At 41.3% G+C, this 69,804-nt stretch overlaps 8 protein-coding genes across 9 annotated transcripts; 4 read left to right on the top strand and 4 right to left on the bottom strand.

Annotated features, from left to right (window-relative positions):
* The first annotated feature begins 8,124 nt into the window (after positions 1–8,124).
* cxcr3.1 (chemokine (C-X-C motif) receptor 3, tandem duplicate 1) lies at positions 8,125–17,531 on the top strand. 2 transcript variants are annotated; one of them, XR_003932430.1, is made up of 4 exons: positions 8,125–8,223; positions 9,151–9,537; positions 9,665–10,464; positions 17,488–17,531. XR_003932430.1 is itself a non-coding variant. In XM_030103285.1 (3 exons), exons 2-3 carry the CDS (start codon positions 9,160–9,162, stop codon positions 10,397–10,399), a joined length of 1,113 nt encoding a protein of 370 aa, XP_029959145.1. In that variant the 5' UTR covers positions 8,125–8,223; positions 9,151–9,159; the 3' UTR covers positions 10,400–10,807. The 2 variants fall into 2 exon arrangements, 1 of the variants encoding a protein (XP_029959145.1); XM_030103285.1 differs by lacking the exon at positions 17,488–17,531 and having other exon boundaries at positions 9,665–10,807.
* On the bottom strand, positions 13,977–20,621 carry cxcr3.3 (chemokine (C-X-C motif) receptor 3, tandem duplicate 3). The gene is made up of 3 exons (XM_030103286.1): positions 20,154–20,621; positions 16,909–17,238; positions 13,977–15,804 (listed from the first exon to the last, which is right to left on the bottom strand). Exons 1-3 carry the CDS (start codon positions 20,166–20,168, stop codon positions 15,064–15,066), a joined length of 1,086 nt encoding a protein of 361 aa, XP_029959146.1. The 5' UTR covers positions 20,169–20,621; the 3' UTR covers positions 13,977–15,063.
* A 2,501-nt stretch (positions 20,622–23,122) lies between these two features.
* Positions 23,123–25,166, bottom strand: cxcr3.2 (chemokine (C-X-C motif) receptor 3, tandem duplicate 2). The gene is made up of 2 exons (XM_030103675.1): positions 25,014–25,166; positions 23,123–24,894 (listed from the first exon to the last, which is right to left on the bottom strand). The coding sequence occupies exons 1-2, from the start codon at positions 25,047–25,049 to the stop codon at positions 23,791–23,793; spliced, it is 1,140 nt and encodes a 379-aa protein (XP_029959535.1). The 5' UTR covers positions 25,050–25,166; the 3' UTR covers positions 23,123–23,790.
* Positions 25,167–29,908: 4,742 nt separating this feature from the next.
* cnfn (cornifelin) lies at positions 29,909–30,430 on the top strand. The gene is made up of 3 exons (XM_030102326.1): positions 29,909–30,020; positions 30,114–30,250; positions 30,341–30,430. Exons 1-3 carry the CDS (start codon positions 29,909–29,911, stop codon positions 30,428–30,430), a joined length of 339 nt encoding a protein of 112 aa, XP_029958186.1.
* A 983-nt stretch (positions 30,431–31,413) lies between these two features.
* On the top strand, positions 31,414–36,050 carry tlr21 (toll-like receptor 21). Its single transcript, XM_030103360.1, has 2 exons — positions 31,414–31,475; positions 32,641–36,050. The coding sequence occupies exon 2, from the start codon at positions 32,742–32,744 to the stop codon at positions 35,628–35,630; it is 2,889 nt and encodes a 962-aa protein (XP_029959220.1). The 5' UTR covers positions 31,414–31,475; positions 32,641–32,741; the 3' UTR covers positions 35,631–36,050.
* Positions 36,051–36,172: 122 nt separating this feature from the next.
* Positions 36,173–38,695, bottom strand: LOC115397157 (uncharacterized). Its single transcript, XM_030103361.1, has 3 exons — positions 38,389–38,695; positions 37,830–37,906; positions 36,173–36,919 (listed from the first exon to the last, which is right to left on the bottom strand). Exons 1-3 carry the CDS (start codon positions 38,414–38,416, stop codon positions 36,269–36,271), a joined length of 756 nt encoding a protein of 251 aa, XP_029959221.1. The 5' UTR covers positions 38,417–38,695; the 3' UTR covers positions 36,173–36,268.
* A 2,416-nt stretch (positions 38,696–41,111) lies between these two features.
* Positions 41,112–44,534, top strand: pafah1b3 (platelet-activating factor acetylhydrolase, isoform Ib, gamma subunit). The gene is made up of 6 exons (XM_030103464.1): positions 41,112–41,180; positions 41,472–41,565; positions 41,807–41,896; positions 42,747–42,863; positions 42,999–43,121; positions 43,477–44,534. The coding sequence occupies exons 2-6, from the start codon at positions 41,485–41,487 to the stop codon at positions 43,735–43,737; spliced, it is 672 nt and encodes a 223-aa protein (XP_029959324.1). The 5' UTR covers positions 41,112–41,180; positions 41,472–41,484; the 3' UTR covers positions 43,738–44,534.
* A 2,552-nt stretch (positions 44,535–47,086) lies between these two features.
* ceacam1 (CEA cell adhesion molecule 1) lies at positions 47,087–63,797 on the bottom strand. The gene is made up of 17 exons (XM_030102325.1): positions 63,731–63,797; positions 63,345–63,653; positions 61,414–61,695; positions 60,489–60,755; positions 60,326–60,415; positions 58,479–58,513; positions 55,526–55,619; positions 55,138–55,431; positions 52,195–52,476; positions 51,824–52,090; positions 51,420–51,692; positions 50,713–50,964; positions 50,340–50,615; positions 50,002–50,253; positions 49,604–49,891; positions 48,118–48,372; positions 47,087–48,022 (listed from the first exon to the last, which is right to left on the bottom strand). The coding sequence occupies exons 1-17, from the start codon at positions 63,780–63,782 to the stop codon at positions 47,934–47,936; spliced, it is 3,657 nt and encodes a 1,218-aa protein (XP_029958185.1). The 5' UTR covers positions 63,783–63,797; the 3' UTR covers positions 47,087–47,933.
* Positions 63,798–69,804: the final 6,007 nt, after the last annotated feature.

The following is a 69,804-nucleotide window of genomic DNA, read 5'->3' as shown; positions in this document are numbered from 1 at the left end:
CTCCTGATCTTGCTCGTCTGTTTAAGTTAGAGGTCGACGCAAGAGCAGTTGGAGCCGGGGCCGCCTGCTGCAGGAGGATGTTAGTGGGGTCGATCACCCGGTGTGCTGCTTTTCGAGAAAGTTCAACGGGCACCAGGTAAATTACTCCACCATTGAAAAGGAGGCTGTTGCTCTGCTGTTGGCACTCCAGCACTTTGAAGTATACGTTGGATCCAGTCCCTTGCCAGTTGTCGTCTTCACAGATCATGACCCACTCAGGTTCCTTGTGCGCATGTACAACCACAACCAGCGACTGATGCACTGGGCGTTGATTGTGCAGGATTTCAACCTGGTAATACGGCACAGAAAGGGTAAGGAAAATGTCTTGGCTGATGCCCTGTCCAGGCTTTGAAGAAAAAAGTAAAATATCGTTTGTTCTTCTTATACTTTTTTTTTTTTTCAACAACCATGGGTCATTGATTTAGACACACACACACACACACACAAATGTTGCGTAGTTTTACCACAGACACACATGTTGTACTACACGCAGACAAGTGAACAAGAGCTCGTACACATTTCTGTGGTCTGACACTCATTCACATACACACCAGAACACACACATGTCACTCTTATGTCTAGTTGTTTTGTTTCCCTATTTCGAGCCAGAGGTTGTCTATGTTTTATAATTTGACAAATCTGTGTTTTCAAACACAGCAGCTGGTTTCTGTAATATTGTGTGAGCGTATGCCGAACTCGTTTTCTAACTGCAGTCTTTGCTGATTACTATCAATTATTACAGTTATTCAGAAATTATTATTATTATTCAACATTTATTTATAGAGGAGTAACCTCTTGAGATGCATCATCTCGTTTTCAAGGGGTTCCTCTGAATGAAATGACAATTAACATAAGGAGCATGGCATAAAAAAGGGCCAACCATAATAGTCATAATACAATGAATTGACAAGAGAACTAAACAAAACCAAAAATACAAAACACAACAATAACCACACACACACACACACACACACACAGCTGTCGTGAATCAACCAACTCCCCAGCCACTGCCACCACCGCATCATGCACAAAGTAAGACATATGGAACCATCAGACTCCATTATATTACAAATGTGTCAGTTTTTGGCATATAAGCCTAACATTCATTCATTTTCTGCCGCTTTATCCCTTTCGGGGTCGCGGGTGGCTGGAGCCGATCCCAGCTGCTGTGGGCGAAGGCGGGGTACACCCTGGACAGTTCGCCAGTCTGTCGCAGGGCTGACATATATAGACAAACAACCATTCACTCACACATTCATACCTAGGGGCAATTTAGGGTGATCAATTAACCTACCATGCATGTTTTTGGACGTGGGAGGAAGCCGGAGTACCCGGAGGGAACCCACGCACACACGGGGAGAACATGCAAACTCCACACAGAAAGGCCCTGAGCCCCGGCCGGTATTTGAACCCAGGGCCTTCTTGCTGTGAGGCAAGAGCGCTAACCACTGCGCCACCGTGCAGCCCAGCATAACATTGGTTTCAAAAAAAATAAAATAGATGGTAAAACACAGATATATAAGAATATAAGGGAAAAAACACACACACACACACACACACAAAACAAGCACAACAAGATTAAGTAACAAAAGCATCAGTGCATACTAAATGAATAAGTAAGTAAAGCTAAATAGAACGGGGTTTATTGTGAGCTGGGCAGAGGATCCACAGCTGCAGGCCTCCCCCCTGCCCAATGAGCAAAGGGTGACCAAGGGGAATGAAATACCCAGAACCCTCCCCAAAACCTGAGAGGGTTGACAGGGGAAGTGAGGACTTGTAGAGTAGTGTAGCCAAGCCTCTGCACTCCCCTTGAAGTGTGGAGACAGTCAAGATATATCTAACTTATAAACATGAACAGACATTCCGAAGAAATGAGAAAACAGAATTTCGAAACATTTGAATTGAGTTTATTGAGCGAATATGTTCGGGAAGGTTATTCCAGTCTTGAGGAGCTTTTACGCTGAAAGCTAGTTTTCCAATTTCTAATCTGGTTCTAGGTACATTCAGATAAATTTGGTCATGATGACGTAAACCATAAGGAGCACTGAAAGGCACTAAGTATCTTTTCAAATAAATTGGGTAGTTGAGGTGTATACATTTGAAAATAAACTGTAACCAGTGATACTGTCTCCTCTGAGAAGGAGCAAGCCATGACAGCTGCTCATACAGCTCACAGTGGTGAGTCAGATAGGGACAGCGGAGAACAAAACGACAGAGTTTGTTGCAGACAATATCCAAAGTATGCAAATAAGTTTGAGTCGTATTTGAATATACTATATCTGCATAGTCCAACATGGGAAGCAGCAATTGTGTAACTATTCTTTTCCAAATTTGAAAAGTGAAACAGTTTATAGATCGATATAGTGTTTTTAAACGATAATTCAATTTGTTAGTAATGTTTTGTATATGTCGTTTAAAAGAGAGATCTTGTTCCAGCTACACTCCAAGGTATTTAATGGAGTCTGTGGGTTCAAGAGGAGAGAAATCCAAAAAATGTAGACTAAGGTTATTTTCCAGAGTATCTATACACCATCGCTTAAACAACATAGAGTATGATTTAGTTTAGTTAAGGAGTAATTTATTATATGACAACCACTGTTGCACAGAATCGAAATCATACTGCAGGGATTCATTTATTTCTGAGATAACAGGTCTGGAACAATAGATGACTGTATCGTCTGCATAGAGATGTATATCACATTTTGTGCAGCAAAGTGGTAGGTCATTAATAAATATTGAAAATAACAGAGGCCCAAGAGAGGAACCTTGGGGAATCCCTTTATCAATTCCAATAAAATTAGATTGAGTGCCTTGAAATGACACAGATTGGCTGCGGTGGTGTAGATAAGAATTAAACAACAATAACGAAGATCTATCAAGTCCAATGGCATGTAATTTGTCTAGAAGTAAATAGTGATCTACAAGATCAAAAGCTTTAGTTAAATCGAGAAAAATAGCACCAGTGCACATACTATTGCCAAAATTATGAAATATGTCATTAGTAAATTTCAGAAGAGCTGAAGAGGTGGAAAAATGTTTTCTAAACCCAGACTGGCATTGAGCCAACAAGTTATGTCTGGCAAGATGATTAGATAACTGATCAAAGACAATTTTCTCAAAAAGTTTTACTACACAATTAATTATTGATATAGGTCTATAATTATTAATGTTTTGCATATCTCCTCTTTTGTGCACGGGGATAACTTTACAAGCTTTCCATGCATAAGGTACTGTGCAGGTTGAAAAGGACATATTGAAAAGTTCAGCTAGAGGATGAGAGAGAGCATTTGCAGCAAGTTTGATATATTTGCTCTCAATGCCATCAGGGCCAGGTCCTGCACTTAAAGATAACTTGCCTATTGCCTCCAGGACCTCAGCTGAGGTGACATGCTTGAACATGAAAGAGCTATTGCACGGCAGAGAATGAACTATTGACTGAGTATGTGAAAGGGGAGAAACCTCTGGTGTTTGGGAAAAATGCAAGCTGAAAGCGTTAGCGATGGCACTAGGGTCATTAGTAAAAAATCAAAAATCAAAATTGATCTTAATACCACATAAAACTATAGGTTACATGTGACTCTTGTCCATTTATCTGTGCAAGAAACTGAAAAAAATATGTAGAAATGACTAGACCTACAAGTATTTCTTTTAGATAGTTTAAAGATATCTTTGATTCACTTTTGTTTAGTTATAGTTAGAAGTCGCAGCTCTTACACTTTTCATTGCATTTTTATTACACTATCATCCCATCTTTGCTTTATTTTCCTCACTTTGTCTCTTTTTATCATTCACTCACTGATCAAACCGATCAGGCACACGAAGGGAAACACCCGTCCAGAGAAGGTCATGGAGAGAAGAGAAACTTGAGTGTTCAAAAATAAACCAAAACTTACACTCTTGAAATGTTTGAGAGATTTGAGGTGTGGGCCCGGCCCGTCATGCTCTGGATCCCTCTTGCTGATAGCCTCATGTGTGAGGCTTCAAACATCAGGTTGCACCCTGTCTTCACACATATCTCCTCTCGGTAGGGTTGAAGATACATTGAATGTTGTATTTGATGTTTGTGGCACACTAACCCACAATATGTGGCATCACCTCTTTTCTGTGGAAACCAGAAGCTGCAGGAAGGAAACTGAGTACCACACAAAAGAAGCCTCTTGCTGAGCTAATTTTCAAAAGCATATTTTAATTATATCTTCTAAAAAAAACATGTCTCTGACTGTATCACTGCATACCACTTTTTTAAACCTTTTTCAAATGTAGTAACGTGCATTACAAACACTGTTACAGTATATTAGGAAATAAAACTAACATGTGGATTTTAAAAAAAAAGTCTTCTTTCAGTTCCTTAACTGATATATTTCCATGGTTTCGACGCTAATGCAGCATTAAACATAACCTAAATTTAGGACTCCGACCACAAGACAAATGAATCATTTTTCAAAGAATAGTTTGAGGAAAAACGGCATTTTAATATTGATGTTTTTGGTGGAGACAGAGGTTAGTCAGCCTGTTTTTCTGTATCTTAAGCCCCTTTTCGACCAACCTGGCTCCAGGGCCGAATCGGGGCCGGCCCCCAACTTTGAGACTCCAGTTTAGACTATAGGCTGTAGGTTTGAGCACTGAAATTACAGAGGATACCAGATTTAAATATCCCAAAACTGTGAAATCAGATAAACGCGAAATATTGTCAAATCAAAAGGTCAAACGTGACGTTCTGCACCTGCACTCTTCTGATATTACTGTTTCAATAGATGTCACATCTGTTTTCACATGGATGATAATGTCATGCTGCGCCTCAGATCATAAATGAGTTCTGATTACAACTGATACAGTTTTTGAGGTTGTGGTTTTTAGCGCCGTCGAGCACATTATTATTAAAACTGCTTTTGATGTCCCTTTGATTAAAACACAAGAAGAACGAAATATTTAAGGCATCATGCAACCCACGTTATAATATAATTGCACATTTTAAAGCTATTTATTAGTTCAGTAAGAACTTGAAAAAAGTTGCATGCTTTTCTTGTGTTTTTCTCTTAGAAAAAAAAAAATTCAAACTTCCAGCTGCATTTCTGACCACAAGAATTGCATACACTCTGCAGAGTAGAGGAGCTGTGAAAAAGGTGTGAAAAAAAACAGGAACACAGTCTGAACACCACGCACAGGATACGGGTGAAGGGGAAATGGTCTAACCTTTGAGGCTGTCACAGGTGGTGAAGCTAATGTCTGTGCACAACATGAGTGATACAGAGGAAAAAAAAAAAAAAAGGTGAGATGAACGCCGAGAGGTTTTTTTTTTTTTAAACAGGAACTGCGTTGATGTGAAAGACTCAGGAAGAGATTTAACACTGATATGCACATTTCAGATAGTAAGAGTGTGTTTTTTATCAGGCAGATCTTTTGACGAGCTGCGTTATCAAGATGAAGAAGTTAATTCATAGTTTTTCCTAATTACATCACGATGCATATTTTAACCAATAAAACACCTAAAATAATGGTTTAAATTTGTAATTTTGATAAAGGAGCTTCTAATTCCATTTGTTTCACTAAAACACTTTGCGACTTTTGTTTGTGCATCAGGTTTAATCTTGACTTTGAGTTTTTCAGGTTCAAATCCCGGCTGTGATGGAAGATCTCTGTTATGACATTAGAATGGTGGAAAACACTCTTCTTCGCCAGAAACAGAAAGAGGGCTGATGTTGAACGTGTGAGTCATACAAGCTGTTTCCAACACACTGAGATCATGAACAGACGGTTCCTGTAAAGCACCCTGTTACATAAAAACACGAGCGGCTTTAAAAGAGCATGTGGCGGTTCGGCCTTGCAATTGTAGTGGTCTGTTTTTTAAATAAATCGTGAAGTTAGAGGAGCTTGCAAAGTTGGACACAACAGTGATCGCAACAAAGAAATTGATCAAAAAAGGGCGAAAATATTTAGTATAAAAAATATATAGATGCTGAGATGTGTTTTGCAAGGCCCAAAGATGTTGCATTAATTTTAAAAATGAGTGGAGTTTACTTTTTGTTTACTGCTCCTGAGAACTAACACATTCTTCATCAAACTAACTCCTCTGTAGCTTTGAGCTGCCCACTCCAGCTGTAAGCTGTCTGCACTGTGAGTGAGTTTAACCACCAGGTAACCCAGGTTTGGTATTAATATTCTCCAACACACAAACAGTCGTTTTCAGGTCCTGGTGCGGCGCTCAGACAGTCACAACAGGAGCTGAAGCTTTTCTCGACCCTGGCTCTCTTCTGCAGTCATTTACAATCTTGTTACAGTCACTCCTCTTTCTACTCAGCATGGTTACGATATGTGATGGCATACGTCAATGAATGCAAGCATATTTCTGCTCGTAAGTCTGAGAGACCAGCCACCGTGACCACGGCGGAATGACTCATTTATTTACCCTTTAAGTTCTTTAACCCCCCCACCACTTTGAGGTACGGTTGGTCCTTGGAGTTTCTTTTAGAGATCCTTCTTTCACCTTGCATCTGTTCATGGTCACAGCATGACGGTCTGCTGCCAGTCATCCAGGATGGGCAAAACCTGCTCTGTAAGGCTGACGGTGTGACTCTGCTGTTGGCGTAGTTGTTTACAAAAGTGTGAAAACACAGAACAAAAGATGACAAGCATGACCAAGAGTTCCTCCTATAGTACAACAAAGTAATGAAATAAGGAACACTGACTCTTGAGGAACAATCTACTCAGAGAGCAAAACAGTGTCCCACCCACAGAATGCAGTCAAGCCCATAATTATTCAGCCCAAAGGGCAAATTTTGACTTAAAGTTACTTTTATTCAACCAGCAAGTTTCTTTTTTTTGTTTCTTCTTTTACTAGAGATGGCACAGGCTTCTCCTGAAAGATGACAATATGATGTACAATTGGAATCATTGCAAAAAATATTGCTCAGCTATTTTAACCAAAAGAAGATAATGTTGCAAAGTGTCCCAGTCTGTGGAAACATCCAAAGTTCTACAGCGATCCAAACAGTCCAAGCTATTCTAAAGCATCTTGATTACTGAGATTGATTGAGAAAAGCTGTTTTAAGTCTGGAATTGGTTTGTGGATGGTCATGGACTGCACATCGTGGCTGCTCGCCATTCACAACCACCCCCACTGCCAAAAAACAAGGTGGTGGAAATGTAATGCTCTGGGGGAGTTCATCAGCCAATGAACCAGGAAACTGAACGGCGCCATGAAAAAAGAGCAACACATTAAGATTTTGAACAACAATATTAGTCAGACTGCAGAGAAACTTAGCCTTCCTTATCCAGTGGACATTTCGGCATCACAACGACTCAGTTATAGCAAAAGTGTTCAGGAAATGGTGAACAGACATGAATGTTTTGCAGTCATTTATCTATCTGTCTGCTCAAGCATTCATTTACACCACAACTGACTGAACAGTGGAAAATATTAGCAGTCTTGGTCCACCTACAGATTTCCATTTGTTTTATAGGTGCAATAATACATTTGGGGAAACTTTACCTTTCTTTTAAGCCCTTTTAGCTAAATCTCTTATTTTTGTATCAGTAAATACTTCCCGTGTGTGCAAGTGAAATATGTGTCAGTGAATCATTTTGGTTCTGCATAACAAAGATGCAGCTCCTGTAGTTCATTCATCACCAGCAGATCCTGAAATGAGCACATGCAGGATGGAACTAGTGTGTTTTCAGAATTAGTGAGTGAATTCAGAGAACTGTTATTCCTAAGTTTCTCTGGAAAACAAAACTACTTCATTTCTTCAAAGCAGAACCATATCTTCACATCTGTGTGAAGACATCTTCAACAAACGCAGCAAGATCTACACTATTTCAAGCTACAATTTATGAATTAGACTGCTGCTGAGTTCACTCAGATTTTTTAAACACACATTTGTTGCTTCCAAATGAACTAAATGTTGTTGTTGTTGTTTTTTTTGCCACTTTCCCTAAACGTCCCCCACACATCTCACTGTTTGCACTTTAATTGTTGTTCTTCATTCAGCTGTAAAACTTTTCTCTGTAGCGTGAAGCTTGTGCATGTGTGCGTGCGCGCCCCCCCCGCATGCGTGCACGTGCACGTGCACGTGCGTGTGGGTTTTGTGCGTGAGTACTTTCTCTGTAACTTCCCCCGTGGTGCGAGCACATGAAGCTGGACTGCAAAGCTGATCTCTCCTGCGGGCGGTTTCCACACACTGTTCAGTAAGTTTTTATTGTCTTTTTCTTTATTCTGATGCTGTCTTTAGAAATGCCTCATGCATCGTGACTTTAATATCAAGTATTGAAATTTGCCCTGCAATAAATGCTAATAATTGCACCATGCTTTGTTTTTTAATGTCCCCTTGCTGTTTACTACTTTTGTTTTTGGATTCTATGTCCGGCGTGCCATTTTATTTGCATTAAACTGTGATGAATTTAGAGATTTTTGCATTTAAAGTTGTTAATATTGGCGGAGCTGTGTCACGGGTGATCGAAGATAAGAGCATCATGTAGTAAGCATCACTTCTATCGCAATAATAATAGAGATAATAATCGCAATAATAGTAACAGTGTGGTTCGTTTTATTTTATCTTAATTTATGTTATTTCATTTGAGAAAGGTTTGGCTCTTGACTTGTTCCATGTTGTGTTTCACGTGTTTCCTCCTGGATGTGAAAATCTATTTCTCTTCCCCATCTGTTTGTAAAAAGGAAAGTGCTCATATCCTGTCTGTAATATGGCCACGATGGAGAAGTGAGATCACATTGATTGATCACAAACAGCAAGTTAATCCACATGAATTGCAGCTCTTGCAAAACCACAATCGTCATGTTGGGGCGATACGCCAACATTTAAACACCCAGAAAAGATGAACGTTTAGCTTTCTCCAATCACGTCTTTCAGAGAAACTAACTGACGATTGTGTCCATCATCTTTTATTTGTAACATTTACTGTTATTTATTGAGATTTTTTTTTTACATTGTAAATTCACATTATACAACTTGATGCTCAGACAGTGAATTGAAGCATCTCGATGACTTGATTGTATTTTTTTCCCCCTGGATAAATAGCTCCCTCACGTGGACGAACCACACTGCAGGTTGGAATGCTTAGACTGTATTAAAGTGAAGTTTCCTTTTTTCTACACAGGGTTCACAAATGGATCCCTTCACTCTGAGTGATGAAGACATAAATTCACTTTTAAACGACTACAATGCCTCTTCTGACTCCCCATATGACTGTTGTGATGGGGGCGAAGTCTGCGACCTGGATGAAGGCACGCGCTTCGAGGCGGTCTTCATACCTGTCCTGTACTCGGTGGCCTTTGTTGTGGGCATCCTGGGGAACGCAATCCTGTTGGGGGTGCTGTGTCGGAGCAGGAAGAAATGGAGCGTCACAGACACCTTCATCCTCCACCTGGGGGTGGCGGATGTCCTGCTGCTGGTCACGCTGCCCTTCTGGACTGTGCAGTACGCTCGAGAGAGAGGATGGGCATTCGGCACCGTCCACTGCAAGATAACCGGATCTGTTTTTACGGTGAGAATGGAGCAGTCGGAATCGGAAGCACCTGCGGTCGGTGTCTCAGTTTGGCTTCATGAGGTAGAAGATGCACAGAATTTTTCATTCATCGCCGTGTTTTTGCTGTCTTCGTTTGCACCCTCAGATCAACTTCTACACCGGGATCTTTCTCCTGGCCTGCATCAGTCTGGACCGCTACCTGTCCATCGTCCACGCCACGCAGATGTACTCCCGCAGAAACCCCTGGGTCGTTCATGGCAGCTGCATGGCTGTGTGGCTCTTCTCCCTGCTCCTCTCCATTCCTGACTGGATCTTCTACGAGGCCATGTACGATCCCAGGCGGGATAAAACGGAGTGCATTCGGAACTACTTCAGTTACGGCCTGGAGGCACTGAAAGCGTGGCGGCTGGCGTCGCGCCTGGTCTACCACGTCGTGGGCTTCCTGCTGCCTTCGGTCATCATGATCTACTGCTACGCCTGCATCCTGCGCCGACTTCGCTGCGGCACCCAGGGGCTCCAGAAGCAGAAGGCGTTCAGGGTCATCATCTCCGTGGTGGTGGTGTTCTTCCTCTGCTGGACGCCGTACAACATCACGCTCATGGTGGACACCCTTCAGCTCGACAACAACAACACCTGCAGAGCCACGCTGTCCCTGCAGAAAGCAACCGTGGTGACCTCCTGCCTGGGCTACCTCCACTGCAGCCTCAACCCCATCCTGTACGCCTTCGTGGGGGTGAAGTTCCGTCGGCAGCTCCTGAGCATCCTGAGGTCTCTGGGCTGCAAGGTGAAGATGGGCGCCAAATTCCAGTCCGTGGCCAGCAGCCGGAGGAGCTCTGTTTGGTCGGAGTCTGCAGACACCTCCAACTCCATCGCAATCTGAGGAAGACACACACACACACACACACACACACACACACACACACACACACACACACACACACACACATACTGGCTTATCTACAGGCTTTACACCTCAAACTAAGGAGGCAGATACTTGAGAACCTGGATTCTCCATCTCTCTCTAGAACTCTCACTTGCACTTGTTGGCAGCAAACTTTTCTCGTTGGCGCAAATTTGACCCCTTTGTGAACGACAGCATTATGTCATAGGTTAAAGCCACGTATGTTTTTGTAGCAGGAAGACTTTGATGATTGTATTGAGATGTTGTTTTATAAGAAAAATGCAAATCTTTTGGTTTTATATCACATTTCTTTTCAAGTTTTTATATATTTTGATATTTTGTTTTTGATAAAGTGTACAATAAAGTTTGTTTTTGAAAAACCAACAATATGATTTTTGAAATCATGATTTCAATTCCATTTTTATTGACAGCCATCTCATGGCACTTTCATTCATACAGAAAGAGAGAAAAGGCAAAAACAAAAAAACAACAGATATCAACAAGCAAACAAACAAGTTGACATCGAACAAAAAGCCAGTCCACTTTTTTCTGAGCTGAGTAACTTCCAGTTCCACCATCAGAGACTACAGCAAGGTGCATTTTTTTTTGCCCAAGAGACATTGTGGAAAATGTATGGTTAAACCATACAAAGCAAATAAATTCTTTTTTTTAAGTATCAAGAGCTCAATAAAATTGCAAAAAGCAATCTACTCACCTTTTGCAAATGTAAAAAAAAACAGACTGGACTCTTCTGAACAAATGCGCTGGTTGCCAGATTTCAGTTTCTTTCTGAAGCGTGTTGACTTGTCAGCTCCTGCACTGACATGCACTCCGCTCTTCAGTCAGGGGAAATGGCTCATACCCACATCTGCAGGCCGAAGATTGTAATCATTTCCAGAAAGGTGGGAGTTCACATTCAGTTATTAAACGCATCGCAAGCCTCACTTATTTTAGATGCCATCCTTTATAGTTTTCTTTACAAATTGGATCTTGTTTCTTAGAACATGTGTGAGGTCTGGAATTTTACTTCAGCATGAACTGAATCAGGAATGATCCCTCAGAAAACTTTGGTTTGTCTTTTCAGAACATATTCATGCTGGATTTGCAGTCTGCATTCTAGATCTTGAACAGTACCAAGTCTTTCCTGAAGGTTAAAATTACTACAAACAAGTATTTGACTCCAAATAATCAATTAAACAGTAATTCCTTTTTGCTTTAATGTTTCTGTTTTGGAGATTTTTAGAAAATTTGTCGAATATATTGTCATTTCAATCACCTGTTAGGGAACATCAGTGTAGATGCAGAAATGCTGCCACCCAGTGGCCGGATACAGTCATTACGCGTATTATAAAAATCCTGCACTCCAATGAAGTTTGTTACATTTATAGACAGTTTCACCAGGTTTTTAAAATCCGGAGTTTGTGTCTAAGTTACTTACATGAACTCCTTTACAGCTGTTGTATTTCTGTGATGATGCCTCTCAGCATTTTCAGACAAACTCACCGTAGTCAAACACATGCAAATGTCTCATGAACCAACACAAACCCACAGTGGACATTTCAATAAATCGGTTTCATGCAGTAACAGCAACAAAGAAAAGTTGATTTAAAATATATTTAAGTAGGCTTCTTTTCTTAACCTTTAAAGATTTCTGCTTCAGATTCTCTCAAGTGTTGTTTTGGTTCTTTCAGCAGACTGTTTGTTGTTTTACTGAAAGACAGTAAACTAAACCATCATGCCATTATGCCTTTAAAGGCAGTAGTGCCGTGTAGTGTTTGGAAACACTGCCTGTTTAGGCTCTTTATTTTAGGTTATAAAAAGTTAGTGATAGAAAATGTTCAAGTGTTGAGAGTTAATCTTTAGATCCAACTATGGTCTGATTCCACTGTGGGGCAAAAGACTAAACTAGCTGGTATTTTACTTCTTTAAGTATTTAAGCTTGTATAAATGTCTGATGTTTTAATGTGTAGTCTCAAAAAAAAAGAAAAAAAAAAAAAAAAGCAATGAACCAAAACACATCAGCCCAGGCACATTGTGGACAATTTTATTGTTCTTTTACTCATGATTTATTTTAACTGGACATTTTCTGAAAAGCACTCTTGAGTGATTGTGTAACAGACAAATAGAAAATTCATTTCCCATAGAAATAGCAAAAAGTAACACAGTGCATGTCGTAACGATAGTTAATACTCGGATAAGTCAGACTGTACATTACAATTCACATTATGTCTATAAGCTAAACATCCAGATAATATAGAAACTGTGTGCACAACTTTCAGTACATTTATGACTATGATCAACTGAGAAATGTGAAGGTAAGGAAAAAGCGAAACTGATATTTGACGGTTTCTGTGGAAACACATTTCAGCTTTTTGACAAGAAACCGAAACACAACCAGACTTTTCTTCATACATGTGGTTTATGCAAAACAAAATGTTTTAAGAGAGAAACTATGGCCAAAAGTGCTCCAGATCAGTCAGCAAGCATGTGGTTATTCTGATGAAACATCGCGCTGTGTCTTACATAATTACAACATGCGGAGCAAACATTAGAACAGAACTGGGCGGTGGTGGCGCAAACTACCACTTTATCTACAGTATAAACACATTTCCATCTCAGGGTGTTGCTTAAATATATGTCAAGGCAGAGTTTTCCATCTCAGCCTTTTTTTTTCTTAAATGACTGAACTGAACTGAATTGGTTGAACATCTGTGTTATGGTTTTCACATTCAAAAGATAATATAGTGCCTGTTGGGCTCCAGAAGAAACAAAAATCATAATTTTTATTGTTCATGAGCTGCTTTCAAATATGAAATCTGCTACTTTTTAAACAAACACTTAACTTATAGTTTACCGGGTACCTTTTTAATGCTTTTTACAGTTTTTAGACACTTTAATTTTTCTAAGTGTTTGAACCACCTCATATGAAATTTAATCAAAATTGCACAATATAAATGTGTTTGATCAAAATGAGTTTTCCCCGTCTCCTATTTGGAAAACATTTAAACGGAAAAGGAAACTCATCCCGCTCATCTCCAGATCTATTCCTGTAGCTTTCGTTCTGACAGCTCCTGCAGGAAACTGTTCCCACTCTGTCAGAATCACTCCATCAGGTCATCAGCGGGAGTTTGGGAAAAAAACAAAACAAAAAAAAAACTATAATTGAGGTATTTCACACATCAACTACTCTTGTCAACATGCACTAACTTGTATTTAAATCACTTGCATTCCAGGGAATGGGTCTTGGCTGAGTCTATGCAACTTCCCTGAATTCATACTTGTGCTTTTAATTTTGCTACGCTTCAGAAAAAGTCCTGAGAATCTCCTTTGTAGAGAGCAGATGACCTTCACTTGGCACTGGAAATAATGCTTTAACTTGCTGAGAGTATAAGTGGCCATTCCTGTGATGGAGAACTGCTGCTGCAGTCCACCAGCACTTCCCACATTAGACGATGCTTTTCATGAACTGAAAAAATTTGCAAGAGATCAGAAACTGGAAATTGAAGAAGAAGAAAAAAAAAGGTGGCCTGATCGGAAGAAACTTTTTTTTTTTCCCTTGAGAGGGAAATTACAGTCCACTGTGTTCCCAAAAGAGCAACAAATTATTAAAGTACACTCTGAGGTTACATTTGTATGTACTTTTTAAATAATTTTCTGGCTCTGAGCCTTGCAGAGACTCGACAGGCGAGATTCAACCTGCAGAGCAACATGAAAGTAAAACCAACAACATGCGCCTCTATTTCTGCGTTTCAGTTGTTGCGTCTGTAGCTTCCCTCCATCTGCAGCCTACTCGTTTTTCCAGTCCTCAGTCATTTTCCCTTCCATAACACGGCGTGCCACAGCTGTCTGCGACAGACATCTTCAGATGACAGTAAACAGAAAGCTGTGAAAAGGCGGCGGCGGTGCCGGCGCCGGCGGCTGCAGCAGCAGCTTCTTCCTCTCTGCTTCCTCCTCCTCGGTCTCACCCCGTCGCCTGATTCATGAATTCACAGCTTGTTTGTGCCAGATCTTGTGCGACTGTCCACACGCTCATGTTGCAACAATGAAGTCAGACAGAAAGGAGACGAGGATTTCACCACAGGGAAATTTCCTCCAGACTGAGATAAGACCCCTAATTAAACACAAGAACTGAGCAACTGTGGGATTTAAAATTGTCCCTACTTCAAACGAAAGGCGTAACATTTACTTGGACTTTATCAGTAATGAAGTATTAAGTACTGTTTGGCTGTGTAATAGAACATATCTTTGATCTTGCATTTTGTACAGATTTAATGGTAATGCCTTTATTGGAAATCTATTCACGGACATAATCTATTAAAGTGTAGATAAAGAAAAGCAGTGTGCTACATTTAAAATAGAAATTGTAATATGAAATGTTCATAGTTATTGAGGGTGCTCATTCTCAATCGATGCGACAGTGATGATAAAATAGAAGTATAACGGTTGATGTGACTCTGAAGCTTTCATGTTTAACTGGAATGTCAATGTGTCCCTATAAATATCCATCTCTCATCATTGCACAACACAGACTCCATGCTTCAACTCATGACGCGAGCCCACACTGAATGACCTTCAGAGACGGACCATTGTTCAGATGTCTCTGAGTCATGGAGGGGGTGGACGGCGGGGGCCGTTTCCATTCATCAGCACTGATCTGCCTGCGTCTGTTGCTCCACGACACCGGTCATCTGCTTCAGCTCGTCCTCGGCGTGGTCCTGCCGGGGCGGGGCCTCCTCGTCCTCCACACCCAGCTCCCACAGCGAGCTGCTCGGCTCCACTGTGACACAGCGCAGCAGGGCGGCTGAGCGCTTCCTGAAGTTCCTGCACAGACCGAGGTAGAGAAGAGGCCTGACGCAAGCGTGAGCGCAGCCCAAGACCGTGGTGGCCAGGAGCGCCGTCTTTAAATATTCGTCTCGGGGTTTCCTGGGGTCGCCGGTGAGGGTGTCCACGATGAGCGTGAAGTTGTACGGCATCCAGCAGAGAAAGAACGCCCCCACCAGGGGCAGGATGAGCATGGCGGCCCTCTGCTGCCGGAGAGCTTTACAGCTGCACTGCAGGCGCAGCAGGACGGAGGCGCAGCAGAAGATCAGCACGGCCGCCGGCAGCGTGAAGCCCACTACGTGGTGGAACGCGCGTGACGCTCTGTGAGCAGAGCCGGGGTAGCTGTGAACGCACGCCATTTTCTTCTCGCTCGCTTGTTCACTGGCCTCCAGGAGGAAAGAGTCAGGGATGGTGAGGAGCAGGGAGAGGAGCCACGCCGACACGCAGGCGGCGTGAACCGACCAGGGCTTCCTGTGGGAGAACACCTGCGTGGCGTGGACGGTGGACAGGTAGTGATCCAGACTGATGCACACCAGCAGGAAGATCCCACAGAAGAAGTTCACCTGTGGACAAGAAAAGGGATAATGGGTTCAGAAAAGATAAAAAAAAAAAAAAGCAGAATGACAACAATAAATCTATCCATCTTTGCCACTTGTTACATGCCTCTCGTGTATTCCAAGCAAAAAAGCACAGCTATCTGAAACCAGGTTGCACCTTTCTGCTGATAAACCTTCCACTTTGATCCAACAAGGATCCTCTGATTATTTTTTTTTCTTTTACTGCACAGGAGATACAATTAATGTCTCCAGCATAGTCATAAAAGCTCCTTCACCACAGCCTGGGGACTGAAAAGATGTAAAAACACACATGTCCTTCATGAGCTGCCAAGTCCTGCATAGTAATAATGAAACTCAAACTGTTCTGAACACACGTGCGCTTTCAGGAGAGTGACACTGGAATTTATGGCTGAATACCAACTCCCTGTGTTATCACAGTCCAGGATTTAGTTGAGGTCTACTGGGATCTATGGAGAAGAAATCTTTATATTACACCACACAAATGTGGAACCAGTTATTCTGTGCTTTTCTATACAGAGCAGCGTTCCTCAAACTTTTAATATTGCGAAAGACTGGAGAAAATGTTGATCTCTCCCAAGTGACGCTGCTATACCCTACTGGAACAGAAAACAACAGAAACATCGTGTTCACTCCTAAATCTGAGGATTATGCATTGAAGGTTTCTGCCAGTCATTGTCACACTGCTCGATAAGAGACACTCGAACTCATCTTCATTGACTTCTTTAGCTTCAACAAAAAAAAAAAACAAAAAAAAAAAAAACAGCGAGCCACAAGCAGAGCACATGCATGCAGGAGAGCTGAAATTTGAGATGACATGAAATGAAAAATTGTCCTAAATTTCACTTCTCCTCCGGGTGAGCCCTTCCTTTTCCTTCTCACGCTTCTCAGAAAGTCTTAAATGCTGTTCTGGGAAGTGTCTTGTTAAACAGTGACACTGTGCGCGGCGCCGGCCTTCTCTTGCTTAAGAAGCCTCTGATGGCCTGAAGCCAAACGCAAGTCATTCAGAAACCCCATTTATCACAGCTGCAAAGAGAACATCTTGCTTTCACTTTCTGCCTTCGCCTCTTCCACTGAACAGTAGATACTCACATTGAAAACAGCTCCGCAGATTTTGGTGCATAGTCCACTTTGGGCAACCTGCGCAGCCCTCAAGGGCAGCGAGACCAGCAGGAGGACGTCTGCTATCCCCAGGTGGAGTATCAGAGTGTCTGATACCCTCCATGACCGTCTCCTCTGAGCCAGAACTGCCAGGAGGAGTATATTCCCCAGCAGACCCACAACCAGGACCAGGGAGTACACCACGGGGATCCACACCGGTTTGCTGCTTTTTGGGTCAAATTCTTCTTCATACACGTAGTCCTCATCGTAGTCAAAGGAGGAGTTTTGACGAAATAATCCATCAAGCTCCACGTCGATGCTCTGTGAAGATACAAACATGTTGGACTCAGAGAGGATTAGAAAATGCTGCTCTGTCTGAGAGAGGGGAAAAAAACAATCAAAGTTCTCTTTCTCTCTGCGCACTATCAGTGAGAGGAAATTCCTCCATCTCCCCCTCTGCCCTTTGTTGAATCCACTTGGGGTTTTGTGGGGTTTTACCGCTCACATGGTGCCAAGTCACCAGATGAGGCAACAGTGGAGTAGGTTTGAACGGAAAGCCCAGTCACTCACACACACACACACACACACACACACACACACACACACACACACAACTGATGCATCATCTTAGGGTGTGTGGGCTGTGAACTGTTGATTCTTATTTAGTCGTGGTGGCAAGGCTCCACCAGCTCCCACCATAATAAAAATTATTGATTAACAGTCAGAACTCATTCAAATCAATATTTAATTAGAGAACACTTTTCCTACAATAAAAGCAACACAAAGTGCTCCACAGCATCCAAAAACATCACAGCTACACATACATGCGCACAAATTAACACACACTAACACACTCTCACCACTTACAGTAGAGTAACATGGCATGGATGGCCCTAAAAGGTCATGGGAAACGCTGCCATTGGGGCCGTCCACACTGGGAGCAGTCACAGAACCACGGAGGGTTTCCAGAAAACCTGATTAAACCCCCAGTATGGAGAGCCCCTCTAAGGAAACACTGGGGGCAAAAAAATAACCTTTAAAATATAAGATATATTAAAAGGCCTGATGTAGGCTGAATAAAATAAATTAAAAATACTTGATGAAATCATTAAATGATGATAAAAACGTAAGAAGAATGTAAAAAGGTCAGGTAAAAGCCTGATTAAAAAGGTGAATGTTTAACCCCCTTCTAAAAATATCAACAGTCTCTCTCTGCGGTCCTGAGGTTCTCTGGCAGACTGTTCTGCTGGCGGAGGCCATCGTGGTTAAAAAAGCACCTCACTGTGGGTTGTTCTTCCACCTTTTGGTCACATTACCACGACCAGAGGACTTCAGGCCCCGCAGGGGTTGATATGGTAAAAACAGATCAGATAAATAAGAGGGTGCATTAAAACTAGTAAAAGAACCTTCAAATCCTTCCTGAAGCACAGGAGGAGACACTGCAACAACTTTAAAATTCACTGCCATCCGTGACTTGATGTATGAAATACACACAAATAAAAGGGTTTCTATTGGCCCTGAGTCATCAGGAGACACGGCGCTGTTCAGCTGAGTGTCATCAGCGTAACTATGGAAACTGATACCGTGTCTCATGTTGAGGTTAAAAAGAATGGGGCCTAAAAATAAGCCTTGGGGAACCCCACACCTAATTTCATGGCTTCCGAAGGAACATGCATCCATACTTACATAAAAACATTGATCCGTGAGATAAGAACTGAACCAGTTAAGAATAGTACCAGCGAGGCCCACCAGGTGACTCAGTCTGTTTATTAAAATGTGATGATCTACTGTGTTGAAAGCGGCAATCAGACCCAGTGGAACCAACACTGTGAGTTTTTAATTGTCTAAATTCCACCTGATGTCATTACAGGTCAGAAGTTATTAAAAACACTGAGGACTAAACTGCTCTACTTCAGAAGGAGCTTCATCACCGCAGTTTTCGAGGCAGTGGGGAAGACACTCGTCTGAAGGGAGGAATTCACATTTAAAAACTGTTCCTCAAAGAAACCATAGAATGATTTTAAAAGTGATGTGGGAATGTGGTTTTACTCAAGAGAAAACTTGACCAAGAGACCTTCATCAACCAGGTCAAAAGTCTCCAGTGTTTCCTCAGACATGGACAACAGTTCAGCTGTGTTCGCTGATAAAACCTGTTGGAGTAAAAGACTCATCCTGATGTTCATGACTTTAGTTCTGAAGTGGTCTGCAAAATTTTCGCAAAATGCATCTGTCGACGCCTTAAATGTTTTATTAAAATTGGTGCCTGTTGAATTGTCAAAGGTGGAGAAGAGGAACCCGGGGTTGTTTTATAGTCTGTGATAACTTGAGAGAAATGGGAAGTTCCTGCCTGTTTGACTGCATTATTGTAAATTTTGAGTTGTTGACGTAACATCTTATAGTGTACATTTAATTTACATTTCCTCCATCTCATTCCAGCATTCCTACGGTTTCTTTTGGATGTATTGATTGTGTCTTCTTTCTCACAGACGTATCTGTTTTCTTCTTATTGATTTGGTTGAAAGTGGAGCTTCTGAGTCCAGAGTCAAGCCTAGTGTACTGTTAGAATGATCAACAATAAAATCACAGGGAGCAGATAAAATTTGAGAATGAGTTCTCTGTAAAATAATAAAATTTGCAGCCACTGCAGAAGTTGGAAAAACATTTAAACATTTAAAGTTTAATATTTTTTTTAAAAAAAGGAAAATGCTTAGAAAACAGTCCAAATATATTCCAATTTAAATGTGTATATAAAAACCATTTAATGCCTTTAATGATGATCTGTAAAGATAATACTGGATTTTAAATGTGGCTGAATATTACGAGGCACTCTGCACCGTGCAATGCTCTGAAGATCACCCTTCAGGTTCAACGTATCAGCTTCCTCAAGTCTCTATCTTCATGTAGCTGAAGTGGAAGCAGATCTTGCAGTGTCATTTCTAATCGCCGCCCGCAGAAAGCTGAACTCTTGGCACCCTCTGTGCCCCCTCTGCCCCCTGAATCTGTGGATCCGACCCTGATCGCACACGCAACGATAAGAGACAGCTTGCACAGACAAATATACATCATGCAGCAGGGTTTGTGAGGCTTCTACACAGGAAAAACGACAGGAAATGAAATTTATGAGCAATTTAAAGTAAATGGTAACACACTACATGTGAAGTTTAAAATAAACTATAATAAGGCGGCAAAAATCACAAACAAAGGAACAAAAAGGAACAAAAAGAGGGTCTGCTTACCGCGTTCCTATGCATGTTGTCAGGTGCAATTCGTGGGAACAACGAGCTTTCTGTGGAGTGAACAGATGAGACTAAACGCGGTGTAAACACCGCAACTCGCGCACATCTGCTGCGCGCGCTGACCGATAACGACGCAGCTGTCTACCGCCTGTCAAACTTCTTCACTCCGTCTGAGCGCAAACTTCAGACAAGCAAGGCTGCAGATACTGGAGACTCGCGTGTTTCAGCAGACTGAGGAGGAATCCTAAAAACAGAGAAACCACCAGAGGAAACACCACCCAACTAAAAAAAAAAAAAAAAAAAACGCGCAGAGAAGCGCTGCGCTCAACCTGTTGGTGGTTTTCTTAATCCGGACTCCTTTCTGCTCGGACTCGAACCTCCCACACGCCCCCATCGCACTTTAAAAGCCCTCGTTTAACACATTAGGTTGTTTGTGGTAACCAAATGTCACATCATCACGCTCTCACAGTATCGCCTCTCCGATCTGCCAACAACCTGAAAACCTGCTTTTACCGGTTGTCGTTCTTTCAAAGTAAAATCCTCAGAGCAAATCTGCTGCATCGTGTGCGGAAACAAGTCCACATAAACAAAGACTATGGACTTTTGATGCATTTCAGAGAGCACAGATACGATTTAATACTGTACATTTTGTGATTTAAGCACTTTAAATTCAAACGACGCGTTTTATTTTGAAGGGAGCGTGGAGGCGTTTCCGTGCCGCGTGCGTGGCTTTACAGTGAGTAACGCACTGAGCCGGACACAAAGAAACAAAGGCTGCACTGACACACGCTCTCCGCTAGATGGCGGTGAGATGTTTGTGTGATTGAAGTGGAACCGCTTCTGAAAATAAACACGCCGCGCAGCGAGTCGACAGCATGTGGAGAGAGCGGCGCGCTGCAGACACACGACACTTCTCCTCTCTCACGGTCTATCTCCAGTCGATGGCAGGGAAAGCAGACCACCTGGCACACCAATTAACCTCATACCTGTTGTGCCCAGAGGAGGCCCGTGCACACATGGGAAGAACATGCAAACTTCACACTGAGAGGCCCACATTTCAACCCACAACCCTCTCTCTGTGAGGCAAGAGAGCAAACCACTGTATTTAATCACGAATATAACCACTTTCATGCTTGTCTATCAACTAAAAGCTCACTTCATGTTTATCCAGCATCCCACAAATCTACTATACCTGCAGGGGTAAAGTGTTTGCACTGTACTTGACAGTGACAATACTGAAAAAGTTTTATTCTGTTGTGGATTTCACTGTGTGAAATATTTTAAGATTTTATAGAACTTCATGGATTTACGGGCACTTTATCATGGGCGGTTATTGAACTTTACAAGCTCGGATTACAGGACTTCCTGTGCTATCTATAAACTATTATCTATAAAAATAGCATTACAAAAAATATGTGAAAAAAATCTACACTACTACCTTGAAAAGCTGAAATTCAGTAATTACACCAAATTTAATTATTCTCCTAAAACGAATATGTTAGTAATATACAGTGGTTTGCAAAGGAAGTGATACCCCTTGATTTTTTTTTTTTTTTACATTTTGTTTCATTAAAACAACAAATATAAATGTATTGGGATTTGATTCGATTTGATAGACACTGACCGCTACTGGTGAGAATGAGTATCGCCCTTGGATTGTTGTGAAAAGCAGGTAAGGAGTGGCACACACACGGCCTTTTAACTAATCATTCTGGACATGAGATGAACTGACTTCATGTCCAGGCTGCCACATAGAGACTCCAGCTCGGTCAGTCAGATTAGATGGAGAGCATCTGTGGACAGTTGTTTCCAAGTTATGCTAGAGATTTTAACTTAGATGGCAACACTTTGCACAAAGACATTCAAAGCTTTGAACACAATTATTTACATTTACATTTGTGGTTGTAATGTGACAATGTGAAGAAAATTTCCAGGGGGATGAATACTTTTGCAAGCCACTGTATCTGCAGGATTGCTGAAAAGAGGATGTGAAATCAGCTGCAGCATGCTGGTTGGTCAATATAGCTGTTCACGAATTAAAGTTGTAAATGTGAAGAAAAATCTTAACAATTAACACAGAAATGAACAAAAAGGTGACAACAGGCAGTGTCCATTAGATGGCACTGCAGTTATGCAGACTGGCAGGCTCACTCCTGTGTGTTAATAGAACAAAGTACAACGTAAACACCACAACCCTACATCTGGATACATGCTCCAAATGAACTGAGAAATTCTTTTATTTTCCCAAGGTGGCAGGAACCAAGTCATTTATTACCTGGATATTTTATACTTCACCAGAAACTCAAGTGCAGAACAAATAGAGTGGAAAGAAGAACAAGAAGAAGAAGAAGAAGAAGAAAAAAACAATGCTCAAAGGTTGAATGCTTGTTTTTTTCTGTATTAGCCGATCGAGTTTCTTACTAATCTCACAAAAGCTTGGTGAATTGTGGCAAATAACCTGAATGGACCTCCAAACCAGCGCCGTGGGAAAAGAAAGATACCATTCTTTTCTGACAATGCTCGAAATAAAAACTTAATTGTTTGGCCTGGCTGGGTGTGTACAGATCAAACTCACAAGTTCAGAAATACTTCCAACACTTGCTCCAGTGTATTCTGCCTATGCCCAAAGGCAGCCCTTGGACCGGCATGGCATTCCTGCAGTCCTGAGCTGAATAAAGTGTTTATCAGAGATGAAACATGTCAGGATGGTTTCTGTCACAGGGTCATGATTTGGACTGATCAGCTCGAGATCACGTCACATCACATTCCCACCTCCTGCTTTTCATAAGCATGTCTAGCTGTACTGAAATAGTGCTACAGTTTTGCTTTTATAAAGCTAAAAGTCTTGACGTAGTAGGTGAGAAAAAAATGCATCATCTGCTGCCATTTGGTTTTTGTTGATTCATTAAACAAACTTCAAACATTGCTGCCTTTTGCAGAAAGACACGAGCAAATTGCTAAAACTAGGAAAAACACAGGAGGTCGACATTCAACACAAGGAGCTTTGTTTTTATTTCAAAATATTTAATAGAAAAACTTCGACTGTCAAAAGGAAGCTGAGCTTTATCGTAACACATGGAGCTCAGAGTGAGTAATTTCCTGTTTTGCAGTGCGTAGTACAACTTCAAGCACACATCCGAAAGAAAAAGTTTATACACATCATTAAAAAATATTCATAAAAAAACACAACCACTCTTTCAATCAAGACATTCCCACCCCAGCTTTATAAACTGAAAATCATTTCCTGCTTGCTATTATCTCCACTGAGCATAAAGGAGTGAGATGTGAGTCATAGTTTAAGCTCCTGACTGCTTAACAAGTCTGCAGAAATAAAGCTGTTTCACAAGATCTGACCTATGGACACAAAAAAACAACACACTCTCACTGAAAGTGCTGTGACAGAATCAGAAATAAGAATATGGCAGTGTGTTTTATGCTTCGCACCCCAACATTTAATGATTTCACAGTGAGACTTCATCATAAAGAACTGTGTAAGCACCAACGTGAGACAAACAGATCAGGAACCTGATTATTCTGAGAACATTGGATTCAACAAACGTTTTTTTGTTTTTTGTTTTTTTCTGGCTGTCTCCCTCCTCACAAACAAAAGCACTCATAAACTTTCTCGTTTCACATGTTACAACACCATGACAGAGTAGGAGGTATTCTCAGTCTCTGCAAAGCTGGAGGAGCCGGTGGTCCTTCTGGAACTCCTCTGGCTCCAGCCGTTCATTCCCAGCCAGCCTCTCTGTCCCAGCACCCCTTTGCACATCCTGACCAGCTCCCTCCTGAATTTCACCCCGACAAATCCGTACAGCAGAGGGTTGAGGGCGCAGTGCGAGAGGCCCACGCTCTCGGTGATCAGAGTCCCGATGTCCACCACGCGGCCGAACTGGCAGCCCCCGGCCACCACTTTGAGCTGGTGCAGGCTGTCCGCCAGCTGGAAGCAGCTGTACGGAGCCCAGCAGACGACGAACACCGACACCAGGGACACGATGAGGCGGAGGGACTTGCGCTTCTGCCGGCGGCTGGCGTTGCACAGGGACCTGAAGATCTGGATGTAGCAGTAGAGCATGATCAGCAGGGGAACCCCGAAGCCCAGGATCACGCTGAGCAGCTGCAGCCCGCCCTGCCACTGCGCCGAGCTGTCCGTGAACCACAGCTGGCACAGCGGCCCCCGCGTCTGGCCCACCGTGTGCACCTCCACCACCTGCTTGAAGGCGATGTCCACTCCGCTCAGGCCCAAGCAAACCATCCAGATGACGGCGCAGGCGAACTGAGCGTGGCAGGTGTTTCGCTTCCAGCCCGAGCTGACGGCGTGCACGATGGCCAGGTACCGGTCGAAGCTGATGCAGGCCAGGAAGAGGATGCCGCTGTACCGGTTCAGGGAGAAGAGGGCTCCGGAGATCTTGCAGAGGGCCACGCCGAACACCCAGTGGTGAGCCCACTGCACCGCGAAGAGGGGCAGCGTGAAGGCCAGCAGGAGGTCGGAGATCGCCAGGTGGAGGAGGAAGGTGTCTGTCAGAGAGAAGGCGCAGGCGCCGCCGCTCTGAGAGTTTCTGTAACGCCTGATCACACAGAGCACCAGCACGTTGCCAACGACAGCCAAGAAGAACACCAGGCTGTACACGATGGGGGAGTACTTCTCTGCAAAAACGTAGATGTCTTCTTGTAAGCACGGGGGTGCGATAGCCCCACTTGTCTCGGGAGACAGGGTGATATTCTCATCATAATCAAAAACCTAAGAAAGAAACAGAACACAAGTTATTCAAGAACTAGTTCAGTTCAAGTAAGAAGGATATTCTGAGTGAAAAAGCCAATATCATGCACTTGGATGATTGCAAAAAAGTATCCACTCACCCAGTAATCCTCAGTGGTTGGCATAACCTGGTCCATATTTACTGAGAAGAAGGAAGCAAGAGGGGCACCTGAAACCTCCGGGGGAGAAGACAATGCAGAGCTCTGCTCAAAAACACATCAGCTCAACATCCTTTTTCACAGATAATCTCTGCCACATGCTTGTCCAGATGACGGGGGTCCGAAAAAGAAGAAGTGAAAATTCAGGAACCGAATCCTCACACATTCGAGGCAGACGCAAGCCTCGCTGTTGTGGGAATCGATGACTGTTTCACGAAAATTGTGACATATATTTTTAAAACAAGTCGGCAGCCAGTTATAAACAGTAGCAGACGGTGTGTGACTGTGTCCTCTGAAAATATGACGATTTCAGGTGCATCATAAAGTTCAGCATAAAGAGTGCTTGGATATGTACATATATAGAAAATGAACTTCAAAATGTGTGGTTTTATCCCTTAAGGAGCACAAAATAGGTTTTGACAAAAAAAATACCTCATAACTGATGGAGAAGTGAAAGTGCTTGTTTGACAGGAATTTTACCAGCGCCACTATGTTTTTCTTCAAAATCTTATTTTTTTCAAATATGAAACATCTTGACCGACATTAAAACACTGACTTATGAACTTTCTGCAGGATTTTTTTTTTCTGCATAACAAGACAAGTTTTGCAAATCTCAAACATTCGGAAACAACTAAAAACAAACATTTCGTTATCAGCAACTCTAAAAATGTTAGAATTTGCCAAATGAAAATGAAAATTTTGTACTGTGCAACAAAGAGGAAAAGACACAAACTAGAGTGTTGCTGCAGGGCTTACTGAGAGCATTTTGTGATGGGATACTGTCAACAGGAAGTCAAACACTTATCGACAAGAGATAAACTTACACGGCATGAAAAACAGACTGAGAGATAATTATGAACATTACCTGCTTGATCATCTGAGAACTGCTGGATTTTGAGGGACGTTCCACATGGAGCAGATTAAAAAAAGACAGATTTCTATTAATTTCACCTGGAAATGGTGATCTTATTACTGAGATCTCACCCTTTTCTGCAGATTCCACAAATATACTTTAACTCTTTCCAGTGCACTCATGGAAAAACACTGAACCTGGTTAACATGGCTAAAACTTTTTTATGCATTTACAGAAATCAGTAAGAAAAACCATACATATTTTATGTGTTTACATCTTTAAAATCTATAAACTAAAAATAGATACAGAATAAATACATGCACTACGCAATACTCGTGTCATACAATATAATGTCTTACTTGTAACAAAGTAGTCTACAGTCTTAGAAGAAAAATACAATAGTGTTGACTTTATTATTATTATGGGACAAATGAAGAAGTGCAACAGAAATATCACGTTTGTTCACTGATTCTAGAAATCTTGCGCTTATCTAAATGTCCAGTGCCATTTTTATTCTGTGAATAATTCTAGTTATAGAGGAAGAAATGCAGAAGTTACCAAATCTGACTGCTTCAAAGGAGTAACAGGTAATCTGATTCAGAACTACACAAATAAAATAAGGTTCAGATCTGGTTAAAACAATGATACTTCAGCAGGTGCTGACATGATTCAGGGCAATGAGTCAGAAACCAGACCAGATACGTGACGGATTGAATTCTGTCTCAGTGTTATTTTCAGTGTGGAAAACAACCAAAACAAGGAATCTGTGAGGAACTGAACGCTGTTGAGGTTACTTCTGTCTCAACCGAGGGTCGTCTGCTGAATTTTATTGTGTAATATCACAGATGTTTTGTCTACTTTTGGTTTTGTTTGAATGACTTTCATGAGGATTCATTTTTTTTAAAAAGTTATATTGTTGCACACAAATCTTTATGAATCTTAACTTTAGAGCGGGTCACAGCTTCCTGACATCTGCTCCCAAACATCTAGTTTTAGCTCTGATAAAACCCTTGTTTTATCAGACTCAGTTAGAATCAATTTTTTTTTCCACTGTAAATTTATTGTTCTGACATTCTGTTGTAGACTGAGGGAAGACATTAATCTTGTCTTGCACATTGTTAAAAAAAAAAAAAAGATCCTCTTAGTGACCTCTAGTGGACTGAATATGTAACAAGGTCAAACTTGAACACTGAGACAAATATTTGACTAACAATGAAAGAAACATTCGTGAGTTACACAATAAACACTTATGGTTGATTCAAAGAAATCAAGTCACTGAAATTCATTTTTTTTAAAAAATATATACCAGTTACAAAGGACATTAACTCACTTAAACTTTAAAACCCCAAAGACAGGTACTTTTAAGCAGTGATGGGAGTAACTGCGTTAAAATAAACGGTGGAACTAACAGCGTTGCTATTTTCAGTAACAAGTAACCTGAAGAATTACTTTTCTCAACATTACAACGCCAATACCCTTACTGGCAATAATATGTGGTGCAGTTTCGTTAGTATAATTCACCACTTTCAGGTGGTTTTTGCTCTGCTGGAGTCCAGCCGAGCCGAGCGTGAAGTTTGTGGACAGAAAGAAGAACCATATTGGTGCAAAGTGCATCACATGAGAGCCACAGAAAGAGCCCTGGTCATTCTTTTAAATCGAAGTGGAGACATCTGTTGATATATATCTATGTCAATGATTGTAGAAATGCTATCGACACTTCCAAATGAAATGTGATTGGTGTATTGTCTCATATATTGTCTCACACAGCAGTATTTGAATTTCGATTAATGTCTTGTTTCCTGTTCCTGCCATTTATTCTGTCAAGTGTCCATTTATTTCATTTATCTATTTCATTTATATTCATATATCCAGTTTTATGATAAATAAACTTGCATCTTAAAGTTTCATTAAGAGGGGATCCAAATTCTTTGACATATTTAAACATTTTTTTTTTTACCGTTGTTTGTCAAAGTACATGGAACAGCAGAAATCGTTAAATCGTTTTTTAACCCAATGCCAGAGATCATGTTTGGGAATTGTAATGCATAATTACGTACACAAAATGCATGATTTAGTCAGATTTTTCCCCTCTAACAGAATCCTGCAAGGCATTTAATAAATGAATTCAAAAATATCAACAGCAGAGTACACACACTCAGCAGCCACGTCATTAGGTAAACCTATTCAAAGTTGTTCATGCAGTTGGCTAATCCGCTAACTTGGCAGGAAGTTAATGTATTGAGGCGTTTCAGGCATGTTCACAATGAACCGCTGGAGTTCACACTGAGCATAATGTGGAAGAAAGGTGATTTAAGTGTCCTTGAATGTGACATGGCTGCTGACGCCAAACGGGTCTGAATGTGGGTAAAAACTGACTTGATGGTAACAAGTGAGACATTGAAAAAGAGGAAGGCTGCGAATGGTCAGCACTGCCTGAGTTTTATTTTCAGAAAGGTTGTTGTTGATAGCCTGTCTGTCATTTACAAGTGACACAATAAGTTGTAGTTGTTGGCAAATTCAACAATTTGATAATTTTACATTTATTCAGCCATTTTTTTCCCATGATATTGACTTTATCAATACTCAAAAGTTCTGACTACCTCTGTGTATTGTGTGTGGTTCAGAGGAGCCAGACACTGGTGGAGGTGGAACAGAAGCTCATCTTGATTCCCAACAAATAAAAGCCAAAAATCTAAATAACCCAAAAAACAATGTCCACAAGCTCATAGTGGAGCCACAAAGAGATGCTGGAAATTCTAAACACGGGAACAAAAAGACAGGAACACAGACGGAGGTGCTGCCCGCACAGGAACCGAGAGCCACAGACTGATCAACAACAGGAAGTTGAAGGCACGATGAGGTGAAAGACATCAGGGCGGAGAGCAGCAATCTAACAAGAGGAGGGGAAGGCAAGGAGCAACAAAGGTGATAATCCAGTGGCTGTGGACCTTTTGTCACCAAAAACAATTATATCTGCAAAAAAACATGAGCCTGTCTTTACCTTTACATGTAAAAAAATCACATTATTAAACCCTGCCGGTTCCAGCACCCCAGCCTGGAATGGGATTAGGCAGTACTGAAGATGAATGGACCATCAAACCAAAGCTTCTGTGCTCTGCTTCAGTTGCAGTTTTGGCTGAAACGGGTCTCATCCATCATCCACCTCTAAAAAAGCACCCTGCGTAGTCAAATCCACCGCAGTCCACAATACTGTCGGTGTGACTTAAAGCATTAGGAAACACTTGTTGTGTCTCACCTCCGTTGTGCTCATGAGCATGCCGCACACCTAAACTGTATGTCAGCGCCAAGCCTTCCTCCTATCACCACACACCTGTGCATTAGCATGGCTGCTGACATTTGACTCACATTTTTCAATGAACACAGCTGGTCCCCACAGTGAACACACACTCACCACGCCCGCTCTAAATGTAAAGGCTGGTTAATTAGTTGCCGGAACACAAATACGCACAATCCAGCCTCTTGAGTTTCCGATGACTTTCTGCTGGTTAAAACGGCCTCACATTTAGGTGCACCCTTTTAAAAATGAGTGATACACCTTGAAACTAAACATTAGAGCTTTTTTCTCTATGTGATGGTAAATGTTTGCAATGTTACATCATCATAATAAGGCTCAAGCCTCACGCTGGGTATAAGAGGCACGACCAGGTCCGAGTCTTCCTACTGTTGGATTTCGACTGTGAACATCCTCGAGAATCAACAGGGTTTTTTTTCCGGAGCCACCATATTTTAGTTTCAGAAGGTAGGATGATCAAAACTAACTGAACCGAGTTCTTCCAGCAGTCTTCTGGTAATTGTCACACTTCAGCTTGTGAAACAATAGGAGTGACCGGCTTATGGTTGAATGTGGGGTCTGCAGGTCTGACAGGAATGACTGCTGCAAGAGGAAGGCTCAAAATTGAAAGACTGTTGATAATATTGGGTCTTTTTCAAGTTTGACATGTTTCTGTTTTCTATGCTTGCAGCCATGGCGTTCCCCTCAAATCCGATCAGCTCTCAGCCGCAGGCGTACAATGTGTCGTCTGGACCATCAGACTGGAATTCAAATGTTTGCGACTGCTGCGACGACTGCGGCGTCTGTACGCGACTTTTTCTGGCTGTGAAAGCAAGCTGAACTTTTACAACTGTGCGAAGCGCATTTCGTTGAAACGAAGCATTTCTCCCATCTGCAGGTCTTTGTGCGGCGTTCGTTCCCTGCATCCTGGCTTGCAATGTGGCTCAGAACCATGGGGAGAGCTGCTGTCTGCCGTGCCTTCCTGGAGCCATGATCGCTTTGAGGACAAGCATCCGACACAGATACAAGATTGATGTAAGCGCTCACAGCAGAAAAACGGATGGACGCATGATGAGATTTTACAGTTATGACAATCCGATGTTTCTGCTTGTGCTTTTCCCACAGGGGTCAGTGTGTGGCGACTGGCTGGTCATGGCCTGCCTGCCTCTGTGCGGACTGTGTCAGATGGCACGCGAGCAGAAAATGAGAGAGTGAAAAAGGGTCGAGGATGATTTTTAAGTTGTGAAAGCAAAATGATGCATGATTTGCCATATTTGACAAGAAAGTAACGACAGTCTGATATTTATGCAGAATTTTTTTGTTGTAATTATGCTTCCATGTATTTATGTTCCTAAAGAACTGGAATTTCCCAAATACTTGCAAGTCTCTAATGCTAACATCTGTAAATGCCATCAAATTTTGTCATTAGATGTTTATTTCCCTTTTGTTTTCATCACTGATCAATAACTCTGTGCAGGTGGACACTGCTTGTTAAGAGAAAATCCATACTGTTAACTGTCCATGTATTAAAATGCAGCGTTGTTTACACTGAAATATACTGCTTTTGCTGGACACATCTTTTAAAATGACAATCTAAGATCTGATTGTCAAAGGGCAAGGGACTAGACTATAATTTGCTCAAAGCTTTGCTTTTCTCAATTGTCTTTTACTTAAAAAAAAGAATCTCAGCATGGCAGACGGTGCTTCTCCTTCTCTGATTTCTTGTCCAGCTGAGGTCCGTTCACTCAAATCTCAGTTGTGATTGTCTCAGTGCACTTTGATGAGAATGGGTTTTTGATCAGTATCTTGTAAAAGATCTCAAATTAACTGAGGCAGCTCAATAGCATGAATTATTGGGGTTGCATGAACTGAATGTAAAAATAAATTAGCAGAGATTTACTGCAATGGTGACTTTGTAATTTACACACTTTTACACTGCTACACTTTACACACTATTTATTGACCTCCACACAATTTCTTTTTGGCACAAATATGCTTACGGTACCTTGTACCTGTTTATTTTTCTTGAAAATAATTTATTTGTTTTATGTTTGATTAGCTATGAACACTGGAAGCAAAAGCACTACAATAAAATCATTTGGAGTGTCAGTCTTGTGATTTGTTCGTGGGCTGGAACTGTATTTAAAAAAAAAAAGGAAGCGTCAACTGCTCCCATGTTCCTCTTTAAAGATTCTTGATGGTAGTGGACCCAAAACTCTGCCAGAGAGCAAGGTGAGCTGAACGGCATTCCTTTGAACAGGTAAGACTTTCAGGAGGTAATTAAATTGACGTTACATTTGATAACACATTTTAAAAATGTAGTGATTAAACACGTTTTGTAAGAACGTATTGAACACTGAATTGTGAATTGTTAATATTTTACAGCTAAGTTAGACCCTGAAATAAAACACACTCTTTAAACATGTAAGAAAACTATTACAAAATCTAAGAGAGTTGTGTCTGAGTACCGTTCCTTTTGCTCGATGCTTCTCTCTTACACATCGCCATTGTTGATGAGTAAGAGAGAAGCGCTGTACCCACCTCCGTCTTGCTCGTGTGAAGACAGTTTGTCTTCATTTTACATGAATTTACAGTGCAAAGTGCCCTATAGCTTACGGCAGACAATAAAACAGTCACCCAGCAGTGACTTTGATAGATTAGGGGTAATAATGTCTTGATGAGGAACACGGACTAAAAAAGGATATGAAAATTGACTTGGAAAGGGAAACTGAACAGTAATGAATACTGCAGGAAACTGGTGGAAAGGTCGAAATGCTTCTGTGAATTTGATGAAAGAGCAAAAAAAATGAAGATGAAGCATTTTGCATGGTCATGTTGAAGATTGTGATTTTTGATTTTTCAGTATGTTTTAAATTCATTTCAATTTGATTTTACATTTCTATAGCCCGAAATACTAAACAGTCACTTAAAAGCACTTTTCAGAAGAAAAAAAAAAAAAAACATTCCACATGATTTTGAAAGGAAAAAAAAAAAAAAAAAGAGGCAGAAACCTGCAAAAGCAGGAACAGAGCTGGCTGCGTGCTGTTCTTTTGGTTTGGTTTGGGTGATAAAAGGAGAGAAAAGGATAGGACAGAGACAGAAAGCAATAAGCAAACATACTTAAATCCGGTCGCAGCAGATTGATGGAGGCAGGAGGGGCACAACAGATAGAGAGAGAGCACAGGCTAAACGAGAGACATAGAGGTCTGCTGGGATAAAATGTGACTAGCAGCCAGAATAGAATAGAGATTTATAAAACAAGGATGCAAAATTCTATTCTGGATTTAAAAGAAAGTCATTGAAGAGAGCTAATATTGGGGTGGCATGATCTCTAAGTTTTCCAGTTGCAGCATTTTGAATCAATTGAAGACTTCTTAAGCAGTTATTCAGCTTCAACTCGAATTGTAAATGCTCCCTTTCTGCAGATCCCTGTCCCACGAACACCCAGAAGCCTTCTCAATGGACATCTTCCAGCCACACAGGATCTGGTGACAGTCGTCTCAAAGGACAAGATCCTCTGGACAAAATGGCCACTTCAATCCATCGCCTGCTGACAGCTGCAGTTGTCCTTGGTACTGCAGCACTCATCAGTACGTACAGCTTCCACAACTGCATCGAAACTTCCAAGGATGGCCAAAGAAAAGCTTTTCAGTGCGTCCATCGACATAATAAGACCATGTCTGCTTTCGTGGACGACCTGCCGACAACTACCATCAACCTTACCATCGGTGTGACTCCTGTGACTCACATTCCCAGAGACAGCTTTGTCAGTCTGCCCCACCTTCAGGACCTCAGACTGGACCGCAACAACCTGTCCGACATTGACTACTTGGCTTTCCACGAGTTGCATGAACTTAAATCTCTAAACTTGTCCTTAAATAACATCTCACAGCTCAACCCCGATGTTTTTCAAGACCTGAGTAACCTTACTTTCCTCTCATTGACTAACAATCAATTAAAGCAACTCCCTGAGACGATTTTCTCCACAGTTCTCGAGCTAAACACGTTGATCATGAGGCAAAATCTTCTGACGAATTTCTCAGCAATCGCCACATCTGTGTCACATCTAAGAAACTTGAGGATACTGGACCTTTGTATCAACAATTTAACCTCCCTTACTCACACAGAAGTGACTCTGCCCAAATCTCTGACAACATTATATGTATGTAGAAATAATTTGCTAACGTTGGGATGTAAATGGTCATTTCTCGCATCTATACAGGTCCTAGATTTGTCATACAATCCTCATCTTCCGACAAAGGCTTTTGCAGGAGTGGACTTGGGAAATATAAATTATCTGCGTTTGCGTTCAACAAATGTCCAAATTGTTGAATTTTTAAACCTCAGCAACATCAGACCAGAGCACATCGATTTCTCCGGCACAGGTATAAACAACACCGACAAGCTCAAAGACCTATGCAAAACTATGCAGAGAAAAAAGGTGAAATATTTAAATAAATTAATACTTGGTAACAACGGAATCAAGACGCTATCAAACTACACACTGTCCCAGTGTCCAAATATCATAACTTTAGATCTATCCCGCAATGAATTCAAGCCCACGAATTGTCTTTCATTCCTCACTGGACAAACACACATCCAGAGTTTTCACGCTGAGCATAACGTCATTAGGTCACTCCCATCATGTAAAGTACCAAACATGGTTCAATTTAGCAACTTGAGAGACTTGAGTTATCGATACAATCGCATCCTCTTAGTCAACAAATATGCTTTCTATCACACACCAAACCTTCAGACCCTAAAACTTAATATAAACACGATTGCCTATCTCGATAACCTTGCTCTCAAAAATCTAAAAAGGCTTGAGACTCTTCGTCTGGACAATAACCTTTTAACCGACTTGTTCGCCAAAACATTTGAGGATCTTTCTAATCTAAAATTGCTCAACCTAAGAAACAACAGGATTTCCGTCATTTTTAATAGGACCTTTCACAGTCTTGGAAAATTGACTACATTGGACCTTGGAGGAAATAAGATCACTCATTTTCAGCCAGCAGGCTTTGATGGGCTTAAAAATCTGTCCAAACTTTATCTTGACGGGAACAACCTCAAAGAGATTGACCCTTCCCACTATTTCGTATTCCAAGATAGACTCACAGTGCTGGATTTAGAAAATAATCAGATTCAGTTCCATCCTGGAAGTCCCAGATCACCATTCAGGAATCTCAGCAAACTCAGAGACTTGAAATTGAGCAGACAGCAACCTTATGGCATAGCCGTTTTACCGGACACCCTTTTCCAAGGCTTGCACTCACTAAGATCTTTATATCTCACTGACAATAAAATTGTTCACATCTACCCTAAAACTTTTGATGATCTAACAGGTTTACAGTTCCTCACACTGGATGACTGCTGTGCCGGTGTAACACAACTACAACCAGGAGTCTTTAAAAACCTGAGAAATCTGACCAAACTGACTGTTGAAAATATGGGTATGCAAAATTTCTCAAAGGATGTTTTTGGGAATCTCACGCAGCTACGCACACTGCAGCTCAACCGTAATGTGATGCAGAGTATTCCGGTTGATGCTCTAGAGAGTCTACCTAACCTCCAGTACCTTGACATACGTGACATCCCTCTGAGTTGCACCTGCTTGAACCGCTTGCTGCAAAACTACACTCTAACAAACCCGAGAATTCAGGTGGTCTATCTCTCCACCCTGCCATGCCTACATGATGTAACACAAAAGTTCTATAAATTTGATGGCACGGTTTGTTTTATAGACCTTGGAGAGTATCTATTTTTTTGCACAGCAGCTGTAATTTTCCTCTTTACAGTGATTCCTTTATTGTATGTCAAACTCTACTGGAAAATGAAGTACAGCTACTATGTCTTCTGTGCGTGGTTTAGTGACCAGTGGCGCAGTCTCAGAGACGAAAAGGAAAAATGCAAATATGACGCATTCGTTTCGTACAATTCTTCTGATGAACAGTGGGTCATGGAGCAGCTGCTTCCCAACCTGGAGGGAAATGGATCGTCTTTTAAACTCTGCCTTCATCACAGGGACTTTGAGTTGGGCCGTGCCATTGTGGACAACATCGTTTCTGCTGTGTACAGCAGTCGTAAGACCATCTGTGTGGTGAGCAGGAGCTTTCTGCAGAGTGAGTGGTGCTCCCTGGAAATGCAACTCGCCAGCTATCGACTGTTTGACGAGCACCGAGACGTCCTTCTGCTTGTGTTTTTGGAGAAGATCTCAGACAGGCAGCTGTCTTCCTATCACCGTATGAGGAAAGTTATGTTGAAGAAGACTTATGTGCAGTGGCCTGGCTCGGACTGCACGGACCAGGAGCAAGCTCAGGACTTATTTTGGAATCAGTTACGTAGGGCAATGAGAACAGGAAGCAGACTGGAAAGAGAAGAAATGGACCAAAGTGCAGCTCCCTCAAAAGTTTGACGTTTTCACAACGAATGGAAAATATGAACGCCTGAACTACAGAGAGATGCTTTATTCACAGGAATCGTCTCAGAAAGTTACTTGTGTTTTGCAGTGTTTCACTAGAGGGGGTATTGAAAGCATGCACAAAGAAATGTACTGTAAGATGAACAGAAACATCTTTTATTGACACATGAATCAGCAATACCATTTACTGTCTTGTGGTCAATTTATTTTTACATTTAGCAATGTTTGAAATGGAATGTGTACATATTTATTTAATGCATTTAAAGCCTGTATTTGCAGCCTGTACAAACTAAATCAGAAAGCTTTCATAAGAAATACTTTTTGCTAAAAAGATGTGCTTTGTCAGTACTCTGCAATTTTTGCACCAGTCTAATAGATGTACAGTCCAATAAAAAATGAATATAATACAAATATGCAAACAAAGCATAATTGTGTGTGAGGTTTTTTTTCTTTGACATAAAGAAGAAAGAGATGACCCTCAAGATGACATCTAACACAATGTCCCACTGAATCATGTGTTTTAATTGAGATGTACCAACACAAAACTTATTTTCACTGGCCATGAACAAAAAGATCTTTCTGGTGTCTTCAAACAATCAGGTGCTCTTTATTTCTGAAAGGTGCAACAGTCATCAGTACAGTCTCATGGCTGGGAAGGACCAGTGCTCGGGGCTCGGAAATGAAGAACCTGGAGTTTGTGAGCCTCTTCCAAGCGTGTGAGACTGGGTCAAATGCCTCATATCAGTGTAGGTGTTGCTGTGAGGTGAATAGGGCAGGTAGCTGTGGTCAGTGAATTTGTTGAAAGCAGGAAAATGAGTGCTTTGAAGAGGGCGGTATTTTGGGGATGAGATGGACTGAGCAAAAGGGTGTGTACTGGTCTTAAATGGGTCTTGTTGGTGAGGAAATTGCATTTCTTCAGTTGAATATCTATCTGGATGCTTGGCTTGGTAATTGAAGGGGGGCTGCATTCTGCTGTTGTAATACTGTGACCCAAAACTCTGCTCTCTAACTGTGTTGGTGTGCTTCATAAAGCTGCTTTCAAAAGAGTCAAGCAAAGGCGTCTCTTTGCTCTTTGATCTGAAGAGACTGTCTTGCCAGTGTTGGGAATTGGCGGCATTTCCATCGGGGCACAACAGGAGAGAGGTAGTAAAGAAATCGCTTGCCGAAGACTTGGATGGCTTGAAGTCCATGTACAACTGAGAAGAGGTGGCAGGTCCGACCAAATCCTCCAGACCACTGACAGAAGGTTCCTCAGGAAATGGTAACCAAGCAGCAGTCTTCACCTGAAACACCAGAGAGATTGCTTATAAAGCCAGGTTTACACTTGCACGATTCTGTGGCACGCATTGCCACAAATCAAGTCGCAAACGGTCGCAAACCACTCGTAAAGTGGCGTGAAGTGTGCGTAAACCCATCGTGACGGCGTGCCATGTCGGGACGAGAAATTTTGAAATGTTCAACATTTTGGTCACCACAAAATATCGCGAACGGGCCGTGAACTATGCGCCAACTGTCCGTGGACTCCTCGTGAACACGTCGGGACTATGCGGGAGGATGCGTGCCAGTTGTGGCCACCGGCGAGTACCCGGAAAAGGGCCCCATGCGGGGGATTTTCGACACACTGTCGTTGCAGCATCAAGTGTAGCGCCTTTAATTTGTCATTGAAATTGACTGATGTCAGCCGTCCGTCGGGGCCCTAGACAGCGCCTTTTTTGCTGCTCTTCAACACAGAGCAGCTGCCAGGTACAGGCGTCTTCTCTTCTCGGCAGTGATGGTGTCTCTGGCATTCAGCATGTTGTTTGTTCCACAGCAAATCCAAAAATGACCCGGGGTTGGGGAAGCCCCCTTTTTAATCGTGCGTAATTGCCAACCACGTCGTGCCAACGCGGGAAGCTCGTAAACTATGCGCAAACTATGCATGAATGCGTCGTGCCAGTTTGCGACACTGACGGGCGCATTCGTGAACTGTCCGTGAACTGTGCGCCAACTGTCTGTGAACTAGTCGTGAACAGTGCGGGAGCCTGCCGGTTCGTGATTGCAGATTGGCACGCCTTGCCACGACAACATCATGGTAAAAAGTCGTGCAAGTGTAAACCTAGCTTTAGACAGTCTGGAATCATAAAAGAAGAAATGGAATTGAAGAAATTATGCATTAAAAGCTCAAATAACAGAGCAGCTTTGTGGTGTCTTTACCTGTTGGGGCGTCTGATATAGTTGTGCACTGCACTTCCGGTTTGAATGTCTTCTCTTTGTTCTTTTGAGAAATGCATCTAAAAAAGATGGAAACACAACTGAAAAAATTACAAATACACTGGTATGCACCAATCTATACTCCTTTGTCCAGTTCAGGATCACAGTGAGCTGGACAGTGAAACACACTCACACAGACACACTCACATTCACAGCTACTGGCTATGCAAAAGAGTCTACAATATAACCTTAAGTGCATGCTGTGGACTGTGAGAGAAAATCAAGTGAAAATCTATTTTAGTGTCCAGACTAATGTGGAACCACGTCAAAACCATTGACATGTCCACCTGTCTTACAGCTCCATAAAGGACACACTGAGAATTGTGGAGTGATGGGACAAGGTTACAGTTTTGCTTGGATTATGCACTAATAAGAAAATGAAAGCTATTCCAAGCAACTTTCACAAAGATTTAGCAACAGAAAAATATCATGCCCTATTTCTTTTTCATCTCTCTCTCTCTCTCTCTCTCTCTCTCTCTCTCTCTCTCAGTTCAGTACTGACCAGTTGACAGAGGGTCATCATCTTCCATCACAGTAAAGCCATGATCTGCAGCCTGGACTGCCTTTGCGGGGACTTTATCAGATTTAGGGCAAGTTTGTAACTCAAGCAGGTTCTCCTGCAACCACGGTCCATGTTTCTCATGCAGGCATTTCAATAGCACCTCCCTGCTCTCTGAAACTAAGTTTTTCACTTTTAGAAATGGGAATTGCAAGCTGTCACACAAACGTGCCGCCACTGTACCAACAGACTTGGATATACATTTGAGGTCTTTTTGTCTGTTTTGGCTCTCAAATCTGTCAGCAGTGGTTAAGCTGGAGAGCTGGAGTGGGCTTGGGCTGATCGCATTGGGTTGTGTGCGTGGGCCAGACACCTCCGGACTGCTCCGGATTTGCTCCAGAGTAGATATATTGCATTTTTTTTCCTTCTTGCTCGTCCTCTTCACATTGTGTCTGTCAACGATGGGGGTGAAATGGGACTTTTTGCCCTTTTCAGACATCTCATTGTTGGGCTTCTTGGCTGGGCTTGTTACTGGACTGATGGAGCTGAGTTTCAAGATGTTAGGACTTCCAGAAGAAAGGTCACATTGTCCCTGTGGTCCCTGCCCACATGTAGCATCTGAATCTTCATCACTGAACTGGAAGTTTGTCTTTTTCTCCTGGTGGCCATCATCATTGTTCTTTTCAAGTGGATCGGCTTCCTTTGAAACATGAACGTCAGCATTAGCAGTCACTAAACCGGCGGAGGAGCATGATGCCTTTACATCTGTTGAAGGTAGATGTGAGGCTGCATTTTTCTTTTCTTTCACATCCTGTCCAGCTTGCTTGTGTTTTTTCTGCTCACTTAGCAAACGTTCAATGTCAACAGACTTCACCTCGTGGCTAAACAGGCCATGGTGGCCGATCAGACGGCTGTCTGTGATGATACTGCGTTCCTGTGCAGCTGGAACAACGCTTGGAAACGGCGGATTTCTTACTGAAGAACAGTGGCAGCAGTTATGGAAATGTGCTGTGTCTTTACTGCAGTGGCCATGGCAGTGCTGCTGATGAGATTTGATCTTCGAGGTCAATTTTGAAGCAGCTCTGATCTGACTTCTTTCCTTGCGGGTCTTCAGCTGCTTCGTTTTATGCAGTCCATGTGTCTCACTATGGCGGATGAAGTCTTTGGAGTCAGTAGATCTGTTCAGTGACGTACAGCTTTTACATGTGCCTTTTGACTTCTTGTTGAAAACCTTTGCATTTGTTGATGATGGCCTGCCACATTTGTGGCTCATGCTGTATTATTCTGTAGAAAGATAATAGAAGTTAGAAGTACTTGTGGGACACAAAAACGTAACTATAAATGTACAAGGATGCTGTTTGCACTGCAGTTAAATTAAGTACACAACTACACCCTTGAATCATTTCATAAAACCTTGTTAAAGATGTCTAAATCCAAGCTTTAAATTATTCATTTATGCAAACTTTAACCATAAAGACATTTATCCTACACAATGTAACTTATCTAAAATGTTTGTCAAGTGTATTTTTATTAAGCATAAAACTCTATGAACTTTTCAGTGCAGTTTGTGTTATGGTCTTTGTGGGTAACATTGACATAGAAAAAGAAATTAAATTGTTCAGTGATTGATTTTAGTTTTGTAAGTGAATGAAGTTGAGGTTGAAATTACTTTTTAAGAATTTACACAGGATGCTTTGGATAGTAAAAAAACCACCACAAGTTTACAACATATTGTAAAGCATAAATATTGAATATATTGACAATCAGACCCAGATCTCTTGTGGGAGAGCCTTCTCAACCATGAAGTTCATTTTAACGCAGGCTACAAAGCTCCTTATCTGAGGACCACTTGAAGGCTTTTATGTTAAAATGACAAGTGAATGAAATAATCATGTCCACGCACTGCTTAGGCGACTGTTGACAATATGATTAATGATGCTTTTTACAGTTGTCAAAACAGAACACTGTTCCTAATATTATTTAAAAAATAGGAGACAGTTCAGTGGCTATATTATTTAACTACTTTCCTCTATTGCCACAAAACAGGCTGAAAATGGTCCTACTTTGACCTTGCTATTAGCTTTGTTTATTGTTACACAATGTAAATTCTGAGAATAAGCTCTTTGGACTTGTGTGCACAGATTATAAGGAGATAGGTGAAAAAGTATGAAAGTTTGTACATCCTCCTTACAATACAATCTGTTTTCTAAACTACAGTAATAATTGTGGGACAGCGCCTCCGCTCGTTCCGTCGTTATAAAACAGGTAACGTCCACAACAGGTGCAATTTGACAACAGGCAGACAGGTGTTCGAAGTTACAGCACCAATTTATCAGGAACATACATATTAAACCGAATTCAAGGGAACACACACTCTAAAAATATTTAGCGAAAACAAACAAACAAATTATTTATGAACTTTTCGCTCACCAAAATCGTCTACAGTTGTTTGGTTGCACAGCATCGCGGCGCAGCGTTAAATCTGCGCAACTCTGCTCCCATGAACACCAGCCGGCTTGGGCGAGTCCACTCACTCATACGTGGAGGGGACATTGTTTCGTGTTTTAAAATTAATTTTTTGCCAAAAAATGCTTAATCGCCTACAAATATACATTATACGTTTTGAAATATATTATTTAAGTTAAAATAAATTGAAATAGTGACCGCAGAAAATATTAAGCCGCTTTGTAAACGTAAAGTTACGTCAGACGTTGCCCCATAGAGGACAATGGTACCATCAAGCACAGTAAAAATCTACTTCCTGAAACCGAATTGGAAGATATTTTGATTTAATGGTAAACTTTCTTATTTTCTCTTCATGTAGTCCTTTTCAGAACTTGATGTTTTCCATTATACACATTCTATATTTGCATAAACTGACGCCGATGCTTCTTAGCTAATTGTACAATATCTGATCATTGTTTATTTTAAGCTATTTATCTTGTGTGCACGTAAGCTAGCTACCGAGGCTAATCTGTCGTGCACCACGAATATCGGTTGAAGTGAAAATACATGCGGTTGAAAAATGGTGTTCATTTATGTTGCTACAAGTATTGAAATCTCTGCGTGACTGCTTTCCTAAACAGGTAGAGCCAAGTCATGAGTGAAGAACAGCGAAGCCTTGCTGCCACACCCGTCCCCTGTCAGGACGTACAGGGAGATGAACGCTGGATGTCTCTGGTGTGTAAATAGCACGTTCACTGTTCTTTATCTCAAGTGTTCTCTGGATGTTTACATTGCTGTTTATCTATTCATTTATTTTGACTAACGTTGACATTTTGAAGCGCGTATCCGACACTTTGTCATATGTACCTTTTTTCTCTGTATTCAGATTTTTTTACGCATGCCAGATGTTTAAGGGTCTTTGATTGTGTCAGGAGTACGTTTGATTGTTTACAATTTTGCCTCTTTGTCTTTGTAGCACGACGGCTTTGTGTCCTACAGCAAAGGCAAGGAGCCCGAAGTGCTGTTTGTTGGAGACTCCCTCATTCAGCTTATGCATCAGTTTGGGGTAAAACACAGATCACAGTCATACACTGATCAGCCATAATTTCAGATTTACTGACTGTAGAGAAATAATATTGATTATCTTGGTACCTTGTCAGTAGGTGAAATAGATAGGTTAGTGAACAGATCTTAAAGCTGATGAAAAAAACCCCTGCCATAGGGCGTTTCAGGGCAGCTCTAACAATTGCACATCTAAACTGGATCTCGGTTCAGTATATGAAGTATCTTTTCATTATCCATGTTACAGTCGTTCATATGCATTGATTCCATGGATCAGAGATGGGAGTATTATGTAATCAGTGCAGAATGGAAAGGAGACAAGCTAGCAGAGGCAGTGTTATGCTTTTGTAACTGTGATTTAGATTTGCTGCTAAACATATTTTAATTGTATATATGTGTAATATGATGACGATATATCATCTTACATACTTTTGTCAGTGTCAGGGTCTTACTACTTGTATCAGTCCCCTAGCTAAACAACATTGCAGACGATGTGAACTCCCTGCTCATACTGTGGTGGAGGAAACTGAAAAGAGTTCAAGGTGCACACTTGGCCTCAAATTCTTCAAATCTCAATTTAATTTAGCACTGCTGGAATGAGCTGGAAAAACTAGTCCGCTCTACAGAGGCCTCTTCCCACAGTCTATACTGGACCTGCTGAACCTGCTTGTTTTCTCTTTGGCCCTAATTTCATATGACATCTCATTAGTTGACTGTATGAAGGGAGTGGCAATAGTATGACTGATCAGTGTTTATTCTGAGTGTTACGAGTTTATCATGTTCTTATAAACATCTGTGCATGCTATTACACATTCCAACACATGAACTTTTTTACTGTTGTGGTTTGTTTGCAGATATGGCGGGAGTTGTTTTCTCCTCTACATTCCCTCAATTTTGGTATTGGCGGTGATGCAACACAACATGTGCTGTGGAGACTGATCAATGGCGAACTGGATAGCATCAGCCCAAAGGTTGGAAAAGCAGCATGGCTAAAACAGAAACATGATCACACTTGTTCATTTCTACAAATGACTGATTGTGCTGAAATCTAAATTCCAGATACAGTGATCCCAAACCAGACATTCTTTTCTGCCTTGTTGTTGTAGGTCGTGGTTCTCTGGGTTGGCACGAACAATCACGGTCACACTCCAGAACAGATCTGTGAAGGCATCATGGCTATTGTCCAAGTCATCAAGGATAAAGTGCCCCATGCCCACACGCTTGTACTTGTACGTTTCTTCTCTTGCATTCCTAAAGGAAGTGTTAATGTTCTCCCCTGGATGTTGAAATGGGGGTGTGACACTCAAACCACAGAAATGTCACCCCTTTTAGTTTCTTCTCTGGTTATTTTTCAGGAGGAGGTAGATAATATGGTACTGGATACTTTGTCTGTCACCTAGTTAAGTAATAATAAGTGGGTTATTTTCTATACTTAGTGGTCAGGATGTGTATTTGGTTTGTTAGATTGCCATTTGAGTCTCTAATAATACGTCGTGAGACAGCGATGACAGTTTTGCCATGACATGTGGTTTTTTACAACAGTCATCACAAAACCCTAAAGACACTTCAAACTTTGTTTTCCAGAGTTTACTGCCCAGAGGTAAAGCACCAAACCCTCTGAGAGAGCGTAATGCCAAGGTGAACAAGCTGGTCCAAACTGCCTTATTATCGCTTCCTCATGCCTCCTTCCTCGATGTGGACTCGGGCTTCGTGCAGCCCGATGGCACCATCTCCCATCAGGACATGTACGACTACCTTCACCTGACCCCCCAGGGCTACCAGAGCGTCTGTGAACCTCTGCACAAAACCATCACGGCCCTTCTCGATAAACCTGCCGAGAACTGAGCTTCCAGGTCGCGTACAATACACTACCACAGTGGTCTGCATCCCTGTTCCCAAGGAGCCCCGTACTGAGCCTAGTGACATCTTGAATTGATTGGAGAATCAATCATTAAGGGCTAAACGCTGCACAGATGTGTTGTGTGAAAAGTCTTCTCCCGGGCTGGGGTTGGAGACCACTGTCACAGATAGCGGGACCACACGTTTGCTCTTTTGTTTACGTTCATGTCAAAAATACTCTGCAAGAAGAAACTGTGACCACGATGACAGAATTCAGTGATCAGGAACAGTTAAAAGTGTCTGATAGGATTCCCTGGAAGGTTTCTGTAGTTTGTCATTTTGGTTTCTCCATTTTACTGAGTTCCACAAATTACCTTTTATTTGGTAAAAGCTTTACTGTGACGTCCGTATTATTTTGTCCATGCTCATTTGAATAACCAAAGTTTTGAGTGTGCTTGTCTACATGTGTAAAGAATTGATTGTTACCATGTGTTTCCTTTTCACCAAGTCATGTTATCCAAGTAATGTACTTCTTTCCTTCAACCATTGTAGATGTATTTGTGGGGGCTTTCTTTTCTTTCGATTAGAGAAATTGTTATTGCTACATCAAGTTGCTTGTACTTCATGTCTGATCTTGTTTTGCAACGGTTTGATGCATTACACCATGTTTAACTTCCCACTGTCATGCTCCGACGGCTGAATAAGGACGATGCTACCAAGCTCAGTTTGCTAATGGCTGTGAAAGTGATGAAAGAAAAGCATTAAATATCAAAACAGATGGCCAGATGACGATTGTTACTGAAGCCTCAACGTGAGGACGGCCCTAAGTTTCTCACAAATGAATGGGTTCAGCAAGCGTTCACGCCAATGTCCAGAGGAGATTTATTGGTTTTGGGTTACTGAGATTAATCGCGTCTCAGACATGACTATGAACAGAGTGACGTGTTCCTGAAACTTGAGAAGAGTGAACAAGTCGGGATTTGCTCTTTCTGGCCTTCAGCTTAAGCCAGTGGATGTAAATTGCACTATTCACAAAAGTTTATTCAAAATATTTAGCTTTGAGTGAAAGTTCAGAATGAACCTAAAATGCTGTAAATATTTAATATGTTAAAGTGACCTCCAAACTTTTGAAGACACATGTTCAACTGTTAAGTCTTTCAGGACTTTTTGCACAACTTGCTGTTTTCTAACAAGACGTAAACTGCAAAATTCATAACTCTTGCTTGGCCCATGAATGGACCAATGCTTTTCCTGGTCCAATTAGAGTTGGCATTTAAAACAGTCCTACTTTAATGTACCGCTCACATTTTGACACCATGAGATCAAGACGACGCGTAACGATCAGCAGTACCAGTGTTCACTGAGCCCAGAGTGTCATCAGCAGGTTAAAGCAGTGACTGGATGAATCACAGAAAGGTATATTAGTGGACATCCTTTGGCCACATCCCACACTGATGACTGCTTCACGGTGAACAGAGCCCTGCAGGATCAGATGATGAACGCCACCCAACTCTGGGCACATTTTAAGCAGGTGAGAGGTATCAAGTGTCACGTCGCACCATTCAAAACCATTCACATCAATGTGTTACCACACCAGCAGGCACAGGCATCGTCCTGCATGAGCCAGGGAGCATTAACCCTGGAAGAGGGACCAGTATAAATCTCAGTGCTGTTCTCTGATAAAGTCCAGTCACGCTGAGCAGAAATGACGACCACCAACAGAGTCAAGAGAGCGCTAAGCAACAGCTGTGGTTTTCACCAGATGAACCTTTCTTTGGTGGCGTGACAGTGCGGGCACGTCCTTGTGTCAAATCGCGCGTGAAGACCTCAAACTGCAGGTTTATTGTGATGGTGTGCAGGCATTTTTTGGTGATGAGGTTTCGGTAAAATGATCTCCTTTCTCTTCAGTGCAGTCGTGTGAATCCTTCAAAGCAACGTTGCTCAAAACCCCCAGAAGATTTCCTGGCAAACGTGCATGCTGGCAGTTATTCACAGCCCAAGACGGGTTGTTCAGGCAAGATGCACCTCATTGATCTGGCACCTGATGAATGTGCCACAGGTCTGATTTCAGACATCAACACCTGCCTTTATAAAGAGCCACAACAACCGGAGCTTTGCTACCTGACTGGGACTGAGGCTGGAATACGTACACGAAGGATTCGTCCCTGTGGATCAAGCTGCCAGGGGTCAAGTGGTCAAGATGCTGTTGCTCTTAGCACTGCTGATGCTCGCCGTTCACAGCCAAGGTATTGTACTGCATACTTACTGGATATGCTTATATTCAAAGATTTTATTTATAAAATTCATAAACGTAAGCTGATAAACTGGCACATTTTCTTGCTTATTTTGGAAGGTATTCCTGATGAAAAATCCTTGATGGTCAGCACGTTCAGTGATGGTATGTGACTGTGATTTTTTTTTTTAAGTATGCCTATATTAGATATATCAATTACTTTTTTCTATTTGAACATTGGAGAGCTCTGGTTTCTTTTCAAATAGCACCTCAAAAAAGATCTCCTTCATGAAGCTTTTGGAGATCTGTGAGCTCTGTTTTGTTTTCTTGTGTTTGAATGAATTTTCTGGTTTTTAACTGTAGTATTGTTTAATATAGCTTATTACATAAAAGGCAAGGGTCTTCTTCTTCTAGGCTCTGGTGTTGCAGAACCGCCGACATCTGCACCTCCAGTCAGCGCCCCAAGAGAAAACAGAAGACAGTGTAACTGCAGAGGTAAAAGGAGTGTTTTCAGGAATATACATATGTACTTGTTTACTCAGACCACAAATCATTGCTTTTGTTGATTTGGGTCACACAGGAAAGGAAAGCGAGCTGGAGTACACTCCCTGTCGCTGCCAGCAGTCCACCAGACGCAGAGGCAGGGGGGGGAAATGTGAGTTTGCCTCTGGAGAATCTAGCATCCACTAAATGAGTGACTAGATAGGTTATGCATTCAATACATATCATGACATGAACTGAAAGGTAAACTCACAGTCATTCAAAAATTGAATATTTTCTTTTTTGTCTCCCTCTGTTGCCTTTCTGTCTGAATCAATTCAAAGCGAAGAGACGATGCCAGTTGAAAAAATACAAGAATCTGAAGAAGTGCCGCGAGTTTTTCAAGTCGAAGGACGGACAAAAACCTGTGAAGTTTCGTCCAAGTGTCCCAATATGAGTCTGTACAAGCTGTTTTTGTTTTATGCTGCAAGCTTGTCTGTTGATTTGAGGATCACTAATACGGATATATCTTTGTACACAAGCTTGTATATATAGTGCAGATGACAAGATTTCATTGGTTAAAATTACCTGTTGTTCTCTGAACCTGCACATGAGCCTATATCATCAATAAAGCCCAAACAAAACACTTGATTTTTTTTTTATTATTGAATACCAAACAAATACAGAAAATAAAGGTAGAATCTGGTTAAAACACACACACACCTTGCAGTTTTATCACCATCACGCCTAAAACTGCTGCTTTTCATTATGAATAAGGGTATTTCAGAGGAATCAGCTCACATGCTCGAGAAACTATGCAGGGGTACTCATGTTCTTTCCCCAAACTGGCCTCAGGACAGTGAAAACAGTGATCACATTGATAAAACGACTAGTTTCGCTTGGCAATGGTTAAACATAAAAATCAAAGCAGATGCTGCTATAATAAGACGACTGCTACCTCTTGTGTCAAGTTGACTTTAGGAATGCAGTCTGTTTTCTTATTCGTGTGAAAGTAAGGCTGCTGTCTCTAGAAGATAAGTGTCAAACTCATTTAAAGCAAAGTAAAATGTCCTCATTTAATGCAATGGTTTATGATCAACTTTGACTTTTTCTCTTAAGTGCAAACTGAAATCCTTTGTTTTTTTTCCATGGTGATTCCCCTCAGACTCACAGTCACAGAGACTTTTTGATCACTCTCAGCAGGATTTCTGCAGTTTTCAGCATGTAGATTTTCACTGATTCATCTTCACAGTTTGGATTTGATGCTAATGTCATTCTTCTAGAAAAAAGGTCATGTTTTTTTTCACTGCAGCGTGATGCTGTAGTCAGCTGTTTAGTTCTTGGTCTTACTGAATTAGTGCTCTTGACAGTGAAACATATCTCTTTTTGTGTGGGCCAGAACAGACTCTCTGGTGGGCCGAACTTGACCCGCCAGCCATAGGTTTGACACCTGTTCTCTAAAGGAAGCCGGAATGGATTCCTCTTCTTCTCAGTTGAAGAGCGCAGTGATAGACAGAGCGAAGAGAACAGCCAGCATCAGGCTGCCTCGGGATGCAAAGTGGAAGGCAGAGTCCTGACCTGAGAATGGAAATAATAGAGAAAAAAATAAATTCAAATGGCTTCTGAGAACATTTGAAACGATGCTGTGCTACCGTGAGGCAGAACTCACTCACCTCCGACGGCAAACAGTTTGCTTTGGTACATTGTGATGTTGGTCACAGGGTTCCTCGCCTGACATATGTACTTCCCCAGGCTATCGACAGACACGGGGAACGTGAGGACCGGCCCGTGCTTTAGAGGCGTGGAGCGGTTGTTGAAGAACCAGTAGAAGTCGCATTCAGGCCGGGAGTCCGCCGAGCATGTCAGAGTCACCCTTGGGCCCAGGTGTGCCATGTCTGGACCCGAGATTTTCACCTTCAGAGGGCCGTCTGCAAACAGACACAGGGGGCTGTTAACAACAACAACAACAACAACAACAACAACAACAACAACAACAACAACAACAACAATAATAATAAAAAATGAGATCATAAAACCAAGAAAAACAATATGCAGGAGGAAAAAACTTACAAGTAAAAAAAGAGATTTAAAAAAGCTGAGAAATACAACACAATTTTTCAACATCTCAGCTAATATTCCTGAGGTATTTAAGTGAGTCTAAAATCACGCTAAGCTTTTTATTTCCATTTTTTTTATTTCCGAGCCAGGCTTTCGAAAGTCATCCAGTCCATTATGTCAGCCAGACTTACTTTATTTAATGCAATTATATTCAAAAGCTTCATTGTAAAAACTGCTATTATGTGTTGTTGACTCCAAATGAGGAAGAAATTTTGAAGACTCGGAGTAGGACTAGGAGTTTTTTAATTAAACACCAAGATCCTGCTGATCTCAGGGTAAATAAAAATAAATTGAGTGCAAATACAGTTTTACTCTCTAAAGTGCTGTTCAGATGGAGCTACTTTTTCACTTTGGCTCAATGTCAAATTTGCTAAACTGTAAATCAATGATGTTGTAAAGTTTAACTTTTTTCACATCTGAAGCTTGAAAAAAATCTCTTCATGGAATAAATTTCCTACGGGATTTCTTTTTCACAACCATGATGTTATTTCCTGTACAGGATTTCTTTTCGTGGTTGAGAACCTGACTTACACCATGTTTGAAAAGTGATTCATGAAAAGCCCTTTAGGTTCAATGTGTACAGTAATATGATCAGAAAGTTGTATTTCCCCCCATTGTTATGTTCATCATTCTCCTGCTTTGGACATAATGTGTTTTCATCCAAGTAATGTTGCAAATAATACCAATGTTTCATTCATCAGTCATTCTGTTATTTACAAATTTGGAGCAGAATTGTTATGTAATTTTATATATTAGCTCGTAAAATGTTTATGTATACACTGTTTAAACACCTCTATACATGGTTACACTGGACATGCTCAGGTTGATATTTGATACTGTACTTCCAGTTCCATGTAGGATCTTCAATTGATTGTCCTAGTGTATTTCTGTCCTACATATGTTATTCTATATAATAGAGAGCAGAGTTGCAGTTCTTGACCCATTACAAATGACTACATATTGCATAATGTAGCCATCTGAAAGTTTTGTTGTGCAGCATTTTAGAATAAAAGTCGAGATGTTTCCAATAAGTCGACTTACAGTTGACCAGCAGCATGTAGGGAGGACTCTTATGGTGAGCAGCCTTGTTGGTGGCGACACACCGGTAAGACCCGTCGTTGTATCTTGTGAGCGGGGAGAAGTGCAGGCTGTTGTTTTCCATGTGGTAGTACGTGTGAGGGTGAGTGTTGGAGGAGTTCATGCTGAGTGTTTTGTTGTCCTTCATCCAGTAGATGGAGTCGTAGGGTCCAACGACGACACAGGTCAGAGTGAAGTTTTCCTTGTCGATGGGAATTGAGCTGTTGTGGATCATCACTGACTCAATGGGCTCTGCAGACGCAACACACAGTAAGATCATGGGGTTAGATATCTTCATCACAGTTCATTTAATTTGATATTTTAGAATCATGTCATTCCAAAGTACACGTCCTATTTCATACCGATGACTTTGAGCATCTTGGAGCTGCGGCTCGTCTTCCCCGTCACATTATTGTAGGCCTTACAGGTCAACTCTCCGCTCATGTTCAAAGACAAAGGGCCGATCTTAAACATGGAGGTGTTGGAGACAGAATTGTTGTTGTACCACCAGCTGTATGTGCTGGGAGGCGCTGACATGGCAGAACAGCTAAAAACAGCATGGCTTCCTGCCTCAGCGTAGGCTGGCCCCTGGATGATGGGCTTTTCTGGTCCGTCTGCAACCAAGAAAGAAGAAATTAGACAACAACGCCTTTACAGATCGACTTTTTGTTATATTAAAATACACAAATATTTCACTCACAGTTGACAAGGAGCATGTACGGATAGCTGGTCACGCTCCCCACAGCGTTGCCAGCTTTACACCGGTAGTGTCCGGAGTCGTAACGATCCGCCGGCATGAACATGACTGTTTTGTTGCCCATGTAGAAAGAAGTCGTGTTGTCTTCATGCAGCATCGCTCCGTCCTTCATCCAGTATATGTGATCAGGGGGTCCTGTCACATTGCATGTCAAGTTGTATGGATAACCCTCCATGGCAGGACCCATTGATGAAACCACGTGTACATGTGTTATTGGATCTAAAAAAACAAAATATACCCCACAGCAGCTGTTAGGTTCCTTTTTGACACACATTTTCCTTTCATATATTTGCATTAAAACAAAACCAAGTCTCACCCACGACTGTGAGCATTTTGTAGGCGCTGCTGTTTTTGCCCGTGATGTGGTTGAAGGCCTTGCAGACGTACTTCCCACTCATGTTCAGGGTGAGAGGAGGTGTGACGTACACAGACATGTTGGAAACCATATCGCCGTTGAAATACCATTTGTAATGGCTCGGCGGTTTTGACGTGGCATTGCAGATGAAAGTGACGTTGTCTCCCGTCTTTGCGTAATGTGGTCCTGTGATCATTGCCATCTTTGGTCCATCTGAACACAAGAAATCAGTTTTAATGGCGATAAAGCATAGTTGAATTGTAGTATAGCTTAATTTATAGCTTAAACACCGTATCATCACGACAGTGAATATGGCTTTTTTCACATTATTTAAACGTCCAAACAAGAGAGAGACAACTAAAGTAATACAGGAGTTACTTTCCAAAGTTGCAGGTAAACTAATAACATGCATAAGATGCGTAGATAAGTGATGCAGTTTTGACAAAATTCAGCTTTTAACTTTAATTTCTTGTTCCAAAATGAATTTCAAACCATTTGCAACCAATGTGCAAATGGAGAAATGTACGACTTAAAAACATAAGACCAAAAATTAGATGGGACTTCATGGAGTCACCATTATTTGGCTCTGACTGTTTGCAGCTAAAGGGAAATAAACATGAACAGTAAACCATTCAGAGTTGATGGTATAAAAGATGATAAATACTTACAGTAAACCTTGACGTCATAGGGGCTGCTCGTCATGTTGCTCACTGAATTGAAAGCTTGACATTCATAATGTCCAGCGTCTGAATGCTGCACCGGGTCGAGAGTCAGCGTTTTGTTGCCCATGCCAAACATGGTTGTATTGTCAGCAGAAATAGGATATCCATCCTTTTTCCAAACAATGTGCTCAACAGTTCCGGAGACTTCACATTTCAGAGTGAAGGACTCGTGGAGTATAGCCGGTCCGGTATGATTCACCACAACAGACGTTAACGGATCTGTGGAAATGAAAAGGTTGCTTGGAATTTAAATTCAACAGTTACTGGGATCAGATAAATAAGAATTACAGCTGGAAAAGAGAGATTAGTTTTTGTTTTATTTGCAGAAAGAGAGTAAGTAAGCATGGTACCTAAAACCCAGATCCTGACACTCTTGCTGCTGAACCTGGAGGTCACAGAGTTGTGAAGGACGCATGTGTAAGTTCCCGCGTCGCTCTCCGTAACATTTTCCAGCTTAAGATACGGCCCAGATTTGTTGAGGGCCACTCCATTAAACATCCAGTGGACAGTCGCTGGAGGACTGGACTCGGCTGAGCACCACAGAGTGACGTTTGAACCTGTTTTGTGTGATTTCATCATGGCGGGCATGACTGTTAGCGACACATTACTCGGCCCATCTGATGAGGCAAAAAGAGAAAAAATATTCTGAGAAGTTAGTCCTCCAGTTGCACTTTCTCCATCCGGATGCTCGTGCATGGGAGTGTTTTCTGTCGTGACTTACAGCTGATGTTCAGGTATACATGGTTACTGACTTCATGGCTGATGCCGTTGGACACGTTGCATCTGAACGGCCCCTGGTCACGGTGGCTCACGCTCTTTATTGTCAGAACGGCACCTCCGTTACTCAGATATGTGTTTCCGCCCAGTACGACGGTCGAGTTTCCTCTCAGCCATGTGTAGGACAGCGACGTGCCGCTGGACACGGAGCAGGTGAGAACGACTGTGTCATTGTGTTCCACCAGATGTGTTGCGTTTGCCTGCAGGGTCACATCTGAAATCGGCACTGCAGAGAAAGAAATAACAAGCAACTTGTCAGGTTAGGTTGAAAACAGGTTGAACAAGTCTGTTATTAAAGTCCATCTAGTCATTTGATGTAATTCAGTATGGGTCGAACCATGATATGAGTCCCACAATGCAGGAAACATGCGAAGAAGCACAAAAACAAGGTAGAATTACAGGAGGTACGATAGACGTAAAAAGTCATTTTGTCATATTCTGTGTCACCGAGTTAAATCTTCATATTCAAATGTGAGTTCACCTCAAATGTGCATTGGAAAAAAAAAATTAAATAAACAACATTTGATACGCCAATAAACAGCTGAAAGAGTCGGCTGTATAAGCAGAAGTAGCTTCTTCAAATTCTATCTGTATAGCTGAAATTTTCTAAATGAAAAACAAAAAAAACAAATGAAAATAATAATAAAAAAAATGAATTATTAAAGGAAAAAAAATTACAAAATAAAGACAAGAATTTCTTAGGGACCATTATGATGTGCTGTCGTTAAACTAACCAAAACCAGTTATTCCGCCTGTAGAGTCTTGCAGTACAACATTGCACCACCAGATGGTGTCTTGAACCAAAGAAGCACCACTGATCCTTCAGTAACTGGAGCTCTTGCTCCACACAGGGGCAAAGTCTAACTAAAAGGGATGTTAATGATCTTCAACCACTACAGCCTGTTTAAACCACTGTACCTTGGAGTTTGAAGGCCAGAAGATGGAGTAAAAGTGACTCTACACTGCCCCCCAAAGTCCAATAGAGGCATGACTTTAAAGGCGTAACAACTAATTATTTGCTATAAAAACAATTAAAATCCTTCCCATGTTTCACCTGTCATCAAAGAAACAGTCCCTCTAAACAGTCTGGCGTCTTCACAAACAACGTCTTGGTCAAGTTTTTTTCCTCTCACTGCGGACCACTGGCCATGTGCACGTACGCCGCGTGCGAGACTCCAGTCGTGCACATGCGTGATGTTGGTTGTGTACGTGCCACAGCGGCCACGCACGAGATATTTTGACTCGCCACAGTGATTGTTCCAGCCTCATCACCTTTTAATCAACAGTCATGTCTCTCATTGTTTACAATCATAACTGAACTCATCATTCTTTATTCATCCCTTGAGGAAATTTCCATTCTCCACATTTACTGATCGTATTTCTCGTTTGCTCCTGCTGATCAGGCTCAAGGTCCTTACTTTAGGTCAAATGATGGTCTATCTGCTGTGGGAATCAAACCTATGAACGCCCAATCCCACTTCTCTAGCCTCAACGTCATCACTTCCCATAAAAGTTTAAACAGAGTATTTCATCCTTATGGCAGAAATGTATATTCTAAACCAGGATACTCTTAACTTTTCCCACATTTTTAACTTTTTCAACAATTTGGAAAAAAGGCAGGTTGTTAACCCAGCTGGCATTCAACCGACCTTAAACGTTGAAATTTAGCTGAAATAATGTCAGTTGATGAAAAACATGAATTCAACGTCAAAACAACGTTGACACTAAATGGTTGAAGTTGTGTCGTAAACTCATTGTGGATTCAACATTGAAATATCAACATTTTTTAAACGTATATTTAATCGTCAGTATTTTTAAAATCATGACTTCTAAAAATTTAGCTGAAATGTGTCAGTTGAAAAACAACGTTGTTTCAACATCCAGACAACGTTGATAAATTTACCATTGGAAAAAATGTTTATGTGAATGTTAACCCCCGTCTTGTATTTCATTTTCTTTGATTCTGCTTGTTTTCATTGTCTCGTAAAGATAGAATTATGTCTAATAAAAGAGCCACTCCAGAGGTTAAATTTAGTACGTAATTCCATCGAATTGTGAACTTTGGTGAAACGCAAAAGAAGCATCTTTAAAACCACCACTTTGTTTCGTGTATATTGCACTGTATTTCAGGATAAGTAATTTTCTGCAAACTAGTGGTCACCCTCCGATTTACACATTAAATGTTCAATAAACTAATAGCTCAACAGGTAAGGCTGATGCTCGCTGAACAGTAAGTCGTGAGTTAGGATCCCGGGTTTCACCTCTCTGCAATGAAAAGCATAAATGACTGAAAGAATATACCTGAACCTCAGACTGCAAGCCTGGTGGTTAATTTAGTTTTTAATTTTCTGCACTTTTGCTGCTATACTGCTCAGTTGAACTAAAACCAACATTGATTCATGGTTGAAGACATGACGTTGAAATAACGTTGCAATTTCAACGTTGATCAGATTTGCAAAATCGAAACAAAATTCAACAGTTAATCAACATCATCATGATACCTGACGTTGATTCAACGCTAAAATGCCAGATGGGAAGTGTGTAAATTCACAAAACCACTGCAGCTGTCAGGCTGGGAAAATCTGAGGTGGGCGTGCAAAACCAGACAAAAACCAAGTTGTGCAAGTAAAGAAAATATAAGTCACAACTGAAGGTAAACAAAAATTAAGGGAAAGACTCAAAACACAAACTATCATGAAACACAAAGAGCATTAACTTCAGGATCTCTGTGACTCTCTGTCCATTGCTGCTGGTTGAACATTAACAGATTTAGGAGCTTTTCAGTATAATAAATTATAAACTTCAAGAAAAGGAGAAGTGACCCATGTGTGTCAGGTTGAAGTTTATTGAAATCTGAGAACCCATGAGTTTGTGAGAATTTCCTTACCTTGAACCGACAGCGTTATTTCTCCCCGAAAGCCGTCTGTAGACTGCAAGGCGAACACGCCAGAGTCCTCCACTTTCACAGACTCTATAGTGAGCGACGAAGTGTTCGGATTGTATACTGCCCGGTCTGTCCAAGGAGCAACAACAATGCTGCCGACTGGGGACACAAACACGACCAGCGTGCTGTTGAACGACCATAGCCCTTGAGTGACGGTGGTCGTGCTGAAGAGGGTCACGTTGCTGCCCACTGCCAGGGGGTTCTCCGAGGCTGAAATGCTCTGGCTGCTGCCATGATCTGGAAACACGGGAGAGACAAATTTACTGACCAGTGAAAACAATGTAGAAATACGAGAGTGAATTAATTCAGTTTGAATGTAATCCATCTTTACCTGTGAAGGTAATGATGATCAAAATCAGGACGAACATCCGTGAAGACGCCATTCTGCTCTTTAGCTTCTCCTCTTCGGGAAAGGTTTCTTTCCGCTAGGCAAACACAATTTCCCTCTGGCTTCACAGCAATTCAAATCCAGCGATAATGGTTTGGACAAAGGCTTCACATCAAGTGATATTTGCTTTACATCCCTTCACGTCTCTGCTCTCTTGATGAAAATGCAAACCACGACCATCGGCGAGCCTCCTCCCAGTCCTCGACACACCTTGTTTTGCCCTGGTGCTCCGAGGTTTTCACTGGTCACACCTAGGAGCGTCCATTTACTGTAAACTGCAAGCTGACATTCTGTAACTTATGATCAACCGAGAGAATCACACGTGAGAATTTCATAAGAGACTCAGAGAAGCAACGAGGCTTCTCTACGAAGACTCAGAGAAGCAACGAGGCTTCTATTGGCCCTGATGACTCAGGGCCAATAGAAACCCTTTTTAACTGTATTTCAGACATCAAGTCATGGATGGCAGTGAATTTCCTACAGCTCAACCAGGACAAGACTGAGGTTTTAGTTATCGGTCCTGAAGGTCAGAGAGAGAAGATTTTACCAAAATTACGGGATTTTAAACCAGCACAATCAGTTAAGAACCTGGGCGTGATTTTTGACTCTGAGCTAAATTTTATTCCACACATAAAAAACATAACTAAGATTGGATTTTATCATCTTAAGAACATAGCTAGAGTCCGTCCGTTTCTCTCTCAGGCCAGCACAGAGGTGCTAATTCATGCTTTTATCTCCTGTAGATTAGACTACTGTAATGCCTTGCTCTCTGGTCTTCCCAAAAAGAATATTTCAAACTTACAGCTATTACAAAACGCAGCCGCACGCGTGCTGACGAGGACCAGGGGGCGGGCCCACATTACACCGGTTTTACAGTCGCTGCATTGGCTCCCTGTCCGCTTCAGGATCGATTTTAAGGTTCTCTTATTAGTTTTTAAATGTCTTAACGGCCTTGCGCCTTCTTATTTAGCTGATCTGTTTTTACCCTATCGACCCTCGCGGGCCCTGAGGTCCTCTGGCAGTGCCTTATTGTGTGTTCCTAAAGCCAGAACCAAGACTCATGGTGAGGCGGCTTTTGGCCATTATGGCCCCCGCCTGTGGAACAGCCTGCCAGAGAACCTCAGGACCGCAGAGACCGTTGATATTTTTAAAGGGAGGTTGAAAACACACCTTTTTAATCAGGCTTTTAACTGACCTTTTATAGTCCTCTTATTCCATTCTTATTTATGTAATTTTATTCTATTTTATTATGCACATTCAACTTGTTTTACTTTTTTTTTTTTTTTTTTTGACTTTATAATCCTATCTTATTATCTTATTTTAATTTTGTGTCATATTTTATTATGTTTTAGCTGTTTAATTCCAGTGTTTCCTCAGGGGGGTCCTTCACACCGGGAGTTGGTGCTGGTCCAATGCTGGGGTTACTGTGCCCGGGTACTCTGGTCCTGGCTGGCCTGGGGGCTCCACACTTTGGTGTGCGAGTTCCCATGGTCTGTCGGGGTCGGGGGTCGGGCGCTGGAGCCCCAGTTTTAATTGACCCTCGACTTCCCTTGGTGTGGGGGGCCCCACTGGTGGCGTTTTCCCTAAGATGCTCAGTGCCATGCCATGTCTCCTCTGTTCTGTGCGAATTAATGGTAGAGTGTGAGTGTGAGTGTGAGTGTGAGTGTGAGTGTGAGTGTGAGTGTGAGTGTGAGGGTGAGTGTGAGGGTGAGTGTGTGTGTGGTGCATACTGTTTGATGGCGCGGTTTTTATTCTTTTTGTTTTTATGACTGTTTTTAATGTTCAGCACTTTGCGTTGTTTTTATTAATATGAAAAGTGCTATATAAATAAAATCTGATTTGATTTGATTTGATTTGATTTGATTTGAGAACGTCTCGTCACGACAGTGGGATCACAGGTCTTCATACAGAGTAGAAAGTAAAAGGAGATGAACACTGTGTTATAAAGAAAGCTCATAGAACATGTGAGAATTGAGTTGTCATCCCTCAAAATCTTTAATAAAGCATGTCATTAGATGTTTCGACTCTTTTTTTTTTAATGTGTGTGTCAATACAGAAGGAGGAAAGACGGCTTTCTGTTTCTCAGCTGGACTCGGTCTTTCCCCTTCTCTGTTTACTGTAAGCAAAGACCCACAGCAAAACTGCTTGTGAACACATGAGGTGACTCATTTTTATTGTTTTCTCAAATCTTCCATGAGATAATCTCTAAAAGCTTTTTGAAAAATGAATCAGCTGAAAACCCCGTCTGTTTTCTCTCTTGAAAATCAGATGATTTCTTGATAACCTACGATACTCAAATGAGGTTGGATGTGTTTTTCACAAAGCTGATACTGTTTGGTTATTCAGATGGCAGTGACGGGCTTATGGTTCATATGTGAAAGAAATCATTCTGATTATTAGTTTTTTTAATTTTTTTTATCATTTTCATCTATCAACCAGCACATCCTCTTAAATAATGATGGCAGTAACATAAAATAGAATCTCACATAAAGCTAAATGACCCAATAGTACTGGTACAATGGGAATTTCTGTGTTTATTGTGCATTTTGGAGTTTTCCACCTGATGATATGCTTGAGCTGTCTGGCTGTGAGGTATTTTCTGCAACATATTTTCACTTTTGATCAAGCAGGTTTTCTTGTTTGATTCTTCAACGTGGTCAAGGATTACACGTCAAGCTGGTTCACAGGAAAACACATGATTTTAATGCTTTAATCAACAAATCAGAAAATGTGCTCGTATTCATTTGACATTAGTCACAGGAGAATAGACAGGAAACTGCATAGACACAGGAAACACAAGCTCATTATTAACTTCCCAACATCAACTGTGGCCTTTGGGAGAATTGTACACGATGCTGGAGAGTTTAAAGTCAGCGTCAGTTTTCCTTCACTGAACCAGAGGAATCCATAGATTGAAAGGGTCTCTCAGGTCTGTGGAAGAGAAGCACGTGTTCCGGTTAATCCTCACGTTAAAGACCTGGCTGTCCGTCTGACTGAAGTACCGTCCTGGTCAAAGATTTCCCTCAGTCTTTTCTTTGTCTTCAGGCCAAATTCCGACCGTTTTTAATGTTTATACTATATAAGATTATTGACAGAGCTGCCAACCTTTGACACTTTTACTGTGGTCAGGTTGCAGAGAGATTTTTTTCCGTAAGGATGAGATTTGAATATTTTTCCATATGGCATGCACAATAGTCTATATTTTTTTCACGTACTTACTTTTTGCTGCCCTGCCAATCTCTTTAAACTATTTGTTTCACGCATCCCCATTAGTTAACCAAGAAAAGTACCTCCTGCCAAGAGAATCCACTATTGAGGAGTTAAATGTATGACTAAAGTATCAAATCATGAAGTGAGATGACTGAACATAGAAATAAATGGAAATATTGTTCAACAAATACAATAAAATCTCCCTGCATGTTTGCTTTATTGTAATTTTTGAGAAGAAACAATGGTAAATAACGTTTAACATTTTTATTACCAGAAGTAATATTGATTTTTGATAAGACATATTGATTCAGAAGTGGGGCGGCGCACAGCGGTGGTGTTTCCGTTAGCATTCTTGACTCATGGTGAAAAGGTCTGAAGTTTGAATGTGGTTCAGACATTTCACACACAGGTCAATTTCTGCTCTGTTGGTCTGGAAGAGTAAAATAATATCATATGAAACCTTTTAATAAAGACAAAGACAAATTTATTGCATCAAAAACTGCTACAAATGACTTTTTGTGGCTCTCTAAATAGTATTTCTCTTCAGGCAAAATCTGTTGATGCTGAACACAAGTTGTTTCAGCAGCCCTCAGTCTGCATGTTTTTACATATCCCTCCTTACAGTATGGCTGTGATGCAAATATACTATTTCAACAAAAACTGGCTCGCAGATTATTTGACTCGGGTCACCATGCTCTGCAGTGTCTCGCTAAAACAACATGATCCAATGTGAACCAATTAGTAGCAACCATGACACGTGTGAAAAAAAATTAAGTAAATATTTTCTTAGAAATTTTGGCTTTGCAGTAATGATTGGAACGAACTGCTGGATTGTGTGTTTGACACTCCGGGTTTAGAGTCGGGAGCCTCTCGCTGTGTTCCTGAGGGAAACGCTGTGGTTACAGCTGCAGAGGCCATGTGAGCGCTTTCTCCATGACACACATCCCACTGCTTTATCCAAATGAGCAGGTGCATTCACTGAAGGCAACATTAAAGCTGGGAGGACACAATGCAAGGCCAATGGCTGGAGGACAACAAAGGTGTGCTGGTTTGCTTTGTGGACTTGTGGTTTCAAATTTGTTGAATCAGGTGTATTTATTTTGAGCTTTTTTTGTTTGTTCATTGTTTCCATTACATTTTTTGCGTCACTTGTATAGCTATTTAATTTGATTTGTTGATTTTCTTTTTTTAAAACCCATTCCATTCAACTTTAATAGTTTCAGTCTCCATGTAAATCAAGTGGATATGAAAAGCTGTGGGTCGGAAAATTTCCTAATGGTTATTTAATTGTTCCCAGGTAACAGTGGGCGAGGCCAGAGTCCGCCCTGGACAGGCTGCCGATCCATCACAGGGCAAAGACAGCACAAACACTCACAGGCACACCTGGGGGCTGTTAAGGCTTGCCAATTAACCTCACATGGATTTTGTTGCATGCAGGTTGCTTAGAAGCCTGTGCAACATCCATTTATAGGTTAATATCATCAGAAATGTTTAATATTTTTGAAGCACTTTTGGTAAAATATGTTGACTTGCCTGGATAAGATGAGATGAATCCAACCACCAGCAGCAGGCGCAGAAGAAACACATTCACTGGGTGTAGTTCGGATCCTGACAAAGGAAACTCTGCACAAAAAATTAAAGTAAAGATCAGAACAAATGGAGGATTAGATCATTGTCCCTGCAGTAACACACTCGCCTTCTATGTCGAGGTTTGTGGTGATGTTGCTGAACTTGTTGGTGTGATTATTGAAGGCCAGACAGGAATATGGCCCGCTCTGTTCCTCGGTGACGTCCAGCAGCTGCAGCACTGAGCCCGACACGTTCACCGCCTCTCCTCGGAAAGCCCAGTGCAGCTGAGCTGCCGGGTGGGACTGTGCTGAACACAGCATGGTCAGATTAGACCCCACTGCAAAGGAAGTGGTGTTAAGTCCGTTCACTGTGAGGGCCATGTGATCTGGGCCATCTGAGGAAGACAGAGAAGACAGAGGAAGACCAGGTAGAACAGGCACACAGTTCAACATCAAACAGTTTTTCTATTGTTGGAGGCTGGAGACGATCCAGCTGTCAATGGGAACGGTAGAATACACCCCAAACAGGTGACACGCACACACACAACATGTATGGCTGGCTGCTATGAAATGAGAAAAAAACCATGTGCTCCCATCCATCAGGTCACAAAATGAAAAGAAAATACAAACCAAGAAATAAACCATTGAGATTTTAAATGATAAATGTTGCGTTAAAGGCAGCAACATCATTTTGTCTCCTCCAACTGCCTAAACGACGTGCGAAATGACATATGTTAAAAAATCTTTTGGATTTGTAGAGTAAACTTGACATTTGCACTACAATCTTCACTCTTCCTCTCTCTATTGTCTCATCTTCAGCTCTAAAGCTGATGAAAATCCTACTTGTGCCAATAGAGGCACTGATTTCTACCATGTGGCCATCGAAGGTCTTTACACATGGAGGACATAGGCATGGCCTCTGCTCGGGTCTGATCCTGCCAGCAGTGCAATAAAGCATAAGGACTGAATACAAAGTTTTAAGCCTACAATAAAAGATGTGGAAATGTTAAGTATCACATCTTTCTTGTGCTATATCAACATGATGTGACTCACAGCTGATGGTGAAGTTCACGGCTTCGCTGGAGCTGTTGCTGACAGGATTGGACACCTGACACCTGAACGGTCCCTGGTCGTAGCGGCTCACGTTGACGATAGTGAGAGTGGAGTTTTCATCGGTGAGCTGAACTCGGTCGCTGGCTTTGACCTCAGAGCTGCCGTTCAGCCAGAGGAACGAGGCGGACGACCCGGAGGAGGTGAAGCAGCTCATGGCTGCCGAGCTGCTGAACTCCGTCAGGTGGGTCTCGTTCACTGTGAGCGTCACGTTTGAAACAGGTTCTGTCAACACAAGTGAACGAGATCAAAAAAAATGTACACACACACAAAAAAAACATATAGAGGACTTCCGATACACACAAAAAATGCATGAAAATAAAAGTGCAATATATATTTTTTGAAACCAGAGTTCCTGGAGGGAACCCATGCACTCACAGGGAGAACATGCAAACTCCACACTGGAAGGCTCGGCTGGTATTTTAACTCGAACTTTCTCACTGTGAGCTGCCACCATGCTGCCCTTAACTTTAAGTCAATCTTCAATTGTGTGGAGACTGTTTGTATTCCTTTCATTATAAATTTTAATAATCTTATTTCAACCTCATGCATATTTTAACCAGTCAATTCAACACTGTTTTTTCACTTTATTATCACCCTCATTAATCCTAATAATGATCTTATTCACTCTATGATCAGTCTTCTTCACCTTATTCCTTCATTGTGCAGCTTATTATCATTCTCGCTGTCTTTGTTAGGACAGTGAATATTTAACCAACCATTAAAAAAGTAAAAAATGATGGAGGGTTTTAATAACATCTTCTGATCCATGATTGCTCCAGTTGAAAGAATTTCAAGCCTGATGCGTTTTGAAGCTTTTTTTTTTAATTACCTAAATTTTTTCACAACAAAATGAAAAAAAGTTCTTTTTCTAATATTTTTTTCTGTGATTTCTAACTCATTATTAAGCATCTCTATCATTATACAATATTCAGATGACTTAGACTGAACAATTAACCCTGCAGCTGCAACATTTGAAAAGAGATCTCAGTTAGACAAAAATAAAAATAAAAAATACAGTAAAAACAATAACGTAAGATAAAAGTGAGTATTAACAGACAGAAACTGAGGAAACCAGCGTCTCAGTAAAAGTGCAATGAAACCAAAACACGTGCAGACAGTGGAGACCAGAGCTGTGACGTTCAGACAATGTGAGGTTATACAAATGTCACGAGGAAGGCACACGGATCCCTGTGTTCAACTTTTTGTAAATGCTGTTTAGGGAAGATAGTCTTTCAGCAGGAACCTGCTCCAGGGAAAAGGGTAGTGTAAACACTGCATCAGCACATTGTCTCTTCTCTCTTCCTTTCTCTCTGCACAATTACAAAACACCGAAAAATTAAAAGACACCGAAAGCATTCGTCAAGTCTTGTCTGCAAAAGCTTGGGTTTACTTTTAATTTACTTTATTCTTAAATGCCTTTAATTTATAGTTTATGTGTTTTTTTTTTGCTCATATGTTAAAAACAAGTTGGCTTGTTGTCTCCACCTACACACAAAAGCTTTACTGTCAAGGTTTGAAAAGTTCTTGTTTTCATTTTGGGATTTTAGCACAAAAATGGATAATCTTATATTACATACTATTCAATTAACTAAAAAGAACTTTGTAACATAGTACTCATAAAACTGAATTTAGTGTTTATTCAACTACTTTCTAACCTGTGGCCCTAACATGAATAAAGTTGGAGAAACAGGGATTTTGTGAAAGACAAGTTTTTCATTCTGATAGAATCGCCCTACAAAGTGAACTGTATCCTTGTGATATATATTTACAATGGAAGAATCATCCTTGTTTTTAAGGCAGAGTTTGATCTGTTATAACATCTGAATTATGACTTTTGGACCACATCTGTGAGCTCTGTATTTAACTCTCACCCAGAACAGTGATGGAGGCGTTGGCCCTGAGCTGAGGGTCACTGCTTTGCACCACGTACTCTCCCGAGTCGGCCACGGTGACGGACATCAGCCTCAGGGTTCCGGTCAGGACGTCCACCGACGCTCTTCCTGTGTAATTGGGAAAAACGGCCTGCTGCACCCCGAGCCAGGTGAGGATGAGGGACTCTCCCGCCGCCCAGCTTCCACTCCTCAGGTTTTGAGCGGGGAACAGGGACAGGGTCAGCGTCTCCCCCACCGGGACAGGATTCCTATACGGCTTGATCTCCACAGCAACACAAGCCAGAAACCCTGAGGGGGAGGAAAATGATATAAGAGAGGAAAGAATAACCCAAAAACTTCTCAAAATAAATCAAATGGAAACCTACCTTGTGCTAAAAGCAGGAATGCGGTTACTGGAGTTCCCTTGCTTTTCGTCATTTTGTTTCAGCAGTCTGAGCCTCCTCTTGCTATTTTTTCCCACTAATATAGCCCCCCATTGTTTGCCCTGCCGCCCCCAACCCAGAAGCAGAGCCACAGGTCTTATCTGCAGGTGTTTCTAATTATTTGGTATTGACTTTGGTTAAACTTAAGAGGCTGCATGTTTGATTAGGGGTGAAGTTCTGTTAATGATCCATCAACTGCATGACAAATTATGACAGAGGGTATGTTAGGAATGACCGAGAGAAGGGGCGAAGATGGCTGTCTTAAGATTCTTCTTTGTTTAGTATTAGGGATTTGGTGATGCATTGATGCTCTTTCTCTCCACATCAGTGTCCCAACTGTTCCTGCACTGAGCGTATAGCTGATTTCAAAGAACGATTCTCTTCTTTCCACCCCTACTCTTCAGTTTCGGTGAACACACCTGACATATGACACTACAGCTCTCTCTCTCTCTCTCTCTCTCTCTCTCTCTCTCTGTAGACAATGTTTTCATTTTACCACGAAACCACATCAAGAAATGTATCTGTGTACACAAAACCACCAAAAATGCTGGAAACATTCATATGGAGCCTGCGGTGGTGTGTAACTCTGCCACAGAAATATAAAAATACACTAAGATTAAGAAGACATGAAGCAGTTAAACAGGCATGAAGCTTAAAATACTGAGATGTTGTTCGTCTCCACTTCATCTTGTTGAACACACTCCTTTAAAGTGCCACTGCTGTTATGTAGGTTGGCAGGTTTAGCAGAGGACATCAACGTCTCAGCAGTTTTGGATGTAAAGTTGCTGATCCCTTGGAGTCTGTTTAAAAAAAAAAAAAGCTTCCTGAAAATGTTTCACTTATCTGATTTAAAATAAGAATATTCCTCTCTGTATCACCTGGGCCATAAATTATATTTTCTGTCACAAAAATGAAGAAAAAAAAAAAATCAAGTAAAAAAATTAGAGGGGAGTCAGGATCAGTGTATGCTTAGGAGCCATTTCCAGCTCAGGCAGGGTTCCTACTGGACGGGTTATCGGTTCATCACAGTTCACAGGAACAACTCTCAGATTCTGTGGACGATGCATGGCGGGGCTGGGAAACCGAGGTCCTCGAGAGCCGCGTTCCTGGATGGTTTTAATGTGGCTTCACTTCAGCACACCTGACAGTGATCATTGGCTCGTTATCAGGTTTTCTGCAGAGCTTCATCATTGATTGATTGATTGATTAGATTCAGGTGTGTTGGAGCAGGGAGACACTGAAAACATGCAGGACACAAGTCACCAGTCAACCTGCGTTCATGTTGTTGGACTGTTGAAGGAAACCGGAGAAAATCCACACACAAGAACAGGCGACGTCCACAACAAAGGCCTGTTTGAACCTTCGGCCACCTTGACGAGCCTGGAGCACCGAAACACTGCTGCACCCTCATGTGGCCCAGAGGAAGCATCGGCAGGTTTATCTAGAAGGTCATGGACTTTTTACAATGTTTGAGTGTGTCTATGTGTGTGTGGGTGTGTATGTGTGTGCTTTCCTAACAAATCCACAATCAAATAATGAAATGATTTGTCGACTGGTTTTAAATCTCACAATGCTGAATATTGTCTTCTATTATTTTAAAATGTAAAAGAAAAGCTCATCTACCATGTTATTCTCTTAAATTAGATAATTTCTTATAATATATAATCGTTGTAGTCTTCCAGTGCTGCATGTCCGGAAAACAAACAATCCCTCCTCTCACAGCACCACTCAGCAAACATCTGTGGTATTATTCGAGTGGTGCCGGTACAAAGTCCAGTCTTTGAGCACACCTGCGAGATGAACTTCTAGCTCCCAGAGGATGTGAATGGTTTATTTGTGAAGCATGAAGGTGAGTGTGATTAAAGTGTGCATTAAAGGGCCAGCCTCAGGCCAAGCCTGAGTTTAAAGTTTAAACTAAAAGTTAAGTTTTTAAAGTCATCAAGCGTTGATTTATGAGCGTCTATTTGTGAGTGTGGATGAAATCGACCCAATATGCTGAAGAAACGTCACGGCATGAGATGGATTTCATGTTTTGAATATGTCCCATATGCAAACCTCTGTGGCACTCCTGCGTTGAGCACGATGCCATTACAGTAAGTCACTCTGCAGGACTGGAGTGTGTGATCAAAACATTTCCAGCAGCAGACTGCTGCTTCACGCCCTCATGTCGTGTCTTCATGTGAAACCCTGATCACTGAAAACACCGTGTCCTACAAAAGAGCAGAGTCATCCTGAATGGGCCCAAATCTGTTCTCCAGTATTCTGGGATTATCTGTGCTCATGACAGATTTCACTCGTTAATACGGTTGTGTGTGTGTGGCAGACAGTGAGAGGAAAAAAAAAAAGACAGAGAAACAAAGGAGTGAGACAAAGAGAAAAAGCCAACAAAGTTTTGTTTTTTTTTTTGGTTTCCTCATGTTTTATTTTTCAAACCGAAAGAGTCAGATAAGGGCAGGAGCATCTCTAACTTCTATAGACCAGTAGGTGGCGCCAGAACACATACATACTGTCTGCCTGAAACCAAAACAGTATTTTTTTTTTCTTTTTAGTACATTTGAGTGCCACTCACCACCTGCTACTTCTACATGACTGCTGGATCATCTGCTGGTGTTTCTAACAGGTTCCGTCTAATGTTTTCTGAACTTCAGAGTTTGACCACGTGCAGGAAGCCAGTTGAACTCCTTTCCCTGCAGACCTCCAGTGATTTGTTTGTACCCAGGCTGTGCCGTGACCTTTTTTATATGACTCTATTTGTCCTCATTAGATTTGTTTATTAATTATGCCCTTTAGTCGAATGCCAATGCCACGTGTTACACCTCTTTATCTAGTTCAGAGCTACTGGAGTTGATTTGAGGGCAGGACACACTGCCAATAAAAAGTTATCTGGTTGCAATTTAGATGTCCTTCCTCCTGTTGTATATCATCCTGTGCCAAAATCTTCCTTCAAAGTATTTATCACCTCTGGTGTCATTTCCCTAATCAAGACAAAGACAAAGAGCAAACAAAATAAAGTCTGTGAGATAACAGCCATAAAGGAGGAGAGAAACACGGACAGGGGCTGGAGAGTATCTTTGGCTTGGCTCAGTCACCCTGTTTGCTCAGTCCGATGCTCTTATCTGCTTTATTTGTTCCGTTTGAGAGAAGTAAGAAAGAGATCATTGAGTCATTCATCACCAGTGTGTGGTGTCGGTGAGACAGTGTCAACACCTCAGTTTTAATTTTACTGAAGAGATTTTTCTCTTCCGCATGTCGGAATCAGAAACACACCCAGGTCAGTCCGATTAATCAAAAACCATTAAAACGTATTAAAAGTCATCTCAAACAAATCTGTAACAATCAAAACATTAATTGTAAATTGGAGTTTGAAGGGAGCGGTGTGTTTTTGTTCTTAATATTACTGTTTTTAACCTGTAAAGCACTTTGTGCTCCACCATCTATGAAAAGTGCTTTCTAAATAACATTTGTTTGGATTTGCTGGAAACCACAGATGACAGTTCTGTCTCTGTTGCTGAGTCACCATCACCATGGCAACTGTGCGACAGGTCATTTAATATTTTCAAATTTTGAATATACTGAATGAAGTTTGAATACTGTATTGAATGGAACCTTGACACATTGCTCAGGTCTGCTTTAACTCATTTTAAACCATGACATAGAAAACAATCCCAAAGTATTTTTTATACAAATCAAGTGACATATTTCCAGCTGTTTTTTTTTTTTTTTTTTTTTAAATACAGTACAAAGCTATCTTTTGCATTCATAAAAACATTTTTTGTTTTGAGGTCAGCTAGCAAATGTAAAAATTAATTCATGCCTTGATGGTCTCCTACTCAAGTTTTAAAGACAAGAAACTTGAATGCAACTGCAAAAAAGCACAATTACAATCCATCATCCATTGAAAATTAATAATAAAGAGTCCAGGTGCAAACTAATGTGCAAACATAAGAGTTGGAAAGTAAATAGGTATTGCACTGCCTCCTAATTTGCACCATGGTGGTGGTGGTTCCTGTTTATGAAGGGGGCTGCTTTCAAAGCAGCACAAGTGAGGAAAGTGTGTCTGTCTTGTTATTGAGAAGTCCCAGAGGTGTCCACAGTGTGGCGTGAGACCTCTCTGAACAGTCACTGGAAAAACCCAGCGGTCCAAAGGATCAAACAGAGGAATGTTGGGTAAATCTGTCAGTTATTAAAATATAAAACACATTGAGCCAGATGTACTGCACGTGCAATGATAAAATCTAATTGCACTTACACTTTGTGCAAAGCAACAAGTGCACCAGTCACGTTAAAGCCATATTAGAAGACATTTTAAAAAAAGAAGCATGAAAATTCTACTCATCCAGCCCCGCTGTGAAAACCTGGCAAAGCTAACAGTCACATTAGGAAAGTTTACATTCAAACACAAAATAATTACATATATCTCTTAATTAAAAAAGGTCAAAAAGACTGTTTTGAATAGTTTAGTCTTTTATTTGTACATCAGTGTTATCCAAGTTAACAATCGCATCTCACAGGATGAATCCAACTCAACATGAACTATTTCTGAAAGAAAATTTGAATTTTAAAATTTTGATGAGAAAAGAAATCACAGAACAGAAGAATAACTTGACAGTCACATTCACACCTACAGTCACGTTAATTTCACCATTTCACTTGCTGCTCATGTCTTTGAACTGAAGGAGAAAACTCCAGTGAACAGAGAAAATCCACAACCAGACTGGAAGAACATGCAAACTCCTCACAGAGAGACTTTTACTAGTAGCTATAATTTATCATATTTTAAAATCACAATGGCATGAAGGGGTGGTGTTCTTCTACAGGCACAAGCTGTGTAGCACAGTAAAGATTCACGTTGTTGGATTTCATGATTTCCTGAAAAGTTTCACCTCTTCGAGAATTTACCTGATGAAGACATCAGTGTGGCAATGGGGGTTTTTTCAAAATGATGAAAAGACGTTTGTAAATTTTTGTAACTGGATTACTCAAGACCTGTCAAGAGAGGTGTGTTGAAACTGCAACGCTTTTCTCAACTCAGCAACTCAGTTGCATGAAAAAACTAACACCAGATGTCACTGTCTCACAAGAGTTTGCAGTCACTTGCAGGTTCCTCCCTCCAAATGAGAAGGGACATAAACTAGTGCTAAGCAGGGTTTACAGGAAATGATAAGAATCAGTTGCTTACAAAAACAAAATATCAGGGGCTTTCAGGCTGTTCCTGATACAGATAAACATTTACATACTGTCAGTTCACTCTATTATATTCTTCATCATGACTGCTTTGAATGGAGGAAACTGTGAACGAGGAGGTAAAGGATAACTAAAAGTATTGTCATGGCAGCATTTACATCCCCCGTGATAAACTTTTATTGCATTTAATAGCTACCAGCAATGTTGATATATGACATTTCCCAGCAGTCACATTATAAAGCAGGTCAATGAATAACATCCGTGTCCAAACAGGTGCAGAGTTTCAGGGACAATGAGGTTGACGTCTAAAGGCTCACACGTCATTTTAAGATAAATTCGAACCACATCAGTCTATAGAACCACAATAGAAGAAATATTATCTATAACCTGTAAATGTTTTTAACAACAGTTTGATTTTACTGCTTCATTTGTGCCTTGATGGTACCAGGTTGCTGCAGCAACATCATGAACTTTGAGCCGATTGGTACAATTCAAATATGATTTATGGCTTAATGATGGGCTTTGGTTTCGTGTGTTTTCTTAAAACTATTTCCTGCTTTTGTTGTGCATTGCCAACATTTTATTTCCAATTACAGGTTTCTCAAAAGCATAAAAAGCCATAGAAACATTTAGAAATGGAAACTAATGCCAATATTTTTAACATCAGGGCACATGAACTGAATAAATTAGATATATATTTTTAAATGTGAATATCTTATATTATTGGATTTTACTAAATTTGATGGTCCCGTCCTTTTTTAACCTGAGACTACACAACAGTCACTACTGTCCCAAATCATTCTTACAAAAACCGTTTCTGAACTTCCTCTTAA

Source organism: Salarias fasciatus, chromosome 11, assembly GCF_902148845.1.
Source record: "Salarias fasciatus chromosome 11, fSalaFa1.1, whole genome shotgun sequence".
Lineage (NCBI taxonomy): Eukaryota > Metazoa > Chordata > Actinopteri > Blenniiformes > Blenniidae > Salarias > Salarias fasciatus.
Note: the sequence above shows the minus strand (reverse complement) of the source record. Positions and strands in the feature narration are given on the sequence as shown.

Bases quoted from the DNA above. Each gene is read 5' to 3' on its own strand.
- pafah1b3 (XM_030103464.1), top strand. From the start codon at position 41,485: ATGAGTGAAGAACAGCGAAGCCTTGCTGCCACACCCGTCCCCTGTCAG. The intron at 41,566-41,806 runs GTGTGTAAATAG...TTGTCTTTGTAG, and splicing joins ATGAACGCTGGATGTCTCTG to CACGACGGCTTTGTGTCCTA. The intron at 42,864-42,998 runs GTTGGAAAAGCA...TTGTTGTTGTAG, and splicing joins TGGATAGCATCAGCCCAAAG to GTCGTGGTTCTCTGGGTTGG.
- ceacam1 (XM_030102325.1), bottom strand. From the start codon at position 63,782: ATGACGAAAAGCAAGGGAACTCCAGTAACCGCATTCCTGCTTTTAGCA. The intron at 55,620-58,478 runs GTTCAGTGAAGG...GTGTTTGCCTAG, and splicing joins TCAATCTATGGATTCCTCTG to CGGAAAGAAACCTTTCCCGA. The intron at 48,023-48,117 runs GTGAGTGAGTTC...TTCCATTCTCAG, and splicing joins CAAACTGTTTGCCGTCGGAG to GTCAGGACTCTGCCTTCCAC.
- cxcr3.3 (XM_030103286.1), bottom strand. The intron at 15,805-16,908 runs GTGAGTATCTAC...TCTTGTCCACAG, and splicing joins TCTGCGGAGCTGTTTTCAAT to GTGAACTTCTTCTGTGGGAT.
- cnfn (XM_030102326.1), top strand. From the start codon at position 29,909: ATGGCGTTCCCCTCAAATCCGATCAGCTCTCAGCCGCAGGCGTACAAT. The intron at 30,021-30,113 runs GTACGCGACTTT...TCCCATCTGCAG, and splicing joins CTGCGACGACTGCGGCGTCT to GTCTTTGTGCGGCGTTCGTT. The intron at 30,251-30,340 runs GTAAGCGCTCAC...CTTTTCCCACAG, and splicing joins GACACAGATACAAGATTGAT to GGGTCAGTGTGTGGCGACTG.
- cxcr3.2 (XM_030103675.1), bottom strand. From the start codon at position 25,049: ATGGACCAGGTTATGCCAACCACTGAGGATTACTGG. The intron at 24,895-25,013 runs GTGAGTGGATAC...TTTCTTTCTTAG, and splicing joins CAACCACTGAGGATTACTGG to GTTTTTGATTATGATGAGAA.
- LOC115397157 (XM_030103361.1), bottom strand. From the start codon at position 38,416: ATGGAAGATGATGACCCTCTGTCAACTG. The intron at 37,907-38,388 runs GTCAGTACTGAA...CATCTTTTTTAG, and splicing joins TGATGACCCTCTGTCAACTG to ATGCATTTCTCAAAAGAACA. The intron at 36,920-37,829 runs GTAAAGACACCA...CTGGTGTTTCAG, and splicing joins TATATCAGACGCCCCAACAG to GTGAAGACTGCTGCTTGGTT.
- cxcr3.1 (XM_030103285.1), top strand. From the start codon at position 9,160: ATGGATCCCTTCACTCTGAGTGATGAAGACATAAATTCACTTTTAAAC. The intron at 9,538-9,664 runs GTGAGAATGGAG...TTGCACCCTCAG, and splicing joins TAACCGGATCTGTTTTTACG to ATCAACTTCTACACCGGGAT.
- tlr21 (XM_030103360.1), top strand. From the start codon at position 32,742: ATGGCCACTTCAATCCATCGCCTGCTGACAGCTGCAGTTGTCCTTGGT.